The sequence below is a fragment of the Teleopsis dalmanni genome, chromosome 2 (genome assembly GCF_002237135.1).
Source record: "Teleopsis dalmanni isolate 2A chromosome 2, ASM223713v2, whole genome shotgun sequence".
NCBI classification, from domain to species: Eukaryota; Metazoa; Arthropoda; class Insecta; order Diptera; family Diopsidae; genus Teleopsis; species Teleopsis dalmanni.
This window is the reverse complement of record NC_051847.1, coordinates 220067127-220139215: the sequence shown is the minus strand read 5'-3', so window position 1 is coordinate 220139215 and position 72089 is coordinate 220067127. Positions and strand designations below refer to the sequence as shown.

The 72089-nt window shown below is 30.7% G+C and overlaps 3 protein-coding genes and 1 long non-coding RNA gene across 9 annotated transcripts; 2 read left to right on the top strand and 2 right to left on the bottom strand.

Annotated features, from left to right (window-relative positions):
* Positions 1-22359: 22359 nt before the first annotated feature.
* On the top strand, positions 22360-28640 carry LOC119677703 (calnexin). Of its 4 annotated transcripts, none has more exons than XM_038089160.1 (12): positions 22360-22449; positions 22532-22739; positions 23401-23745; positions 23859-23930; positions 23996-24129; positions 25051-25258; positions 25330-25450; positions 25514-25773; positions 25840-25980; positions 26058-26183; positions 28101-28343; positions 28404-28640. In XM_038089160.1, exons 2-12 carry the CDS (start codon positions 22605-22607, stop codon positions 28464-28466), a joined length of 1848 nt encoding a protein of 615 aa, XP_037945088.1. In that variant the 5' UTR covers positions 22360-22449; positions 22532-22604; the 3' UTR covers positions 28467-28640. The 4 variants fall into 4 exon arrangements, with proteins under 4 accessions (XP_037945088.1, XP_037945087.1, XP_037945086.1 ...); XM_038089159.1 differs by having other exon boundaries at positions 22362-22453; XM_038089158.1 differs by having other exon boundaries at positions 22362-22739.
* Positions 28641-38018: 9378 nt separating this feature from the next.
* LOC119684289 lies at positions 38019-38968 on the bottom strand. Its single transcript, XM_038098297.1, has one exon. The coding sequence runs from the start codon at positions 38663-38665 to the stop codon at positions 38042-38044; it is 624 nt and encodes a 207-aa protein (XP_037954225.1). The 5' UTR covers positions 38666-38968; the 3' UTR covers positions 38019-38041.
* Positions 38969-46521: 7553 nt separating this feature from the next.
* LOC119684306 lies at positions 46522-47438 on the bottom strand. Its single transcript, XM_038098320.1, has one exon. The coding sequence runs from the start codon at positions 47133-47135 to the stop codon at positions 46524-46526; it is 612 nt and encodes a 203-aa protein (XP_037954248.1). The 5' UTR covers positions 47136-47438; the 3' UTR covers positions 46522-46523.
* Positions 47439-58754: 11316 nt separating this feature from the next.
* On the top strand, positions 58755-61593 carry LOC119683903. Of its 3 annotated transcripts, XR_005252705.1 has the most exons (5): positions 60022-60137; positions 60254-60386; positions 60444-60625; positions 60697-61396; positions 61454-61593. It is a non-coding gene; the product is annotated as an uncharacterized LOC119683903 (long non-coding RNA). The 3 variants fall into 3 exon arrangements; XR_005252704.1 differs by lacking the exon at positions 60022-60137 and adding an exon at positions 58755-58834 and having other exon boundaries at positions 60697-61593; XR_005252703.1 differs by having other exon boundaries at positions 60025-60137; positions 60697-61593.
* The last annotated feature ends 10496 nt before the right edge of the window (positions 61594-72089 follow it).

The window sequence follows — 72089 nt, the reverse complement described above, 5'->3', positions numbered from 1 at the left end:
TCAATCACCTATTATTGGTCATTATTATTTATGCATTTTGTAATTTTTCGATTAGATTCCTAATTCTATCGGTATAGAACTTCTACGGCGCTTCGGTAAATCAATCTTTTACCATTTAGAAACTACAACAAATGGAAGTCAGATGGTGCAAAATTTACGATATACGGTGTATACATCAAAACTTTCCAACCAAATTCCGTCTATTTGTGCCGAGCCATTAAAGAAGTTTGTATGGCTCTTCGGTAAATCAATCTTTTACCATTAAGAAACTACAATAAATGGAAGTCAGATGGTACAAGGTCCACGATACATCAAAACTTCGTATATCAAAATCCGTCTATTTGTGCCGAGCCATCAAAGATGTGTGTGGCCTGGCATTGTAATAATGGAATACAACTTCTTTTCTGTTGGTTAATGCTATTCGTTTTTCATTGACTCTTTCGGTCGAGTCGTGAGCAATAGAATTCACTATCGAAGTAGCTCATTGTCAAAATAAACTCAAAATAAGCTTGTTGTCCTTAATCCCGGCTTTAAAGTCATATGTGAAGGGTTATAGGCTTTTGACCAAGATCGCTTGCATTGAATATACTCATATTTAAACTATTTTTTATCATCTTTAATGATTCGCTTCAAAAATGGTTTGACGGCATTGCGTTACATTAGCGATACTAATTTGATACTAATTTGACTAATCAAATTTCTTTGCATTAATGCGTGTGGTACCTAAACATCGAGTCTTTGCATAGCCTATATTTTTTAAACGTTTCAAACTTGATAAATGTTGATGTTTAGCGACTCCTTTATCTTTTAATAGCTTAGGTGTCAGTTTTAATCCACCAGTTGCAGAATTGCACACACTGTTTTTAGTGATTGGCTGCCTAGAGCAAGGTGCATCTCTGATATCAAATTTTTCGGAAAGGAGTCGAGCAAATCTAGGGTCTGGCGTTCACCCTTATGATCAAATCCATAAATCACACAAATTTTTCCGCATTTTTTTTGCGACAGTTTCACCTTTTTTATAACAATAAAGCATCATACTGCGAAGTTCTTTAGATATTTAACGCATTTTTAAATCATTATAACTTTTTATACACAACTACCTTCAAATGAAATATAACCCAGAATATCACCTTTCAAATACATATTTTTTTCATAAAATCGAATCAGTGTTGCCAGATATATGCATACCAATACCATTTAATGACAAAAAAGGGCAGGCACTTTTATATTACCTAATATTACAGGTGCTCATAACTTTTGTATGACTTTATTTAACTAACTAATTTAATTAAAACTAACTAATAAAGACAATTAATTTGAGTTCGTCTATATAAATATCGTATATTTTCATTCAATTTAAAATTGCTGAAAACTTTACCTCTTCAATCTTGAATATTCAAACATTAAAGCAATAAATTTCTAGCTACAAATCTATCAATCTGTAATCTATTTTTACTGTTTTCATATTTTAAGCTTACGTAGCATTAAGTTGCATATAAAATTTTCCAATCGCCTACGAGCTATACGAGTATCTTGAAAGTATATTACTTTCAGAACTTCAACCCACCAACGTGGCAGTTAGGCATTTGTCTTCGACAAACTTCTCAATACATTATTAAAACTTAATGTTACCTTTGTGCATAAGCCGGCAGTATATAACATGTTTCCACTTTTTTATTACCCATGTTTCACTGCATATCAATATCTATATTCACACATTACCAATGTGAACCCTATAAGTCAACGCCATGAATAACAAATCAATTTCAAAATTAACATTGTACCGACGCTTGGGGGATTAAGCATTTCTCACTTTCAGTGTACACAGCAATTGAGGCGTTTATCTGTTTAGCGTATACGAATATGCATGTATGTATGGATCTGTGTATCTATGTAGCAGGCATCAAAAAGAAAGTATTCATGTAGTGAAGTTTATTTCAAGACTCATGTACTCTCATCTACACCAGGCGGAAAACATATGCAAAACATAAATGCGAACATGCGAGGTGTTTTTTTTAGCACATACTTCACTTTCCTTTCAGAACAAGGTGTTAAAATATATTTAACAATATGCCTGTAAGGAGGTCGATACGAGTATTCGTGTGCCTCGCGTTTTAAGGACATAAGCTAAGTTACTTACAACACTTAAATTAAACACTAACTGCATTATTATTGAAAAATGAAAGACGAAATTGTTCTAAGGATAGACATACAAAAAACGGTACTATCGAAAATATTTTTTATTTATAATTAGTCTTTGAAAACAGTTTATCTGCCCTTTCTAAAAAAAAAAATAAAAATCCGAAATATTAATAAAAAGTAATTAGACGTGTAAAACTTCCAAAAGTGAAAGGCGAAAAACTCTGTTTAATTCACTATATTACCCCCTTTCTATCATTTTATCAATAACTACTTACTTACTTAGTTGTCCAATACAGACGTGAGTCGTCCATGGCCGCGTCGAGTAGCCTCCACCAGTCAGCCCGATTAGTTGCTTACTGTCGCCAGTTAGTAGTACCGAGCGCCCCCTAATCGTTGGTCACCTGGTCCTTCCATCGAAGATGCAGACGCCTTCTACCGCGTTTTTCACCTGCGAGTACCGAATCAAATACCTTTCTAGACGGAGCACTTTCTACCATTTGCATATGACCAAGCCAACGAAGCCGTTGAATTTTTATGCGCTTAATAATGTCAATGCTTTGAATGTTTTTTGCTTGTTGGTAGTTTATCAACAACTTTTATAACGGAAAATCATATTTCATAAACCGTAGAAGAAGCTACTAGGCTAAACCCCCACCATTGAACAATTTTGGATAATTTTACACTAACTAACTAAATATAACAAGGTTAAATCAAGTCATTAATTTTCATATTAACTTTCAATTTGTTTTCAAAAAAATTTCCTTAAATGGATATCTATATAATTATATTAAAGTTTTAAGCACAAGGGATTTCTGATATTTCAGATACTTTCAAGAGCGAATGTTGAATAAAGAAGAAGTAAAAAAAGTAAAAATAGTATAACATTATTTTTTAGTGGTGCTTTTGATATATTTGATATCACTTTCTCGTTTATATGGATTTCTGAATACATAGTTAAAGTTAATAGTTTTCAGATAACATGTAAAACACTTTGTCTTAAATAGTCAGACATCACAATCTTTGATACAGTCGTATCCACAAAAACAAGCTAAAGATTTTTTATTGTATAATATACATATAATGAGTAGATAAAGGCACACTATGGTTTTCAATTTAACTCAATAGTCTTTTGATTTTGGTTTTTTGTTTTCATTTATATCTGACAATCCCTTAAATGGGTCTCTGTGTACGTCCCAGATCAGTAAGTACTTTAATTAGTGGCTGAAGGCAGACTATGGTTTCAAAATCCAGTCAGTAGTATTTTGTTTTTGTTTTTTTCATTTATAAGTTCAATATCCCTTTAAATGGATCTCGTTCCTAACCAGTAAGTAGTTAAATTAGTGGACAAAAGTCACACTATGGTCGATAGTCTGGACTATTTTGGATTTTGTTTTTTTCATTTATATTTTCAATATCACCTAATTAGGTCTCTGTAGACGTCCCTGACCAGTAAGTGCTTGAATTGATGGATTATCACAATGCCTTTAGTTAGTATAGAGTTGCTCTAGAGTAACTAGAGTTGAATTTTTTTGTAACATACAAAATACGTTCTTCTAAACGAACACTTGCCATAAATGAACAGAGTTTCCGGACCCATCGGCGTCTGCAAAAAAGTTAAAGACTTCTTACTAAATATTATATATAATGAGTTGATGAAGGAATACTATTTGGACTATGAATAGTCTATTCAATGTACATGTTTTGTTTCTGCTTTTCATTAAAATTTTTAAAAGTTTTCTATTACTTTAATATAAAATTGTGTGATCTGTTGAAAACTTACACTTCTGGCCTTTCAAGTAGTTTTATTTCACTCAGACTAATGCACTATCTCACTATCTCTCATCCACCTCAACCTGCAGTATTCTTTACAAATTTTGATTACAACGTTTCTTTTCAGCATAAGTTGCAGGATTAAGTTAAAATATTTTTTCCTAGTTTCCCTAGGATAGCCGAAACCAAATCCATAGCTTCACACCTTTTTTCAGAAAATTGTCCGGTAATAAATTCTCTACTTTTCAAGCCGACAAAAGGATACACTTTACACATAAGCGCGTGCTTTTTTTCCCCAATTTACAAACTAACACATGCCAACCAACTTTCGGTGTAAACCAACTTTCCACTAAGCCGTATGTGTACATATGCTATGTGTGTGTGTGTGTGCGTATGTCTAGGATATTTGTATGCTAAAGGTGCAATCATTTGGCTGTGAAGGTATGCCTGTGTGTGTGTGTGTGTGTGATGTGTTAATGTACAAGTGTATTTACTTGTTTCAAACGGAAGTTAAGTACACTAAACTGAACTTTTGTTCCTGTTTCTGTTTCTGTTTCTTGTAATGACGGCGATTACATGAATCCTTTAGATTTTTATCGTTCAAAATAACAGCAACAACACACATACATACACATAGTGCGTCTGGTGGCGCAATGTTGGCAGAAGGATCACAACATACGTCATGTACGATGATGTATGACCAAGGAAGCGTATGAGAGCATAAAGTATGTGCTTTGTTTTCTTACTTTAGTGTTAAGTGTAAATTTAAATGAATTTAAGTGCGACTTACACTACAAGATGCAAAAGGAAACAAATTTATTAAGCAAAAAAGATTCACAAAAATATGTTAACAAAATCGTATATAGAGAAATGAAATTATGAAAAGTGAGGAAAATCATGAGTGAGGAATCGGACGCAAAGTGAAAGAAGCAAGGAAGAGAAACTTATTCAAAACTTAAAATTTCTTTTTAATGAATGCAGATTTTGTTAACAGAATTATTCTACTGAAAGTACTAAATACTGTTTGAAAGTGATGGAAGATAGTGTGCAGATACATTTCATCTTCATCACATACCTTTGATTCTGATTACACTAGCTAAAGAAGATAAGGAAGCTACAATTACAAATATAGTTAATTAAAGTAAAAGCTGAAGTTACTTTGACTTCTTCTTAAAGTTGAAATTGTAATTTACGAAAATTATTTTAGGAATTCCTTTGTGTTTTTTCAAAAATGATTTAAATGAAAAATTTTATCTAATTATATAATTAAATAATAATCTAATTACATATAATTTTTAGAATTTCTATTAAAAATTCTGAATTCTGTATTCTAATCGCAATAACTTCAATTTAAATCAAAAATCAGTTTCTCAATATCTGCACTCGACGTAGATTTCCTTTCTTGGTTTATATAAAATTTCTTCTCTTTATTTTTGTATTTACAGTTTAAATCTTCACCGCATAAATAAGCTGCAAATTACATTTTGTGCTAATTTATTCAATTAAATACAGAAAGCTACATTTCCAAACGAGTGACTCAACCAAATTAGCTCATATCGCTTGCGAAAAATCTATAAGGATATGATCTTTACACTTAGCCAAATTAATGCAAATAGAAAACCACCAGCAACCAGCGTAAGTTTCTACGCCTACAAGCTCCAATTCATGTACCACAAAATACGCAACAAAGTAGTAAATTCACTCAACATAATTTAAAGAACATGCCAAGGATAACGATAAGAATCAATGTTAGGGAAAAGGGCGAAGTTAAAAGTAATGCCAGAGCATTATCAAAAGGAAAAAAATGAAAGAAAAATATTGCAAACAAAAAAGGATATTGAAACATTTGCCACGAACATCGTGATAGCAATTGGTTACGCAGCATATTGCGCTGAAAGAGCGATAGACGATGGGCGATATGCGATGGGCTATGGGCTATGGGCTATGGGAGATGGGCTATGGGCGAAGGACAAGACAATGTAAATCTGGATTTGCACGCTTTACATTTTTAGCTTCAAAACCATACAGAAGCGAATCATATCCAATAAGGACTGCAAAGACTTTGCCATCGTATACAATAAAACAAAACTAGCTTCCTAGTAAGCAAATAACAATGTACGAATGTTCCTTTGTATCTGGCAAGGCTGAGTTGTTGCCAAGGCAAAGTATTTTCTGAGCTTAGATACTTTAACTCTGAGAATTGGTTTAACCTTTACGCATTGGCTTGAATTGAACTGAAGCATAGTTATTTTGAGTTGTCGGATTTTATTTATTTTTTATTTAGTTTAGCATTAAAGGGTTTAACCAGATATTCAAAGTTATCCTTTTGTATTATTCGTATTTGTTGAATGTTTGTTATGTTAGTTTATTTATTTAGGTCGCGTTTTCAAAGAACTTTACTGTATTTAATTTTATTTTATTTTATTTGATTTGATTTTGATTTTAGACATCTTCCTGCGTTAATCCAAGTTTCTTTAAGTTGCAATTTTATTATTCCCCATATTTATAAAAATAATTCAATTCACTTAAGAGTCACACGTTTTACTTCCATTATCCTGAATTTCACACTTCAGATAATAATTTTAATATAACATTAAAGCGAAAAATTTATAAGATATTAAAATATGATCACAAAAGCTAAAATTTAATAGTAAATATTAATAGCAAACAAATTTCTATAGAATTCTAATATATCTAATATTTACTCACATTTCTATATAGTATACCATACATGCACTGGTCCCCAAAAGTGAGAACTAACATATCCTTCTGTCTTTATATTAAACTTATATTGCATAGAAGCTTTTTACTTTTGAGTCTCATCTATATTTAATCAACACCCTCGCAGGTGTAATAAAATCTAATCTAATCTAAACAATCTAAAGTAAGTTCCCTTAAACAATCATATTTGGAATTGTATTGCACTTTCAAGTATTTTGGAAAAGTTATTACGACAAACTTAGGGTTACAAAAAATATTCTTATAACACCCCTGAGAGACCCTGAACTATCCCAGCTATCAACGGCGGTGAATAGGTTCATTACAAACTTTGTTTTGGAAATTTTTAACCGATGTTTTAATGAGTTTAATTTCTTATGAAACCTTTAATTTTCAAAATTTAATAACGTTGCTGTTAACTGTTTTAACTATAAATCCTTACGATTATGTTGATGACGCCTTATTTTGAATTGAATTGTAAACATTAGATTGTCATGACGTTGGACAAACGATTCACATGGCTTACACATGTTCAACTGAAAAAAATTAGATCTGCCAAAATTCTTCATCACCTCCAACCGCTATTTAGAAATGAAAATCTCAATGCTAAGAACAGGAAACTGATATATAACCAAATATTTCGTCCGTCACTTCTATATGGATGTGTAGCGTTTAGCAACGCCTCAAACACTATTATTCGTCAGCTAGTAATTGCACAAAGCCAGACTCTGAGAAGACTTTTAAAAGTACCATAGTACATTAGAACGGAAGACATCCTCAAGGACCACAAGATTGATCCCATCAAAAAATACATAAAGGATACAGCTCTGAAATTATTTGCGAAAACTGACAGACTTACCAACATCGCGTTATCATATCTCAGAATGGTTACAGGCTTTTCGGGAGGTATGCAGATCTGCGGTCATTTATTGCTTAGTCTGATGAAGTGATAAACAATAATCCAGTCAAGGCGTAAAGAGGGGTTTTGAAAATACCTCGAGTTAAGAAAGAGTAAAAGTGCTCAAGTACACTGGTTCAGATAGCTTCAACATAATTTAATTAGATTATCTATTAAAACAATTAATTGGAAAGTACTGAAGCAACTCCATAATTGTGATAAGGCAATATGGATTTACTTTGTAGTATTGAATTAAACAAATAAAATGTTTTTGTTTTTTTTTTTTTGCAATTTATAAACTTTAGTGCACTCCAACCTGTTAAAAAAAATATACAAATCCACAGACTGATGGGCAGTAAAAATAGCTTATATAGTCATTTTGTCGCAGACGCCTAAACCCGCATAAAAATGGCTTTGTAAAAAATGGTTTAAAAATGGAATAGAATCGCTCCACAAATTTCTCGACATACTAAACGTACTAAAATTATACTTTATGGCTGAGGATTTTTATTATGCCTCCGCGTGTATTTATTTTTGTAGTTTTATATCCTTTTATTGTTGATGTTTTTTACTTTCGTGCAACGTGATGTCACCCACCAGTGCAAGCTTTTACTCCTGGCGCACCACTACTTTGCTTAACCCAAAAAGGCTAATAATGCTTTGAAACTAGAACTGCAAAATGAATAGCAACAATTTGTAAAAATGAAAGCAGAAAAAATTAGAAGCAAAAAAAAATATAACACAAAATTTATTACTCACTCTGCATGAATAAGTGAACTCAAGTGACCGAATGTCCTTTCTATTTATTTATTTTTTCATTTTGCACATTCATTTGTTGGATTTATGAGTTGTTGTAACATAAAATTATGTCATTTACGTCATAAAACCTAATATTTTTCTTCTTTTCCAACAATTTTTTTGTTCTTTTTCTTTTTTTTTTTTTTTTCTTTTTTCGAATTGTCCTGTTGGCACATTTTGCAGCATTGATGCGCAAATATGCAGGCTAATATCCTTTTAAAGATCAAAAAAGAACAAAGCCAGGCCTGGTATTTCATTTGAATTTAATTTAATTTTTAAACGTTTAAATTAGCCAACTTTTGTTTTTCCAGTTAATTTGTTTGCACATTTTTTGTTGGGTCAAAATAATTTTTCATTTCGCAAATCCTTGTGCAAAATGAAAAAAGCTGATTTTATATGTGTAAGCCATCCTCACAAATCACCTTCATTTAAATTTATAGAATTTTCCCTATTTCCTACCCTCTATTCTCTAGTTGTCTCCCTTTTTAGCTTTCTAGTATTTGTTTTATAAATTTTTTTATTGGATTGTTAACATTTTCACCCATTTTAAGACTTTCACTTTGTCTAACCCAGCGGCACTTCTTCTTTTTAGTTTTTTAGTTGGTATTTATCTTATTTTCCAAAGCAGAAAAAATGAATTTGAAACAATTCATTACAATTTGTTTTGTCTTTATTATCCTTGTTGTGCTGGTACAGTGGTACAGTGGTACAGTTTGGCAAGGCACGGTACGGCAAGGCAAGCCAAGGCAAGGCATGGCAAGGAAAGGAAAGACAAGAAAGGCTTTACCATATTTGTTGTGCGGTCGTTTTAGTGGCGTTGTCAACCCTTTCAACTCTTTCAGTTGTTGCCACTAAAATATGCAGTAACAAATTCAAGGACATTTTTAACTGTTCCAACTCTTCAGGCAAATTTTCACTGTCTTCCATGTCTTCCATGTTATGTTTTGTATCCTTTCGAAATAAAATAAGGAAATTTGAAAATTACACATAAATTATATTTCAGTACCACGAAAGAGTTGAAGAGAGGGTAGCAGTGCCATAACTCATTTTCCATGTAACCCTTTTTTTTGTCAACAGAAATTCCTTCGCAATTCTACAAGCTCCAGTATGTCTTTATGCGGAAGGCCTTACCAGTTTGTGTGCTTGTGTAATTATGCTTGCATTTAAGTATGTCACATTTTCTTATAATTTATATCATTATTATGGAAAATTATGGAACCAAATAAGGAATTTTGTAACATATTAAATGAGATAAAAATATGTCGCTATATTATATTTGCAATGTTGATGTCACGCAGAGGACTACGTGCTTTACCAAAGCTTAGAAATTCTATGAAGAAACTAAGCTCTACAAGTAACTTTTTATTAACTAATATTAAAATTGTTTTTAGAATTTAATCAAAATCTTTTCCTTGCTGACCTGTTTTGACACAATAAGGACCTGAAATTTTAAAGATCGTTATATTTTCTTTTTGTTAGTGAGGAGGTAGAATGCTTTATGCACCATCAAAGCAGCTATCGCCGGAATGGTGTGTCCGACTCCTACTTTGTAGTATACGAACTAAAACACCCACTCTTCTTCTGAGAGCTTTCTTGGCCATCTATGCCACATGCTTCTCGTACAACCTGCGTCTAGGCTCCCATTCCTGAACCGAATTGAAAAGATTGTTATATAACAACAAATAGATGTATTACTACAATGTTCAGAAGTCAGGCATATGTTTATAAAAGAAATATTGGTATATTTATAACATGCCAAACGCCAATCAGTTTCAATATATAAATTGCCAATGTACTTGATTTGTAACAAATACCTACATACCAAACTGAAAGACTTGCAGACTTTTAGAGCTGTCATGATACTCGATTTAAGACACGAGCTTCTCAACAATTAAACTGTAAGTTTCTTCAACTCAAATTATATTGTATAACAAAGTTACAACAAATGAAACTCCAGCATTGCCATTTATACGCTAAATAGTAACGGGTAGTGTCTACTAGATCTCAGTCGCCTCTTGCAGCAGGCATACCTTACCTCGGGAGTACTCATCCTTTTCTAGTATCTCTTTTAGATATACTAGATACATAAATATGTAAGCTTTATCCAAATTTATATATTAGAATAATGGGAATAAACTCACCATTTTCCTGAAGGGGTACAATAAGAGTGGATTAAGCTTTATCATAATGTAAATATATTAAAATATATATCAGATATATGAAGATATGAAGATATATAATAATAATTTCTTAAGTAATTTTTTTTTTAATTAGCATAAAGCCCTCAATTGACAAATAATGGGATATCTATTATTTGAAAATATTGTACAAAACTATATTTAGATATACTAGATACACAAATATGTTTTTAATTAATAATATTATGTAATATTGGATAATTTATGGCCTCACTTATACTTAGATAATTGCTGCGCCACCAGAACTACCCAAGAGGGGACTGAGAGGCAGGGCTGACTACAACGAATGAAAGGACAGGAATTTACACTGACAGTTCAAAGATGTCAGTTTGATCCTACCACCTTTGCGATTCCACTTTAATATTTTCGGCAGGTATATTCATCATTCTGAGAGCCTGGTCTCTTACTGCAAGCGTGGACTTTTATGAAAAGGGGAACTATATATTTTACAGCTATTTCAGCAGTCTCTCTTTCGTCTTAAATAGTTCACGAATGTCAACTATATATTAACTTACAAAGCAGAAAGGTTAAGATAACTTTGGGATGGTTTCCAGACCAGGGGTACCTCCCGCTTCTATCCCTACTTCTGCCAGCCACAGACATAATTCAATGTACGAACAATTTTTACTATAGGTAAATAAGTGTTGTGCCTATATATCCTCAGCAGCCTCTCAAGAGCTACTTGGTACCTATACTTAAAAAATAAACATTTCAACTGGGTATATAAAATTCAATTGGAAGTATCTAGGTTAATATCTGTTCTAACGGGATACTGAACTATGGGACGACATGGAACCCTGTCAAATCTCCTGTAGTACGTATCTATCGGCACTCGGAGAGAAAACTTCGGAGCACTTGTTGCGTTTATATCTAGAATCAGGTTTAAGCTTTTAGCCGACCTATTATTTAATTCCTTCGGCGATATGTTCACGTTTGATATTGGCAAGATACTTGCACTTATCAGTATGTCTGACTGGTTCTAATATGCCCATTCCTCTATATACAATTGCGAGAATCAAAATAGTTTTCTTTACTAATTGAAGTCGATTTGTTGTTATCCTATACAAAATTATATAGTGGATAAATATATAGAGAGAATATATATAAATTATATATATTCGAGGTCGAATCCCACTTCTGAATTGTCAAATATTTTTTTTCATTTTATTTTGTTTATTATTAGTATAAATAACAGAGAAGACAATGTTGTATATGTGCAGCGCTCGCACATTCACCTAAGCCGACGTTCGCCATAAAACTATTCATTTTATGTTTGACGAATTATCTGTATTGAACGACCTGTATTAAGCGAATCAACTCCAATTGATTTATATTAGTTATCAATACGATATAGCAAGCAACGTATATTTATCTAAATAAATGTCCGTGGTATTACAGAGCTCAAGTAAAATTTGGGCACAAGATCGAGTGATTGCTTTATAATTAGTTTTCAAAAAGAATTACTTGTTGTTATATCTCTTTTCCGTTTCTGTCTACTATTAATTAATATTTATAAACAACTATAATATAAGCAGAAAAAATTTTTATTCTTAAATTAAAATTCAATATAAATATTTTTTTTTTCACTTGAATGAAAATAAAAATTTTTGTTTAAAAAAATTGTTGGTACGTTTGCATTTCATTTTTCAATGATTATAAAAACAAAAGAAAATTCCAAAAATTGTGCTAATAATTCACATTTTATAAATATGGCAAGATATTTTTAATTTAATTAAAAAGGAATAAATTCACTAGTGAAAAAATTTCAAGCAAACAAATAACTTTTTATTGTTGTTGTTGTCGTTGTTGTTGTTGTTGCGTTTTTTCCACAATATTGTTTGTAAACGGAATTCACCAATTCACTAAGAATGCGCAAAAAAATCATATTAAAATTTATTTGGTTACACCTTTTTTTTTTGGAATAAGCAATTTGTGGGGGGGTAAAAGGAAAAAGGGGAAAAATCTGAAAATACAGTTTTTATTTAAAGTTTTTTATTTATACATATTTTTTGTTGTGTCGCACAATAAGCAGAAACGCAATAAATTTTAAAGCCTACCACAAAACAAACAAAAATGGCGGCCAGCCATTGTTGCCACAAATTCGATTTTTAAATTGTGAATTTTTTTTTTCACACGGCACAGTTTGGTGCCACTTTGGTGAACTTTTGGTGCCTTTTTGTGATTCTCTTTGCGTAAATATTTAAAATTTTATTAGCTGAGAATTTACAGCTTAACTTCTTTTGTAATTCTCACTTCTCACTCACAATTATATGCACTTCTCGAAATTTAATATTTAACCCCCATTTTGTATGGGTAAAACGCTATCAAGGGTTTAATGTGAAATGATTTATTAATTTAATATTGAAGTAATGGCACAAAGCAAAGCACTCACCTTGTTCTGGTGTTTCTGATTTCAGCGGCAAATGCAGACACTCTTTTACGAAGTCATAAATCCTGCTTGAGCATTGTAATACCCAGCCGGATCGGTAAGATACAAAATTTAACAATAGCAACAGCAGGATTAACCTTGTGCTACATACAATAAATACTCGTACACACCTATTTTCCTCGTATGACGAAACAAAGGAACAGGAATGAATTTGCATATAAGTGGCAGGTATAATAAGTGAAAAATCAAAAAAAAAAAAAAAAAAAATTATGATTAATTGTTACAAATGCATGAATTGCTTTAACACAATAATTTTTAAATTTAAATTAAGTTTGTGTGTAGAGTTAACACATTCTCTCTACACTCTCTACACTATCTACTGTTAGTTATATTGTTGCTTTCATTATTATTTTTACCAAAAACTAAGAATAATCAGAAACAATGAAAGGGAGAATTATTTACAAAGTGTGCTCAATAGTTTTTGGTGCCTCATGGTTGTTGCCTCAAATGCTTATATTGCCGCAATCTCTACAAATCCCAGTTAAGCTATCAAAAATTAAATTAGCCTTAATCAACTACGGCAGACTTTCACAACCGAACCAAAGCTAACACAAGCACAAAATATTTGCCAACAAAATTACACCACACACACACACACTTCACACACTGTTACAAATAATTATGTACATGCTCCTACAAACGCTAACACGAACGCTCATACATTGCGGTATTAAATTATGTGCTTAAATTGAATTCGGCCTTGGCATTAGTTGACTAAATTGTCCAAGGTTTTACTTGACTTAGCTTGGCTTTGTTGCAACCAAAAAGCGTTACGCACGAACTCATACTTGCCAAATTCTACCAACAATACAACAACAACAACAACAACAATAAGAACTAGAGTAACATGAGCACGAACATGTTCACAAACACACTAACAAAAAAGGCAGGCACTTAAGACACACAAAGCATAGTCGCGAGCTGAACATTATCCGTGTTAATACAATGTCAAACTATAAATTTGTTAAGCATAAGCTTATGAACGTTTAATTCAATCCGCATATATACATTGGTTGTTGGCTTTGCGTGCTTGTGTGTGTGTATATGTGTGTGTGAAATCGAGTCGAAGTGCATGCGTTTTGCGTTCGTATGCGAACTTGTTGTTTAGTTAATGCAAACAATGTTTTGTGCTTGACAATGAATGCTCACCTCAGTGAATGTGTGAAGAAGACACAAGATTGAACTTGTTTGTCACCTTTGATGCTCTGATACTCGCTGGCTCGCTCGCTCGCTCTGCACAGAAACTTATAAATAGCAATTTTAACAAATTCTCATAGAAATTAACGAAACTAATGCCAAGAGTGCTAATAAAAAGCATACCTTCCTTCTTCCTGCCCCCCTTTGAACGATGCTACGTGACTAGAAACAGCCAAGCGTTTCTGAATTTTTATAACTCACTTCCAACTGAGTGATAAGTGCATATGTCCATTTTAATTTGCCATTCAACTGATGCTGCTTGCACTTTTAATTTCATTTAATAATATTGTAGGATATAAACAAAATCAAAAATTGTGAAGTCGGGAAAATACTAATAGAGGGATTTTACCTAAGTTTTAAAACTTTAAGTAACAGATTCTTATGCAGTTTGGAATTGCAAAAAACTTGTCCAACTGAAACTAGACAACAGTGAGTTCCGTAGCGAGTCAAACAATTTATATGTTAAGTGATTTACTTTTTATTTCTTTTTTCTGTACTAAGAACGTTTGGTGTAAATCAGTATCATAATTATTTCAGGAGGATGGGAACCATGCTCCGGGGCGGCTGACTTTGAGGGAAGACTTAAAGCAATCCTCTTTATAACCTTGCATACTAAAGCTGGTACTTTAGTCTGCAACCCTATGAAACCCTATGAGAATTTAGATATTCGAGGAAATAATTTGAGACTACCTTGCATTAGTTGGATTAGTCACCTTTATAATGCATTTAGTTCTTTTTAAATTGAAATCCTTCCAATTATCTAATTTTTTCCACCATTTTTCCACTAATTTTCCACCATCTCTCTCTCTCTTTCTCTATCTCAGCTTTTTTTTATATCCATGCCTCTTTATTTCTTCACTTCCTCTCTTTTCTTCTCTTTCGTTTTCGCTTTTTCTATACTCATTTCTATCTCTCTTTCCCGTTTTTTTCCCCTTTCTCCCACTTCCTCCTGTCTCACTTTTTTCCTCCTTCTTTATTTTTCTCTGTGGTTTTCTTTCCTTCTCTCTCTCTCTTCATTGTCCCTGTCTCTCGCTCCCACCTTCTTCCTTTTCTTCCCCTCTCTTCGCTTCCAATATCTCTCTCTCTCTCTCTCTCTCTATTTCTGATTGTCTCTTTATCTCTCTTTATTTTTGTCTCTCTATATCTACAATATAAAACAACTCCGGTCCAGTGAATTGACTTTGGCGTTCTAGTTTTGCAGAGGGTTAACCTTTTTGTTACCTTCGAATCCTGTATGACCCGAAACTACAAAACAACACATTTGCTTTAAATCAGTTCATTGAAGACCGATATGCGCTTTAAGTTAGTTGTCGCTCTATTTATCTTACTCTTCCGATGAATATAGGTTTCACTGGCAAATATTTATGCTTAAAGTATTGTTGCCATATATATTATTAATTAAAATATTCATGAAAAGTATGCATGATCTATTCCACTGGTATATGTATAATCTGCAGCGGTCTGCCTCTAAGGATTGCATTTCAAACTCTTAAAATTAGGTGCAGTGCAAAACTTATGTATCTTGAATTTGTTGTTCATCAAAATCATATGCTCCACTTTATGACATAGAGGATAACTTGACAACAAATCCATTATTGGATAAGGCACTTTAAATCACAAATAACTTATTGACAAACCTACTTTACGTAGCTGCTATCAAAGCCTGGAGTTAATGTTGCATGTCCTTGTGCCTTGACTCTTTTAGGTATTCTGAGTGCAATCCTTTAAGTGCTATTTACCTTCGAAGTCACATTGCGTGCTGACGTTGTGATACATAAACAGTTTGACGTGTTGTCATCATTCGCTAATATTTAACCAAACCGAAAGTGACTTAATTTGCTGATAAATGTGTTTGTCTGTGCAAACGTGCGTTCCTGCTGACCAAAGTTCGTTGTGCGTTCCTGCTGTCCTTTCACAACTCACCGGCGCCCCAGTTCAGTTTATTTAATTTCAGCACTGCCGATGTGTTCACGTCCTTTCTTGAATTTCGTATGAACTAAAACATTTAAACAGAAGTACTGAAATACTGAAGTAGCTGCACTGTTTGCATATTTACACAGTTTCGTTTGTGCTTCCCCAATTTCCTTTGAACATTTTTAAACGTGATCTAGTCTGTCCGTTTGTTTGTTTATTTAAGTTTGTTTAAATATTTGTTACACCTTCTCTGTTTCATTACGACCGGCCATGATGCATATCATCTCTGCTTTAATTCTAGAATATTTAAGATATTAAAATTCATTTTAATATAAAATTTATAAACTACTCTTTTGCGCTCGCCTTCAAATTAAATTTATTTATACAAAAAATTTCCTTTCAAAACTATTTGACGTGCTGACAAACTCTGCAATGTTAAATTTTGAAAGAGAACTAAAAAAAATAGGAATAAAAGTGATTCCAACAACAAAGCGTATTAAATTTGCTCTGTGTATGTGCCTTAAATATTCCATTAAACAAAATGATTTGCAATTCATATATAATAGTGACGCCATTATAACTAACAGCTCCACTGCTCGGCAGCCCCACTTTCACTACTGTTTAAATGCTACGCTGCGGCGCGCCATCCCACCACATATTTATGTACCGCTGTGGCTGAGGAGTAGGTGTTGCCAACTCAATAAAGCAACTATTTTTATTCTAATTATATGCAAACATGCATTAAATTGCTATAGAAAACGTGAAAAAATCATATCTACTTGTATGTTGGATGTTGGATGATGGCACAAAATACGGAGAACTCCACGAAAATTTTATTTACTGCATTATGTATTTTTATTCGTTTTTATTTCTATCCAATAAAAATTAAATTTAATAAATTAACCAAGACAAACCAGTGAAAAATTTATATATCTTCACAGACTTTATATTCTATTTGTCAAAGCGAATCTCAATTAGCAATAATTATATAAGCGTTCACACTACGGCAGCTTAATTAGCGAAAGCAAAAAGGAACATAAAAAATATAAAATACAAAATCTTGACAATATTTTTATACGTTTCTATTTCTATCCAAGAAAAATTAAATTAAATTATTTAAGTATACTTTAACCAAGACAAACCAGTGAAATATTTATTTCTCTTCACTGTTTTTATATTCTATTGGTCAGAGCAATAATTATATAAGCGTTCACACTACGGCAGCCTAATTAGCGGAAACAAAAAAGAACATAAAAAGAAATAAAATACAAAATCACAAAAAATTTGAATGGAATATATATAATTGTTAATAAATAATTTTAATTCAAAATTTAACTCAACTCCAGATTCTGTTGATCCTTTTCCGAATTATTGCATTTGAGCACTTTTACTCTATGATGGCTAGGGGGTTTCTGCAAAGTCCCACTCATCTCACTGACTAATTTGAGTATTTCTCATAATCTTCGTGATTATATAATGATTGATCTAAGATCTGCGTACTGCCCCGTGCAGTAGTGATTACTCTGAGATTAGATAGTGCTAAGTAGGGCAGCAAGTGTGTTATTTTATAAGTAGTACATCTGAAATGTATAAGATAAACCAAACCATATCAGCCAGAACAGAACATGTTAGATAAACGGTTCTGTCAATGGGGGCTATTCTGTAGAATTTTGAACCAAAACTACAGAATAGCCATCCTAAATGATAGCCACAATTAGTAATGACGACACTCAACAGACAATAGTAGGATGGAATGCTCAACTAAACTAAATTGCTTTAAATATTGATAAATCAGAATTGTCAAATGTAGATCGTATATGTTACAGATCACTTCAAATGTGATTGAAATAATTTTTAGTTTAATAAACTAATTCCAACTATCATCCAATTTACGACTTCAGAAGTGTAAATATCTTTACTCAGACTCAATAAGAGAAAGAAGAGGCTATAGTAGGACAATTTACCAAAGCTATATTGATTTATCGCATTTAAGTGTTCAGCGTCCTTTACCTGTTCACAGACTATTTTCAATTAAAACTTACCCATGCTCACAACTCTTCGTTCAAACAAGGTGCCTTGTAGATTGAATAATCATTCTGTATGAGAATGAGGCTACAAAACATTAAATAGTAGCTCGTACAGCACTGATGCATTAACGGAAGAATTAAAATTTGTTGAAGTAAATTTCTTACTACGATTTTTGAAGACATTTTACTCGAAGAAACACTTTAATTTAATGCAGGAGACATTTTGGATCTTTAGGGCACGGTGTTGAATTGCTCAGCTTAACAATCACTTGTCATTCAAATTAATGTTAATACACTTTTCAGTGCGATTCGTCATTACAAAGTAAGTGCCCTTGGTATTTCTTGATTCTCAGTGAAGGGTCACTGAGGAGTATCGTAATATAAAACTATTGTTTTAGATAGTATTTGAATTTATAGTTACTTGATTTTGTGAGATTGAATAGTCTTATTCCTTGGCATGTTTCTTTGGGATTACCAAAAGCCAGTAACCTTAGACATTTAGCAATCAGGAAGTAAGTTTCTAAAAAAACTGCAAACTCCGTAGAATGGGTAGGGTAGGGGTCTTCACATGGATAGTCTGTGGATAGTATATATCATGTTTTCGTTTTCCAGGACATGCGAATATAAAGAATGTGAACTCAAGTAATCATTCACATAATAAATACTGAGAATACTACCCCCGTTAAATGCATGATGCAAATTAATTTCGATGTTTAAAATATCAGTATATGTTTATATTTACTTTGCTTGATTGTGGGGAGTGTGAAATGACCTGAGGTTAAAAAACGGAAAAATTCATGCTTTATTCATAAATAATCTAGCAAATATAGCAAATCCTCGTTTTTTGTATTTTATATATTGTATGAAAATAAAACGGAAACGCTTAAAACTTACCAAAAAGTGCAACTATGCGACTATGTACAGTCGCACCAGGTAAAGTTGCTGTCAACAGTCAAAGCCGACTACGATGAATTTAATATGTTAAATCTGATCAGAAACAAAGTTTAAATAAAATTTGTGAAATATGAAATTTGAAATATGTTAGGGCAAAACTTTCGACACATTTCATGAATGCATGAATGCAAAATGTGGAGGTTTCCGAAGTATCTCAAGTGGCAAGCCGCATAAGCAGTCTTGCATTTTGTCGTACATTTCATTGAAAACACTTTCGCTTCCGTTCTGTAGGTTCTGTAGGTTCCGTACGTTCTGTGCTATTCACAGTTTTTAGAGGGTAAAAAGTTCATGAGACGGAATAGTAAAGGCCAAAGTGAGGTGTGGGTTGATACTCTTATGTTATATGAACTATGCATCTATTTAAACGACTGCTGAATATTTCAACTGTCAACAATTTGTCATTTATTCAAATAAAAATAATTTTCATTCTCGTCATTTAATGCAAGTGAAATACATAAAATAATTTATTTTATTTTGTTGAAAATTTCCTTGAAAAATTTTTTTTAATAACTTAACAGAATTTTTTCATTGTCAAATATATTATTTGGAATAATACGCGCAGGCATATTGATCTCATTAATGTGCTTCCCGAATATAATCAGCTCAATAGGAAAGCTGAGGTGTGTTGTTATAAGAAACTCATTCTTCCTTCTAGTTTGCTCATTTGTCTTACCAAACGGAAATCCAGGGATTATTTTCAAAAGCCACAACTATTTCGGAACTTGAAGACTTATATATCATTGTGTTAATAAAAATCTGTTAGCAATCATCGGTCCCATGTCTGTATTTATAAAATATTTATAATAACCCACATTCGTGATTGTTCACTTTTATTTGATAAAGTATACAACCTACGATCTCCTTATTTGGTTTAATATATTAGGCACAAACAAGCCTCATTAATTTTCTGATCTCCATTTTAATGAAGACCAACCTATCTTCACTCCTACTGCACTCTACAGATGAGGGTATAATGACCCCAAACGTAAGGTCTATATATAACCTAACTAAACTACTTCCTGGATTATATCTCAACTCCTTCACTAGCAATAAATATCAACTATCTTTACTTGTTTTCTGATGCTGTTAGGCTTTCAGAAATTTGAATTGCTAAATATCAATCACTTTGATCTATCCTATCTACACTTGATTGCTCGAAAGGAATTTCAGCTGTCGATTTTTATGGACCGACGATCGATGGTTTTCACAACTCACTGCTAAAACATTCCTTAATTAATTAATTAATTTTATTTTATATTTTATTCGGAGAAAAACCAGGTTTTAATAAACATATATTTCTATGTTAGGATTATTGCTATAAAAATTTTATTTTTATTTATAAAATTACAAATTATTATTTATGAACCCATGTAAATGAAACATAGATATCTGAAATTATATAGTGTTAAATTATTGAGTGTAAACTTTAAATATTGAGTTTAAAGAATATATAATCCAATATTAAATACTGAAAACATAGTATTCTCCTCATGTTTTTGTCTTAAGTAATCATGCAAAATGTGTTTTGAATACTCAAATTTCAAAACATTTGAATCAACTTCTTCATAATATATCAGATACAAATAAGGACAATATAAAAAATCAAACCTTATAATATTTACCATAATTCAACACTTTTTTTTACTGCAAGATATATTAATGTCATAAAACTGTTTCGCCCAAAAATTCATAAAATTTTCATTTTAACTGGTTGTAGTCTTAGCTGTGTCATCATGTCAACACACCTTTTTACTAGATGTGTTCATTCAACATAGCGAACAGCAACAAAGTATATTGAACATTAATTTGACATTTCCTCTATACAGCAATGTATGCTAGCAAAGTGGATTAAAATAAATTTTATTCATCGACTGTGTGTATTGTTATAATCATTAAAAATGCATATTATTCATATATATACATTCGCATTTCATATTTTGATTTTGTATTTTATTTGTTCATAATTTTTTATTTTTATTGTTTAACATTCGATTTGTAAAGAAAAAACACATGATTTCCATTGGATCTCATTCTGTATAAGTGAGTTCCAATGAGGTTGGAATATGTCGCAAATATGTGCCAAATGCAATTAATAAAAGCTTTTCATGGCATTTTGACAGTTTAAGAAAGCTGTTTTTGACAAATTTACAAACCAAGGTAAACATTTGTTTGGTGATTGCATTTCCTTGAAAACGATGCACCTCTTTTTAGAACTTCTACTTCCCAAAAAGTATTTAATTGAAGTTAAATATATGTTTTCAGTTTATATTGTAAGGTTTAAAGATATATTTAAACTTTGTGCAACATTTTTTTGGCACAGGCCAAATACTAAATCAACAGGCAAGTTGAAAAATCAACTATTTGAAATGAGAACAAATGAATTACAACGAATGTAAAAACTTTCAAATGACTCAATTGAAATGAGTCATTTTCGGCCAATGTAAATGCCATATAAAAATAAGAAAATGAAATTAATATTTTCTGTAAAGCATCGGTGCATTTGTTTCTATTTTTGTCGTGTGAACAGTTAGTTATTTTTCTAATTCTTTTTATATTTTGTTCTGCATATGTATATAAATATGTAATATTTTATGTATGATAAAAATCAAATTTATTTTTAATGAAAAAGTAATAGCAACAACAATTTAACAATATATAATTTAATCTGATTTATAAAATTTTTACGTATTAGGCTTGTCCTACGAGGTACTCGTAGGAAAACTCAAATAAAACATAAGTAAAGTCCAAACTGAAAGCATAACACAAATAATGTGGCAAATTACGCTCTTTACACAGATTTTCATGGAACTGTTTTGAGTAAAATTTGGTGACAACACCAGTGCAGCGCCAATCAAAATACAAAAATTTAAATTCAAACCAAAACAGCTGATTCACACATCACACAAATTTTACTTGTAATAAAATGTACGAGTAAAGTTTGTGTAGTATTTTAAAATTTTGACAGGGATGTTACTCTCTCTCAGAAGCTCTCATTTACTCAAAAATTTGTTGGTGGAAAGCATTTGTGTATACACAGTGTTACTCAAAGTTACTATGAGTAGTTTGTGGAACAGACATATTATAAACTTTAAATCTGTGGTATATAAAAGCATTAGTTCGTTATAAAATCATTTAATTTTTAACATAGTACTTGTTGTTTAGAATAAATTTATATAAATTTTTTATTTAACTAAATTCAAGCGAAGTGATAAAAAAATCATTTTACCACACACAATTACAAAATAAATCATAAATATTTCGACGCAGGTGATAATTTAAATGTCAAAATTTCAATGTAATTCTATTTTTGAAAAAAAAAACAAGGTGGCATCACAACACGAGTTTCGTAGATAAAGAAAGAAAAAAGAGCAAAAAAAGCCGCAAGTTAGTCAGTGGAAAAAGAAATTAATTAAATTTAATTAGTTGTTGGAAATATAATAGATTTTCTATTTCAAAATTCTTTCAGTTGTGTACGTTTTATCAAAAGAGCAACGAAAAGAACGAAGTTACACTTTTCAGTGTAGTTTTTGTGGTGAAAAATGCGTGTAACAAATTTTTTCAGCAGCAATGCGGGAACGCTTACGCTTGTAACACTTCTGCTGCTGGGTTCGCTGCAATTTATTGCTACGGACACTGCGGAAGACTTCGAGGATGGCGAAGTAGAGGATGTACAGGTAAGCGATTCAATGAATGAAATGCATCTAATTTAATGTATTCAGTGGAGTTTGAACGTAAAAATTAGTAAACTGGGTCACAGCACACTTAATGCAATAAAAGTTCATTAAAATTGATTAAGTGAAAATTTATGCCTGATCTGCGGCTAGCACACCTCAGCCAATTGTTCTGGCGCTGATTGGTACACGTCAGTTTTTAATGTCAATCAGCGTGTTTTTTTTTTTCAAAAATTATCAGCAGAATGCAATCTATATTTAATTTGAAAATTAGAATACTTTCATAATTTGATACTAATTAAAAATTTTTAATTAACTGCTGCAGTAGTACATTTTGTACCTTAACCTCAAATTAGTTTTTGTTAACTTCAGTTCGTTGCTAAAGGAAACATAACACGTAATTTGCATTTAGTTAATTAAATTTAAACAAATATTAAATATGAAAAATTAATAAAAGCCTTCAAAGCTTGTGTCGATTTGTGCACGTTTTTTTCATGAAATCCTCTTAGTGACAACAAAAAACGCGCGTTTAGTACTTTTATCATTTTGAGATATCTATCTAATCTCAACTGTCTTTAAAATTTTAAGCAATTGTTTAATTTTGACTTATCAGTTATTGCCAGTAGTTATACTTTTTTAATTTATTTTATATTTCAATTTATAGGATGAAACTACTGGTGCGCTGAGTGATAACGGCGAAGAACTTGTCTATGAGAGTCCAAAATACGATGCTTCAAAATTCCATTTTGTTGATCATTTTGATAATTTAGAGGAGTCCCGTAAACGTTGGACGAAATCTCAAGCCAAAAAAGATGATACAGCTGAAGAAATAGCTAAATATGACGGAAAATGGGAATGGGAAGCACCTCAGCGCATTGTTTGGAAAAAAGATATTGGCTTAGTACTTAAATCGAAAGCCAAACATGCAGCCATAGCAGCACCGCTCGTCAAACCATTCTCATTTGACGGCGATAAGCCGTTGGTAGTACAATACGAAGTAACATTACAGGCAAGTGCTAAGTGCGATGTGGTTGTTAGTTTACATTGCTAATCCAATTAAGAAGTTCATACTGACCTATTTTTTGGTTTTTTTCTTTTTTTTTGTTGAATTTGAATTTTTAGGATGGTCAAGAATGTGGTGGTTCTTACATTAAATTGTTATCTGAAGGCAAATACACAAAAGACTTAACTAAGGTAAATAAACAAAAATGAGTATGTGTTTATTTATTCTTCTATATAATAATTAACTTCATTTCCAGTTTAACGATAAGACACCATACACTATTATGTTTGGCCCAGATAAGTGTGGTAATGATCATAAGATGCACTTTATTTTCCGTCACACTAATCCAATTAATGGCAGTATTAGTGAGAAGCACTGCAATAAACCTAAGTAAGTTTACTAAGTATTTACGCAAAATATATTATGATTTCATCATAAAAAATTCATTAGTGTAGTTTATAATTTAATTGGTTAAAGTCTTAACAAATTGATCAAAGTAATTGTGAATATGCACAAAGTATTAAATAAATTGAATGGGAAAACCAGTTGGGGGCAGGTTGTATGTAATAATGTTCAACTTACTTTATTGAAAACAAATATATTTTTAACTAATTATTCATTATTTGTAAATTTTCGGCTACTTTATCTTATTAATACATACGAATTAGTTAATGAAATATGTACTTTAATACTATATAGTTAAAATCATATATTGCTCTTTTCTTTAATTATTGTAAAATGTTCTATTTTCTATTATAAAGAATTACAAACTTATATGCAAAGGGTATGTTATGTTTACCATGATTTGTGTAACGCAATTCAGTAAGCGTATAAAATACATATTTGGAGTCAGCTGAGGGTAGGTCAATTCAGTAATATTTATATATCCTTCGAAAGACCGGGGCTACCTCTTGCAGCCACTCGTTTTCATTAGACTTACTACAATAGCAAGGGCAACCGCAATATATCGAGCTAACATCAGCTAGTTCGAATCACTGTTGTGCTGCAACAAAGTTATCAATAGACTCCACATTACTAACTACCGGTATGAACGACGCCTTTCCCGAGCAGCAAGAACTATCCTAGCTTAATAGAGATCATGATATAGTTATGTACTAAACAGTTATATGTCACGTATATTAACTGAAGTATAAGACGTCGCTGGTATAATCATGTTTTTTTATAGTTTTGCTTTTAACTGCTATTGTATTTTTTTTATTGCACAAAACATTTGGTACTGCTTTCCAACTCTGAAACCAACTTAAATGCATTTATTATTAAAATAATAATAAATATTTTTATCTATTTAAGGAGCCGCCTAGAGGAACCATTTAAAGATAAATTACCTCATTTGTATCAGTTGGTTGTACGTCCCGACAATACATTTGAAATTCGTCTGGATCATGAAATTATTAATCAAGGTTCCCTATTAACAGAATTTAATCCACCAGTTAATCCACCACGTGAAATTGATGATCCTGAAGATATAAAACCCAAAGATTGGGATGAACGTGAAAAAGTAAACCAAAATGAAGTTCTTCAATTAGATAGATATATGTATATATATACAATTCTTATTTTACTTCTTAGATACCAGATCCTACCGCACAAAAACCAGCAGATTGGGATGATGATGCACCACCACAAATACCTGATCCAACTGCTGTTAAACCAGACGGCTGGTTGGATGATGAGCCTGATATGATTCCAGGTATGACTTGATAATACTATTTAAATTATAACTAAATTTCTAATTAACTCATTTTACTATTAGATCCTACTGCACAGAAACCTGAAGATTGGGATACTGAAATCGATGGTGAATGGGAAGCTCCGCTGGTCGATAATCCTGTTTGTGAAAAGGCTGTTGGTTGTGGTAGCTGGAAAGCACCACTTGTACCTAATACCGAATATAAGGGTAAATGGCGTGCACCATTAATCGACAATCCTAATTATCAAGGCAAATGGGCTGCTCGTAAAATACCAAATCCCGATTACTTTGAAGATAAGAATCCATTCAAAATGACTCCAATTGTAAGTTAAGTTTTAAAAATGTGTAGAAATCATATTATTATTGTTGTATTATTGTATTACTTTTAGTCTGCTATTGGTATTGAGTTATGGTCGATGTCAAGTGACATACTCTTCGACAATTTACTTCTCACTGATGACATCGCTGCCGCACTTAATTTTGCTGAACAAACTTTTAATCTAAAACGCAAATATATTGATAAGGAATCGGTAAGTTGTTGATTACAATTTGTTTCTGCTGTTATTTAATATGATATTTTAATGATATTTAAAATCAATACTCAAAGAAAACATTCTGGCATCGTTTAATGAAACGTATGAATTATAAGCCCGGCTGGTGGGCCTTGTATTTTCTATATTTGCTTATACCGGCGAGCTGTTATGTGTTCTACTTGTACCGCCGTGCTAAAGAGGTTGACAGTGACACAATTAAAATATATACATTTAAGCTAGTTTATGCTTACTTCTATGTACATATTTTGTTTGATGAAAAATATCATGTACAATAAATGCTACTATAATGTTCTTTGGGATCTAAAAGTCTTGATAAGACTTTCCCACCACAATTTTCTGCGATGTTGCTGCAATTGTATTTTTGGAAAATATTGTTTATTTGTATGAATATGAATCTATACAAAAACAATAGGTTTTTACGTTATATATTTATAGAAATCGCTAGTCTAGTGTATTTATTATTTATTATTTAGTCTAGTGTATTTATTTTATTATTTAATATTAATTTGCACATTTTCACAATTTTCTGCTCATCACGCACTTAATTTCGCTTGCTTATGTAGGAAACTTTCGTGAATAAAGTAATGGCTTATGCTAATGCGAACCCTTGGGCTTGGAAAATTGCTCTTTTCCTTATCTGCACCCCGGTAGTGTACAGCTTGACTCGCATGTTTTCAAAGAAAAAGGTAATTACTTTGCTTTTTTGTATATTAAGGATCGCCCAAGCAAAAATGTTTATACAATAAAAATATATTGAATTTATTTATTAATTATTACATTATATGTAATGTTTATGTAATGTAAAATATTTATATTTATTATATATACGATTATTTCTAAGTTAAGTATTCACACTCATTTTTAATAATTATTGTTTAAAGAGCAATTCAGTGTTTGTTTGGCACTAACTTATTTGAATTTTTAAAAAACACTTTCCAGCGTAATTTCAAAACACTATGTTGTTCCTTAAATATGTTGAAAATTTAATTGGGTAATAATAAAAGTATTTTAGAAGTCCTAGTAAGAAATTCTACAAAAACTTTTGGGATAAAAGTATATAACCATTTGGGATAAGATAGCATTGGAAACATCGAACATTTATTATGTTACTGTCCAGCTTTCCAAGCAAAGAGATAGTGACAGAGCTGAACATAGTTGATCTATATCGACAGGTTGCCAATGATTACAAAAATATCGTTCACCACATAAAACAAAAAACTTATTCATAAAAAATGGATAAGAAAATGTCAAATATCACAGTGGCTCGAAAACCTCAGTGTAATAAAACTTTAAAACTTTACTGAAACTAGATGCTTTTTTTAGGAATAGATGGGAGACGGGAGATATCCAAAACTAATAAAATGTTTAAATTTTGTTACTGAAACGAAACGGTTAATCAGAAATGGATTAGAATATGACAGATATTCTTCTGGCATCACAATGTGTCCCAGCTCTTTTATAAAATTTGTTGCTTTAAATGAATGGTTCAGCAAAAACTAATGATTAGACAAGAGATACTGCATAGTATCTTAATGGATTCCAGGCTTCAATCCTAAGATTGACACAACTTTTAAAATTTGTTATTTAAACAAAATGGTTTATCAAAACTGAATGAGAAGTGGAATTATATCTCCATGGTGTCACAATGGGTCCCAGATCTGAGTTGCAAGACCAACTAAACTTGTGGCTAATTGGACAATTTAGTTTCCTGAAGGTTATTATTAACGATTAGCGAAATAACTGAATAAAGAATGACCCACCATCTACACTAGGTAAAGTTTGGCATAAGATATTTGTTCGTAAATTCGAATATAGGTATACTTTGCATTCGAACATAAAAATCTTGTTAAAATATAGGTAGTGTAGACATCAAGTAAATTAATTAATTAATGTTTCATGATTAATTAATCCATGATTAATTAGTCTATACAAAAGTGAAATATATAGTTTTAAATAATATCCATCGTTATTTTTAAAATTTATTGTATCTTTATGTATTTTTTTATAAACATTTTGTTTGGTTGATCCTTTTAAATGTAATGTAATGTATTTATCATAATTTCCTAATAATGATGTATTTTATTATCACTTAAAAGGATACCGGAGATGATGCAAAGAAGACTGATGAAGTACAACCAGATACCGTAGATGAAGACGATGACGTTAAAGAGGAATTAGAGAATGATGATGCAGATAAAGAAGTTGATACTCCTCTCTCTACCACAGGAGCTAGTCACAGAGCAAAAAAGTCTGATTTAGATATAAATGAAGATAATGATGCAGAAGAAGATAACGAAGCAGATGATGCTACAGAAGAAGTTAATACAGAAGAGACTGAAGTAAATAAATAAAATTTAGCCATATAAAACTCATAAATAATGTTAATATTCAATTTTTAGGAAACTGCTTCCATATCTCCAAAGGGTGCTCGTAAGCGTCGTGTGCGTAAAGATCAGTCCTAAATGCTAAGAGTTTTATTTCATCTTATACTTAAAATTCCAAAAACAAAAAAAATGTACAGATGAAAATTTTGCATTCGTCGCAAATAGTCGACACCGGCTGTACGCTCAGAAATCAGAAAAGCTTTTCTATCTCAATATATAATAAAACAATTCACCACGAAATTATTCTGAAAATTGTAATTTAGATAAAAAGCAATTAGAAATTTAAATTTAGTTAAAATAAGTAAGGAAAGTGTGCGCATTTGTATTGTGTAGTAAATATTTTATGGCGTTTTTTAGTTTCTGTTTTTGAATAACGTTCTCATTTTAGTATAAAATGTGTCGAACTTGTGTTTTTTGCTTCACCTTAAGTTAATATTATTTCAACAAAAGTTTAGCTAATTAAAAATAAAACAAAGTTTTTTGTTTTTAATTTTTATTAATTTATCAAAGGGAACAAAAAAGTATTTACAAGATTTAAGTTGGAAATAATAATGTACTTCAATTTTATAAACATATACATAAACATTTAATTTCTAATTTTAAACTAATAATTAATAAACATTTATTTAAACAATAATCTCTGTTTTTATCATTAACATATATATTCTATAGTATATATACTTAACATAATATAATTCCAAGTGCGAAGCAATATAAATTTTTAAAACTATTTTTCAATAGTTATAAAATTTTTAAAACTTCTTCAACCAAACTATTAGGTACAAAATATAAAATAAAAAATATTTATTTGTATTTGTATCAAACAAAAAAATATTCACTTAAATGCATAATAAATGCTGAAATTTAATATTTTAAATTCTCCAGTATATATAATATTTAATTTTCATTATTTTAATAAGTAATATTTTCATTATTAAGTATAAGTGAAATAGTAAAATATATAAATATTTTACGTATATAAAACAAAACTGAAATAATACATATATTAATAGTTCATTACTATACAAATACAAAAACACAAAAAAATATAAATTACATTAACTTATTTGAAATGATTAAATTTTATTTTAAATTTAATATTTAGAACAATTATAACAATAACAATTATATTATTATATGATTATATTATTTTTATTAAACTTAATTGCTACCAAAAGCTTACTTGCGTTTTCTAGAACTTCTGGTCAACATTGGGTGAACTGATGGTGCTGGTGCTGGTGCTTGTGGTAATGTTGTAGGAATTGGCGTAAGAATTTCACTCGCATCTAGTTCAGAATTTCTAGTTTGCGTGGCAGCGTTAATAGACACAAACCATTCATCACTGTTATGCTGCCGAGCACGTTCTATTGAAGTTGTAGGCGTATCAGTATCAGTAGCATGAACTATATTTGTAAATAAACGCCTTTTGCTCGGACCAGGTGCCAATGGTACAGCCGGCGGAGCATTCACACTTATTGGTGTGCTGGAATGATTTGGCTCACGTGACAAGCCCGAGGAACGCGTCGTATTTTGGGTAACTGTACTGTCTATTGGTACGAAATTTTTCTTCTTCAATTTAAATTTACCCACTAAACCTCGGCCCGTAACATTTACTACTTGTCCAGTAGTTATCCACGCTTTTACAAATTTTTTAATCAGTGTTATTCTAATTGGAGACAGCGTGATCTCATATTTTTCAGCAATATGTCGTTTTAGTTTTACAAGAGATACCCCTTGCCTGGAGTATAATTCTTGTAACGACTCGATTAACATATCGCGTGTAGTTTTCATTTTTATTTTTTAGTTAAATTAATTTGCGTTGGACAATTAAGAATGCAATTCAAGACTGATCAATGCTGTCGTGAACTTTTTGAATTCTCTTTGCTTTTTGCAAAAGTTTGGAAAAATAGCGTTAAAAAACAAAAGAAATTGTTAAAAATGTAACGGTTCTGCATTAGCTCGCGCTACACTTCAAATGTCAATAGTATCAATTCTTCACAAACAGAAGAAGTGAAGATGAAATTTAACTCATCATATTTGACATATATGCAATTTTAAAATTTAAATAAATTGAATTGTAACCACTAAAATGAAATAAACAATGTTCACATATGTAAGTGTAGAAAACACAAATGTTTTCTTATTTAATATAAGATCGTTGTTCAATGCAGTGCAGCCGCAACTGTTGTTGTTTTTCTTCAAAACAAGGGCATGTAGAAATAATTTTGCAGAATAATAACAACAGCGACAATAACAAATAGAAAAGAAAAAAAAATGAAGTGCCCTAAACGTAAAGACAACAACAAAGGCGAGCAACGTAAACAACATTAGATCAATTTCCAACATTTGTAACAATTACAACAACAACATGGCAGCATTATCAACATATTTTGTTCATATTCTAAATAAATATTTTAAAACAAATACTTCGTAGATCATTTTCAGTAATAAAAGAATCGATAATATTTAACTAATATTAGTTGTTGATATTTTATGGGAAAATAGTAGGAAAATTTTGGATTGAACATGGAGTTGTTTTGGATATTGCCAAGTAATGTTGGTTTTTAGAAGTTCCAAATTAATTTCATCAGTCGACTTATACTGACTGTAGTAATTTATAGAGGCTCTTAACATATAGTTTTTTTTGGATATAGTTAGTGGTTTGTTTGTTTGTTAAATAATTGAAATGAAGTATTTTTTTATGTATTTTTTTTAAACAATAAATTGCTAGCATATATATAACAAACACATGGTTTGTATATTTGATATATATTTTTGTATATACTTATTTTATATATTGTTAAGAGTATGTCAGCTGGTAAACCTCAAATAAGTCTATTAAAACGATGGCATATTATATCGTATTATTTATATATTTTACATTTCTGTTGCTGTTATTTTTTTTAAGTGTTTTAATAAAAGTTTAAAAAAACTCAAAAACAACAAAATGAATCAGAGTTATTGGACCAGTAATTGTATATGTATATAAATACATATCTCATATCTACTATATATGGAGATATATGCATTTTGGTGAATATTTAGATTGCAGTACACTTTTTACCATTTCTATCCCAAAATGTTTATTATTTATATAATTTGAAGTTACATACCAAGTGCCGTGCCAACCACATGCTTTTCTACAATTTCTATTTTATATATTTATATATGTATATATATATGTATGTGCATATATTATTTTATTTTATTAATTTTGTTTTTATGTTTTCAAAATCGAAAGAATCATCCTATGGCAGCCCCCTCTACGTAAAAGGATTAAATTTTTACTAACGATGGCTCCCATATCAAGCTTATAAAAGCACTGAAAAATAATAAGAAATATTAAAAAAATCGTCGTCGTGTTTGGTAAAATATACTTATATTAAGGATGACCCAAGCAAAAATGTTTATGCAATATATATCTATTGAATTTTTTTTATTCATTATTACATTTAAACATATATGTGATATAATATATTCGATTGTTTCTTAGTTAAATATTGACTCTAATTATTTGCTATTAATGTTCAAGGCCTAAATAAGTTTTTTTTTTGACACTAAACCAGCTTATTTGAATTTTTAAAAGACACTTTACAGTGTAATATCAAAATACTATCTTATTAATTAACTATCTTGAAAATAAAATTGGTTAATAATAAAAATATTTCCGAAGTCCCAGTAAGTAGTTCTACAAACATTGTTGGGATGAAAGCATAGAAGAACCATATAAAATTTATTATGGTGCTTTATGACGGTTTTTGTCAGTCGTAAAATCTCCCTTCCAATGTCACTGTCTTTTGTTCTTTATCTAGTCCATTTGGGTTAAGCTATTTCTTGCACATTAGGACACATTCGTACCTGTTCGTACCACCCCTTTTGCAATTTATAATTCAAGCATATTGGTTATAACAAAACCTAAAGTAATCATAATAGATGTGTCTTATTTTATTTCAATTAAAGTATATAAAAAAAAGAATTTATAATTTTTTTTATTTTCCATTATACATTATTTCCAGGTACAAAATCAGCACAACTTTAACTAAAAAAAATTAATTCTTATTCAACAATATACGTAAAAGAAATAATGTAAAAAAAAATTGTAATAAACAAAAAAAAATAATTCTTATTCTAATCAAAAAAAAAAAAACAGAAAGAGGAAGAGAAGAAAAAAAACTATGCACGAAGCAATAAAAACAATTTTTCTTTGCCTTGCCGGGCACTTACCACAACTGCTCTAATGACGTCACTAGCGCGATGGGTGTATTTAGATAAACCAAAAGAAATACTATCGACAAACAAAAAAATAATAAAAGAAAAAAAGTCCTTTTTTTCTCTACTTCTCTGATCCTTGAGCAATGTTAATAAAACTTATGTTACTCATCTTATTATTTAATATACATTATTCTACCGTAGTGACCACTGTTTTGTCGTCAGTGCTGTCCACCTTGCTGTTGCTGCCACCGTTACATTTCCTTATTATTTCTAAAGCACCATATAACTTTAATTTAAATAAAATAGTTTTTCATGAATTAATTGTTTATTTAACATTCTAATTTCAATTTTTTATTTAAATAGGATAGTTTTCAAAAATTTATAGGTTTACTTAGTATTTTAACTTTTACTTTAATTTTGGTTTAGTTTATATTTTTATGTTCGATTTTTAATTTAAATAAGATAATTTTTCAAGAACTTACAGTTTGAGTTAATATTTTAACTTTTACTTTAACTTTAAATAAAACTTATTTTTCACTTTTAATTGGTTTAGTTAATATATTTTAACTTCAATTTAATTTTTTATTTGGAACAAAAAAATAGTTTCAGTTTTATTCAGAAAAGAACAGTATCAAAAGAACAACTCCAAAAACCGTAGAAAAAGAAAAAGACAGCATCCACCGCGAACTACCCTTTTTATATCTCCTATTTTTCCGTAATCCAGAGTCCTGTTACTCTATAAAGAGTTTCTTGAACTTAGTTAGTGTGCCGCTTTCCAGTTACTAATTGTAACTATTTACATTTACAAAACTTGTACACTTGGCAGCATTCTCTCATTTTTTTCGTCCAGATCGTCCAAAGCTTTCGCCTTCCTTCGCTTTGCTTTGAATAATCAAAAGAAAGAAACGAAATGCAAAAGCTTTTGGGCACATTTTATTTCTTTTTGACAGGCACGTGCAATGCATATTAAAATTAAAACAAATAATTAAATTGCACATTTTTAGTTAAAATCAAAAATATGACATGTGGACATCAGCTTAGGGTAATTATATGTAATACTATTATTTTGATTTAATAATCATTTAATAATCATTTTATATAGGCATTGGGTGAACTGATGGTGCTGGTGTTGGTGCCTGTGGTAATGTTGTAGTAATTGCCGTTGGAATTTCACTCGCATCTAGTACAGAATTTCTGGTTTGCGAGACACCGTCAATAGACACAAAACATTCATTCATCACTATTATGCTGCCGAGCACGTTCTATTGAAGTTGTAGGCGTATCAGTAGCGTGAACTACATTTGAAAATAGACGCCTTTGCTGGGACCAGGTGCCAATGGTACAGCCGGCGGAGCATTCACACTTATTGGTGTGCTGGAATGATTTGGCTTACGTGACAAGCCCGAGGAACGCGTCGTATTTTGGGTAACTGTACTGTCTCTTGGTACGAAATTTTTCTGCTTCAATTTAAATTTACCCACTAATCCTCGGCCTGTAACATTTACTACTTGTCCAGTATTTATCCACGCTTTTACAAAATTTTTAATCAGAGTTATTCTAACCGGAGAAAGCGTGATCTCATATTTTAGTGCAATATGTCGTTTTAGTTTTACAAGAGATACCCCTTGCCTGAAGTATAATTCTTGCAAAGACTCTATTACCATATCACGTGTAGTTTTCATATTTATTTGTTAGTTAAATTAATTTGTGTTGAACAATTAAAAATGCAATTTAACATTGAAATGAAATAAAACAATGCTCACATACATATGTGTACAAAAGAAATGTTTTTTATTTAATACATGATCATTGTTCAATACAGTTGCAGTCGCAACTGTTGTTGTTTTTCTTCAAAACAAGAAAAAAAAATGAAGTGATCTAAACATAAAGACAATACCAAAGACGCATTCAAGCCAGCAAAGGCGAGCAACGCAAACAATATTAGATCAATTTCTGACATTTGTAAACATACAATTTATAACAATTACAACAACAACAGAGCAGCCACTGTACAGTAGCGAAATTTAAAATGGCCATCATCTGAAGCAATGTTGGCACTACACAATGTACGACCATAATTTCAGCTGGAGTATGAATAACCTCATAGGACTTTACTTGTTCCACGACTTGCAAGGGAGTAATACGTCTTAAAGTTGGAAAGGCAGTTATACGTCTCTCTGAACAAGACATTAAAATTAAGTCAATGTAGTTATATATCTTGACTAGTAAAATTCAAGTTAAAATAATTCAAGTAGAATTCTAGTTAAAAAAAATAATTAGTCAATGTAGTTAAACTTCTTGACCAATAATATTTTCTTTAGAATTTATGCTAACATTGATAAACACTGATCAAAGTTAAAACCTAGCATAAAATTCTAATCCCAAACTAACGAGATTTTCTTCTAAGACTAGCAAGAGGTGTGTCGTCTGACAATAACACATCGATAATATAGGTCTTGAAGGTCTTGAACAATTGAACAAGATTGAACAGCTTCCAGAAAATAATCACAGTCGTCAAATTATTAAACTACCATTATATTATAAACCACATTCCTAAATTTTCTTTCAAATATAAATTTGAATTATTCTATCAAATTGTCTTTAACTTCCGAAAATAGTATAAAATATTGCAACGACATCTGGACAACAGGTAAGCATACCCCAGCACTAGTAATGAATAAGAGAAGTCGTTATAACATATGTGTTAGTTTATAATTGAAATTCCTATCTAAATTAGTAGGTTTATTAATGTTTATGTGAATATTAAAATAAATATTATATTTAAATAAACATATACAGTAAAATTGATAAGTGATCATTTTACATACCATATATGTAGATTGAAACCAAGAGATCTTATCAAAGTCTTGCTAATGCAGGTTAGGTTAGGTTGGAGTAGCGTTTTTTTGCCCAAAGCCCACTTAAGCTCAAATAATGGCCCATTGTGATGCCACAGGATTAGCATTTCTACATGCGCCGACTAGAGGTCAGCGCACAAGCAATGTGGAAATGCACGACTCCCCCATTAGGTAAAGATGAGCCAACCTAACAATTCTATCAAATTGACTAAGCCCCTAATTTTGCAGGATGATGGCTCTATTAGGTCAGTAAGGAAAGGGGCCTAGACGATTTTAGATCTCCTAACTAAAGATGGACACTGACATATGTGATTGAGCACAGTTTCCTCCTCAACCGCAGAGCCACAACCTCGACGAAAGTCATTATAAGCTAAATCTAGCTTCATAGTATATCTTTCTATTACACAGTGAACCGTCAAAATAGATACCGTAGTACTGAGTAGTTTATTTTTTTGAATAGAACTGAAATTCACAATTTTTCTTTTTCGCACCAACACTTTTAGCTAGTGTACGGGTAGGGAAGATCCAATTGTATAGTAAGAAATGTACAGTGAAATTTTTGAAATTTTTGTTTGAACACTAAAATTTTAGTACATCTAATAACGTTACCACTTTATTGCTTAAAAAGTAGACAAGACAGAAACACCAACGGCTGATCATAGTTCCAGGGTTGCATATATTACTTTGTTAAATATAGATAGGCGTGACACTGAGAGCATAAAAAATGTGCTTATCTTAGAAGTAACATTAACTAAAGCAGTGCAACGGAAGAAGGTGTTGGAGTTCATATAAACAAGCTAAAAAGCATCCTCGGACGATAATGAATATATCAGTGAACTTTGTGATTTTTCATTGCTGGAATTTTTGAACTGCAAGTGATAGGTATCGAACCCTATCAAATAAGAATCATAGACTCACATTTTAATATACGAAACCGAATGTCACATTTATATTACGTTGCTCAAATTTGTAGAGATGATGGTATTATTTTTAAATTTATTGTATCTTTATGTATTTTTTTATAAACATTTTGTTTGGTTGATCCTTTTAAATGTAATGTAATGTATTTATCATAATTTCCTTATAATGATATATTTTATTATCACTTAAAAGGATACCGGAGATGATGCAAAGAAGACTGATGAAGTACAACCAGATACCGTAGATGAAGACGATGACGTTAAAGAGGAATTAGAGAATGATGATGCAGATAAAGAAGTTGATACTCCTCTCTCTACCACAGGAGCTAGTCACAGAGCAAAAAAGTCTGATTTAGATATAAATGAAGATAATGATGCAGAAGAAGATAACGAAGCAGATGATGCTACAGAAGAAGTAAATACAGAAGAGACTGAAGTAAATAAATAAAATTTAGCCATATAAAACCCATAAATAATGTTAATATTCAATTTTTAGGAAACTGCTTCCATATCTCCAAAAGGTGCTCGTAAGCGTCGTGTGCGTAAAGATCAGTCCTAAATGCTAAGAGTTTTATTTCATCTTATACTTAAAATTCCAAAAACAAAAAAATGTACAGATGAAAATTTTGCATTCGTCGCAAATAGTCGACACCGGCTGTACGCTCAGAAATCAGAAAAGCTTTTCTATCTCAATATATAATAAAACAATTCACCACGAAATTATTCTGAAAATTGTAATTTAGATAAAAAGCAATTAGAAATTTAAATTTAGTTAAAATAAGTAAGGAAAGTGTGCGCATTTGTATTGTGTAGTAAATATTTTATGGCGTTTTTTAGTTTCTGTTTTTGAATAACGTTCTCATTTTAGTATAAAATGTGTCGAACTTGTGTTTTTTGCTTCACCTTAAGTTAATATTATTTCAACAAAAGTTTAGCTAATTAAAAATAAAACAAAGTTTTTTGTTTTTAATTTTTATTAATTTATCAAAGGGAACAAAAAAGTATTTACAAGATTTAAGTTGGAAATAATAATGTACTTCAATTTTATAAACATATACATAAACATTTAATTTCTAATTTTAAACTAATAATTAATAAACATTTATTTAAACAATAATCTCTGTTTTTATCATTAACATATATATTCTATAGTATATATACTTAACATAATATAATTCCAAGTGCGAAGCAATATAAATTTTTAAAACTATTTTTCAATAGTTATAAAATTTTTAAAACTTCTTCAACCAAACTATTAGGTACAAAATATAAAATAAAAAATATTTATTTGTATTTGTATCAAACAAAAAAATATTCACTTAAATGCATAATAAATGCTGAAATTTAATATTTTAAATTCTCCAGTATATATGTATAATATTTAATTTTCATTATTTTAATAAGTAATATTTTCATTATTAAGTATAAGTGAAATAGTAAAATATATAAATATTTTACGTATATAAAACAAAACTGAAATAATACATATATTAATAGTTCATTACTATACAAATACAAAAACACAAAAAAATATAAATTACATTAACTTATTTGAAATGATTAAATTTTATTTTAAATTTAATATTTAGAACAATTATAACAATAACAATTATATTATTATATGATTATATTATTTTTATTAAACTTAATTGCTACCAAAAGCTTACTTGCGTTTTCTAGAACTTCTGGTCAACATTGGGTGAACTGATGGTGCTGGTGCTGGTGCTGGTGCTGGTGCTTGTGGTAATGTTGTAGGAATTGGCGTAAGAATTTCACTCGCATCTAGTTCAGAATTTCTAGTTTGCGTGGCAGCGTTAATAGACACAAACCATTCATCACTGTTATGCTGCCGAGCACGTTCTATTGAAGTTGTAGGCGTATCAGTATCAGTAGCATGAACTATATTTGTAAATAAACGCCTTTTGCTCGGACCAGGTGCCAATGGTACAGCCGGCGGAGCATTCACACTTATTGGTGTGCTGGAATGATTTGGCTCACGTGACAAGCCCGAGGAACGCGTCGTATTTTGGGTAACTGTACTGTCTATTGGTACGAAATTTTTCTTCTTCAATTTAAATTTACCCACTAAACCTCGGCCCGTAACATTTACTACTTGTCCAGTAGTTATCCACGCTTTTACAAATTTTTTAATCAGTGTTATTCTAATTGGAGACAGCGTGATCTCATATTTTTCAGCAATATGTCGTTTTAGTTTTACAAGAGATACCCCTTGCCTGGAGTATAATTCTTGTAACGACTCGATTAACATATCGCGTGTAGTTTTCATTTTTATTTTTTAGTTAAATTAATTTGCGTTGGACAATTAAGAATGCAATTCAAGACTGATCAATGCTGTCGTGAACTTTTTGAATTCTCTTTGCTTTTTGCAAAAGTTTGGAAAAATAGCGTTAAAAAACAAAAGAAATTGTTAAAAATGTAACGGTTCTGCATTAGCTCGCGCTACACTTCAAATGTCAATAGTATCAATTCTTCACAAACAGAAGAAGTGAAGATGAAATTTAACTCATCATATTTGACATATATGCAATTTTAAAATTTAAATAAATTGAATTGTAACCACTAAAATGAAATAAACAATGTTCACATATGTAAGTGTAGAAAACACAAATGTTTTCTTATTTAATATAAGATCGTTGTTCAATGCAGTGCAGCCGCAACTGTTGTTGTTTTTCTTCAAAACAAGGGCATGTAGAAATAATTTTGCAGAATAATAACAACAGCGACAATAACAAATAGAAAAGAAAAAAAAATGAAGTGCCCTAAACGTAAAGACAACAACAAAGGCGAGCAACGTAAACAACATTAGATCAATTTCCAACATTTGTAACAATTACAACAACAACATGGCAGCATTATCAACATATTTTGTTCATATTCTAAATAAATATTTTAAAACAAATACTTCGTAGATCATTTTCAGTAATAAAAGAATCGATAATATTTAACTAATATTAGTTGTTGATATTTTATGGGAAAATAGTAGGAAAATTTTGGATTGAACATGGAGTTGTTTTGGATATTGCCAAGTAATGTTGGTTTTTAGAAGTTCCAAATTAATTTCATCAGTCGACTTATACTGACTGTAGTAATTTATAGAGGCTCTTAACATATAGTTTTTTTTGGATATAGTTAGTGGTTTGTTTGTTTGTTAAATAATTGAAATGAAGTATTTTTTTATGTATTTTTTTTAAACAATAAATTGCTAGCATATATATAACAAACACATGGTTTGTATATTTGATATATATTTTTGTATATACTTATTTTATATATTGTTAAGAGTATGTCAGCTGGTAAACCTCAAATAAGTCTATTAAAACGATGGCATATTATATCGTATTATTTATATATTTTACATTTCTGTTGCTGTTATTTTTTTTAAGTGTTTTAATAAAAGTTTAAAAAAACTCAAAAACAACAAAATGAATCAGAGTTATTGGACCAGTAATTGTATATGTATATAAATACATATCTCATATCTACTATATATGGAGATATATGCATTTTGGTGAATATTTAGATTGCAGTACACTTTTTACCATTTCTATCCCAAAATGTTTATTATTTATATAATTTGAAGTTACATACCAAGTGCCGTGCCAACCACATGCTTTTCTACAATTTCTATTTTATATATTTATATATGTATATATATATGTATGTGCATATATTATTTTATTTTATTAATTTTGTTTTTATGTTTTCAAAATCGAAAGAATCATCCTATGGCAGCCCCCTCTACGTAAAAGGATTAAATTTTTACTAACGATGGCTCCCATATCAAGCTTATAAAAGCACTGAAAAATAATAAGAAATATTAAAAAAATCGTCGTCGTGTTTGGTAAAATATACTTATATTAAGGATGACCCAAGCAAAAATGTTTATGCAATATATATCTATTGAATTTTTTTTATTCATTATTACATTTAAACATATATGTGATATAATATATTCGATTGTTTCTTAGTTAAATATTGACTCTAATTATTTGCTATTAATGTTCAAGGCCTAAATAAGTTTTTTTTTTGACACTAAACCAGCTTATTTGAATTTTTAAAAGACACTTTACAGTGTAATATCAAAATACTATCTTATTAATTAACTATCTTGAAAATAAAATTGGTTAATAATAAAAATATTTCCGAAGTCCCAGTAAGTAGTTCTACAAACATTGTTGGGATGAAAGCATAGAAGAACCATATAAAATTTATTATGGTGCTTTATGACGGTTTTTGTCAGTCGTAAAATCTCCCTTCCAATGTCACTGTCTTTTGTTCTTTATCTAGTCCATTTGGGTTAAGCTATTTCTTGCACATTAGGACACATTCGTACCTGTTCGTACCACCCCTTTTGCAATTTATAATTCAAGCATATTGGTTATAACAAAACCTAAAGTAATCATAATAGATGTGTCTTATTTTATTTCAATTAAAGTATATAAAAAAAAGAATTTATAATTTTTTTTATTTTCCATTATACATTATTTCCAGGTACAAAATCAGCACAACTTTAACTAAAAAAAATTAATTCTTATTCAACAATATACGTAAAAGAAATAATGTAAAAAAAAATTGTAATAAACAAAAAAAAATAATTCTTATTCTAATCAAAAAAAAAAAAACAGAAAGAGGAAGAGAAGAAAAAAAACTATGCACGAAGCAATAAAAACAATTTTTCTTTGCCTTGCCGGGCACTTACCACAACTGCTCTAATGACGTCACTAGCGCGATGGGTGTATTTAGATAAACCAAAAGAAATACTATCGACAAACAAAAAAATAATAAAAGAAAAAAAGTCCTTTTTTTCTCTACTTCTCTGATCCTTGAGCAATGTTAATAAAACTTATGTTACTCATCTTATTATTTAATATACATTATTCTACCGTAGTGACCACTGTTTTGTCGTCAGTGCTGTCCACCTTGCTGTTGCTGCCACCGTTACATTTCCTTATTATTTCTAAAGCACCATATAACTTTAATTTAAATAAAATAGTTTTTCATGAATTAATTGTTTATTTAACATTCTAATTTCAATTTTTTATTTAAATAGGATAGTTTTCAAAAATTTATAGGTTTACTTAGTATTTTAACTTTTACTTTAATTTTGGTTTAGTTTATATTTTTATGTTCGATTTTTAATTTAAATAAGATAATTTTTCAAGAACTTACAGTTTGAGTTAATATTTTAACTTTTACTTTAACTTTAAATAAAACTTATTTTTCACTTTTAATTGGTTTAGTTAATATATTTTAACTTCAATTTAATTTTTTATTTGGAACAAAAAAATAGTTTCAGTTTTATTCAGAAAAGAACAGTATCAAAAGAACAACTCCAAAAACCGTAGAAAAAGAAAAAGACAGCATCCACCGCGAACTACCCTTTTTATATCTCCTATTTTTCCGTAATCCAGAGTCCTGTTACTCTATAAAGAGTTTCTTGAACTTAGTTAGTGTGCCGCTTTCCAGTTACTAATTGTAACTATTTACATTTACAAAACTTGTACACTTGGCAGCATTCTCTCATTTTTTTCGTCCAGATCGTCCAAAGCTTTCGCCTTCCTTCGCTTTGCTTTGAATAATCAAAAGAAAGAAACGAAATGCAAAAGCTTTTGGGCACATTTTATTTCTTTTTGACAGGCACGTGCAATGCATATTAAAATTAAAACAAATAATTAAATTGCACATTTTTAGTTAAAATCAAAAATATGACATGTGGACATCAGCTTAGGGTAATTATATGTAATACTATTATTTTGATTTAATAATCATTTAATAATCATTTTATATAGGCATTGGGTGAACTGATGGTGCTGGTGTTGGTGCCTGTGGTAATGTTGTAGTAATTGCCGTTGGAATTTCACTCGCATCTAGTACAGAATTTCTGGTTTGCGAGACACCGTCAATAGACACAAAACATTCATTCATCACTATTATGCTGCCGAGCACGTTCTATTGAAGTTGTAGGCGTATCAGTAGCGTGAACTACATTTGAAAATAGACGCCTTTGCTGGGACCAGGTGCCAATGGTACAGCCGGCGGAGCATTCACACTTATTGGTGTGCTGGAATGATTTGGCTTACGTGACAAGCCCGAGGAACGCGTCGTATTTTGGGTAACTGTACTGTCTCTTGGTACGAAATTTTTCTGCTTCAATTTAAATTTACCCACTAATCCTCGGCCTGTAACATTTACTACTTGTCCAGTATTTATCCACGCTTTTACAAAATTTTTAATCAGAGTTATTCTAACCGGAGAAAGCGTGATCTCATATTTTAGTGCAATATGTCGTTTTAGTTTTACAAGAGATACCCCTTGCCTGAAGTATAATTCTTGCAAAGACTCTATTACCATATCACGTGTAGTTTTCATATTTATTTGTTAGTTAAATTAATTTGTGTTGAACAATTAAAAATGCAATTTAACATTGAAATGAAATAAAACAATGCTCACATACATATGTGTACAAAAGAAATGTTTTTTATTTAATACATGATCATTGTTCAATACAGTTGCAGTCGCAACTGTTGTTGTTTTTCTTCAAAACAAGAAAAAAAAATGAAGTGATCTAAACATAAAGACAATACCAAAGACGCATTCAAGCCAGCAAAGGCGAGCAACGCAAACAATATTAGATCAATTTCTGACATTTGTAAACATACAATTTATAACAATTACAACAACAACAGAGCAGCCACTGTACAGTAGCGAAATTTAAAATGGCCATCATCTGAAGCAATGTTGGCACTACACAATGTACGACCATAATTTCAGCTGGAGTATGAATAACCTCATAGGACTTTACTTGTTCCACGACTTGCAAGGGAGTAATACGTCTTAAAGTTGGAAAGGCAGTTATACGTCTCTCTGAACAAGACATTAAAATTAAGTCAATGTAGTTATATATCTTGACTAGTAAAATTCAAGTTAAAATAATTCAAGTAGAATTCTAGTTAAAAAAAATAATTAGTCAATGTAGTTAAACTTCTTGACCAATAATATTTTCTTTAGAATTTATGCTAACATTGATAAACACTGATCAAAGTTAAAACCTAGCATAAAATTCTAATCCCAAACTAACGAGATTTTCTTCTAAGACTAGCAAGAGGTGTGTCGTCTGACAATAACACATCGATAATATAGGTCTTGAAGGTCTTGAACAATTGAACAAGATTGAACAGCTTCCAGAAAATAATCACAGTCGTCAAATTATTAAACTACCATTATATTATAAACCACATTCCTAAATTTTCTTTCAAATATAAATTTGAATTATTCTATCAAATTGTCTTTAACTTCCGAAAATAGTATAAAATATTGCAACGACATCTGGACAACAGGTAAGCATACCCCAGCACTAGTAATGAATAAGAGAAGTCGTTATAACATATGTGTTAGTTTATAATTGAAATTCCTATCTAAATTAGTAGGTTTATTAATGTTTATGTGAATATTAAAATAAATATTATATTTAAATAAACATATACAGTAAAATTGATAAGTGATCATTTTACATACCATATATGTAGATTGAAACCAAGAGATCTTATCAAAGTCTTGCTAATGCAGGTTAGGTTAGGTTGGAGTAGCGTTTTTTTGCCCAAAGCCCACTTAAGCTCAAATAATGGCCCATTGTGATGCCACAGGATTAGCATTTCTACATGCGCCGACTAGAGGTCAGCGCACAAGCAATGTGGAAATGCACGACTCCCCCATTAGGTAAAGATGAGCCAACCTAACAATTCTATCAAATTGACTAAGCCCCTAATTTTGCAGGATGATGGCTCTATTAGGTCAGTAAGGAAAGGGGCCTAGACGATTTTAGATCTCCTAACTAAAGATGGACACTGACATATGTGATTGAGCACAGTTTCCTCCTCAACCGCAGAGCCACAACCTCGACGAAAGTCATTATAAGCTAAATCTAGCTTCATAGTATATCTTTCTATTACACAGTGAACCGTCAAAATAGATACCGTAGTACTGAGTAGTTTATTTTTTTGAATAGAACTGAAATTCACAATTTTTCTTTTTCGCACCAACACTTTTAGCTAGTGTACGGGTAGGGAAGATCCAATTGTATAGTAAGAAATGTACAGTGAAATTTTTGAAATTTTTGTTTGAACACTAAAATTTTAGTACATCTAATAACGTTACCACTTTATTGCTTAAAAAGTAGACAAGACAGAAACACCAACGGCTGATCATAGTTCCAGGGTTGCATATATTACTTTGTTAAATATAGATAGGCGTGACACTGAGAGCATAAAAAATGTGCTTATCTTAGAAGTAACATTAACTAAAGCAGTGCAACGGAAGAAGGTGTTGGAGTTCATATAAACAAGCTAAAAAGCATCCTCGGACGATAATGAATATATCAGTGAACTTTGTGATTTTTCATTGCTGGAATTTTTGAACTGCAAGTGATAGGTATCGAACCCTATCAAATAAGAATCATAGACTCACATTTTAATATACGAAACCGAATGTCACATTTATATTACGTTGCTCAAATTTGTAGAGATGATGGTATTATTTTTAAATTTATTGTATCTTTATGTATTTTTTTATAAACATTTTGTTTGGTTGATCCTTTTAAATGTAATGTAATGTATTTATCATAATTTCCTTATAATGATATATTTTATTATCACTTAAAAGGATACCGGAGATGATGCAAAGAAGACTGATGAAGTACAACCAGATACCGTAGATGAAGACGATGACGTTAAAGAGGAATTAGAGAATGATGATGCAGATAAAGAAGTTGATACTCCTCTCTCTACCACAGGAGCTAGTCACAGAGCAAAAAAGTCTGATTTAGATATAAATGAAGATAATGATGCAGAAGAAGATAACGAAGCAGATGATGCTACAGAAGAAGTAAATACAGAAGAGACTGAAGTAAATAAATAAAATTTAGCCATATAAAACCCATAAATAATGTTAATATTCAATTTTTAGGAAACTGCTTCCATATCTCCAAAAGGTGCTCGTAAGCGTCGTGTGCGTAAAGATCAGTCCTAAATGCTAAGAGTTTTATTTCATCTTATACTTAAAATTCCAAAAACAAAAAAATGTACAGATGAAAATTTTGCATTCGTCGCAAATAGTCGACACCGGCTGTACGCTCAGAAATCAGAAAAGCTTTTCTATCTCAATATATAATAAAACAATTCACCACGAAATTATTCTGAAAATTGTAATTTAGATAAAAAGCAATTAGAAATTTAAATTTAGTTAAAATAAGTAAGGAAAGTGTGCGCATTTGTATTGTGTAGTAAATATTTTATGGCGTTTTTTAGTTTCTGTTTTTGCATAACGTTCTCATTTTAGTATAAAATGTGTCGAACTTGTGTTTTTTGCTTCACCTTAAGTTAATATTATTTCAACAAAAGTTTAGCTAATTAAAAATAAAACAAAGTTTTTTGTTTTTAATTTTTATTAATTTATCAAAGGGAACAAAAAAGTATTTACAAGATTTAAGTTGGAAATAATAATGTACTTCAATTTTATAAACATATACATAAACATTTAATTTCTAATTTTAAACTAATAATTAATAAACATTTATTTAAACAATAATCTCTGTTTTTATCATTAACATATATATTCTATAGTATATATACTTAACATAATATAATTCCAAGTGCGAAGCAATATAAATTTTTAAAACTATTTTTCAATAGTTATAAAATTTTTAAAACTTCTTCAACCAAACTATTAGGTACAAAATATAAAATAAAAAATATTTATTTGTATTTGTATCAAACAAAAAAATATTCACTTAAATGCATAATAAATGCTGAAATTTAATATTTTAAATTCTCCAGTATATATAATATTTAATTTTCATTATTTTAATAAGTAATATTTTCATTATTAAGTATAAGTGAAATAGTAAAATATATAAATATTTTACGTATATAAAACAAAACTGAAATAATACATATATTAATAGTTCATTACTATACAAATACAAAAACACAAAAAAATATAAATTACATTAACTTATTTGAAATGATTAAATTTTATTTTAAATTTAATATTTAGAACAATTATAACAATAACAATTATATTATTATATGATTATATTATTTTTATTAAACTTAATTGCTACCAAAAGCTTACTTGCGTTTTCTAGAACTTCTGGTCAACATTGGGTGAACTGATGGTGCTGGTGCTGGTGCTTGTGGTAATGTTGTAGGAATTGGCGTAAGAATTTCACTCGCATCTAGTTCAGAATTTCTAGTTTGCGTGGCAGCGTTAATAGACACAAACCATTCATCACTGTTATGCTGCCGAGCACGTTCTATTGAAGTTGTAGGCGTATCAGTATCAGTAGCATGAACTATATTTGTAAATAAACGCCTTTTGCTCGGACCAGGTGCCAATGGTACAGCCGGCGGAGCATTCACACTTATTGGTGTGCTGGAATGATTTGGCTCACGTGACAAGCCCGAGGAACGCGTCGTATTTTGGGTAACTGTACTGTCTATTGGTACGAAATTTTTCTTCTTCAATTTAAATTTACCCACTAAACCTCGGCCCGTAACATTTACTACTTGTCCAGTAGTTATCCACGCTTTTACAAATTTTTTAATCAGTGTTATTCTAATTGGAGACAGCGTGATCTCATATTTTTCAGCAATATGTCGTTTTAGTTTTACAAGAGATACCCCTTGCCTGGAGTATAATTCTTGTAACGACTCGATTAACATATCGCGTGTAGTTTTCATTTTTATTTTTTAGTTAAATTAATTTGCGTTGGACAATTAAGAATGCAATTCAAGACTGATCAATGCTGTCGTGAACTTTTTGAATTCTCTTTGCTTTTTGCAAAAGTTTGGAAAAATAGCGTTAAAAAACAAAAGAAATTGTTAAAAATGTAACGGTTCTGCATTAGCTCGCGCTACACTTCAAATGTCAATAGTATCAATTCTTCACAAACAGAAGAAGTGAAGATGAAATTTAACTCATCATATTTGACATATATGCAATTTTAAAATTTAAATAAATTGAATTGTAACCACTAAAATGAAATAAACAATGTTCACATATGTAAGTGTAGAAAACACAAATGTTTTCTTATTTAATATAAGATCGTTGTTCAATGCAGTGCAGCCGCAACTGTTGTTGTTTTTCTTCAAAACAAGGGCATGTAGAAATAATTTTGCAGAATAATAACAACAGCGACAATAACAAATAGAAAAGAAAAAAAAATGAAGTGCCCTAAACGTAAAGACAACAACAAAGGCGAGCAACGTAAACAACATTAGATCAATTTCCAACATTTGTAACAATTACAACAACAACATGGCAGCATTATCAACATATTTTGTTCATATTCTAAATAAATATTTTAAAACAAATACTTCGTAGATCATTTTCAGTAATAAAAGAATCGATAATATTTAACTAATATTAGTTGTTGATATTTTATGGAAAAATAGTAGGAAAATTTTGGATTGAACATGGAGTTGTTTTGGATATTGCCAAGTAATGTTGGTTTTTAGAAGTTCCAAATTAATTTCATCAGTCGACTTATACTGACTGTAGTAATTTATAGAGGCTCTTAACATATAGTTTTTCTTGGATATAGTTAATGGTTTGTTTCTTTGTTTATTTGTTAAATAATTGAAATGAAGTATTTTTTATGTATTTTTTTTAAACAATAAATTTCTAGCATATATGTATATAACAAACACATGGTTTTTATATTTGATATATATTTTTGTATATACTTATTTTATACATTGTAAAGAGTATGTCAGCTGGTAAACCTCAAATAAGTCTATTTAAACGATGGCATATTATATCGTATTATTTAGATATTTTACATTTTTGTTGCTGTTATTTTTTTAAGTGAATCAGAGTTATTGGTACAGTAATTGTATATATAAATACATATCTACTATACATACATATGTATATGGAGACACAGTTAAACTTCCATAACACGAAGTCCAATTTTGCAAAGAAAAGGTTCGACTTATGGAGACTTCGAGTTAGAAAATTTTTCTATTTTTTTTTGTACTTTTGAAAGGAACTAGAATTACATTTTCAGATATTAATTTTTTTGCAATCAAATAAAGCACAAAAGTTATACTGAAGTAAAATATTTAGAAATTAGGGTTTGGGTCTTTAGTTTTGTTTCTTATTTTCAGTAAAAAGAGATTCCACTTTATTCATACTCTTATACTGATCATTAGTTGTAGTATCATTCGCTTGCAAATATAAATTTAAAATATTAAATGAGTCTTCTACTTTATTCTTGTAAGGCTGATGAATTATTAGATCTAACGAATCATCATCATTACTTTGCGTTGCGCTTAGAATTGGATCCAGTATTTTAGAGCTATTTTGCTCAATAGTCGTCTGTATATTGTCAAGTTCAATATAATGGTAAGGAGTAGCATTGGAAGTTATTTTATTTATTTTAAATCACGATGCCAGTGACTGACATTTACATAAAGAAGCATTATAAGAAAAAAATTAAACATTTAGTTTGGAAAAAGGGACTTCCCCTAACAGCAAAATGCATTTATACTTAAAACAAAAATTCAACTTATAGAATGCTCTTTCAAATATTTCTATTGGCACGGAACAAAATTTTTGTTCGAGTTATAGAGAAATTTGAGTTATAGAAGTTCGAGTTATGGAAGCAGATTTGTATGTAATTTGCTCTCTAAGACCTTGGTGCACTACTTTTGGTTCGAGTTATAGAAAATTCGAGTTATAGAAGTTCGAGTTATGGAAGTTTGTCTATATGCATATATATGTATGCATTTTGGTGAAAATTTAGATTGCAGTACACTTTTTACCATTTCTATCCCAAAATGTTTATTATTTATATAATTTGAAGTTACATACCAAGTGCCGTGCCAACCATATGCTTTTCTACAATTTCTATTCTATATGTATGTATGTATATATGTATTTATATATGTATGTGCATATATTATTTTATTTTATTAATTTTGTTTTTATGTTTTCGAAATCAAAAGGGTCATCATGTAGCAGCCAGCACCACTTAAAAGGATTAAATTTTTGCTGACGATAGTTCCCATTCCAAGTTTTACGCAAGCACTGGAAAAAATGAAAAATATTAAAAGAATCGTCGTCGTGTTTGGTGAAATAAACTTATATTGTGTTATTGTGGATCTCTCCGTTGGGTAAATAAATAATAAAAACGCTAACATGTGTTCCTATAGCCACTCTTATGCGCCAACATGCGTAAGGATAATTTTAATAATATTTTGTCTAAATAGAAATTTAACTTTGAACCCTTGAATGTTCTGTTCTGTGCTGTAGTAGTAGTTGCATCATTTAAGGGGTTACTTATAATGAGAATAACAGAAGTAGAGCAGAACTTCGGGAATCCTATTGACAAAAAGCCAGCCAAAATTGTAAGGATGGTCAACGCGGTTGTGGAGTTTTACTGCTCCACAAAAAGAATTTAAAACTTGAATATTCTGTCAATTTATTTGCTGTAACAAACAAAAAATACAAAGTTCTAGGGTTGAAGTCGCCACACCAATTTCAACCGGAAGCTTGTCTGGTGCGGCTCACTTATAATGATGCATTTTATCCAACTTCGGTTGATTTGCTGCTGCTGCTGCTGCTTCGGCTGTTGCTACTCTTTTGGTTAACTTATATGGGAATTTATATTTATACCGAAGATACCGAAGATGAGGGTGGTTTTAAAGTAATTGCATAATTTTGTGGCAAATCGTTGGGGCGTTTTAATAGGCATAGCGCGAATTTAAGCAATGTTTAAGGGTCTCTCAACTGGTCCATTAGAAGCACTGTGCCCATAAAGCCAAACCAATTAAATTAGACATACCAATTGACTGCTGTTAACAAGATTTATCCGTTCGATATGATATGTGTGCTTTTATTATTATTTTTGTTAAACGAAATTGTTACATCAATGCAGATAGCAGATATATGGAGTACAAAATACAAAGTACAAAATCAAACCGCTTTCGATTTGGTTGCCGCACGGCATAATGTCGGCATATTAAATCGCAAAATAACAATGTAGATAAATGCGTCCTGATAAATAACATAAAAATAAATTGGTTTTCGAAAATGTTTGATATCCTCGTAATGTGTATATTTTTTTCATAAAAATAAAAATTTAATAAAAAACAAAAGTTTTTAATAAACATTACTGGTAAGTCAGAACAGCACTGTTCGACGTAATGAAAATTTTTTAATTTGAAATTAATCAGCTTTTCATTTTTAAATATTAAAGGTACTTATAATCATAATGGGATGAATTCAAAAATATGGTATGTATATATCAGGTATTACTTTTCATAATAAAATGTATGGTATATTAATCTTGGTGTTGGTCAGTGAAGTATCTTCGCAGGATACGTAATTGGTACGTGACTGTTTTGTAATGGCTGCGTCACTGTTATCTTTAATTTTTAGAGTTCAAAAAGTTAGGGATAAGCAAATTGAAGAATAAAAAGTCAGTAGGGTGTCCACATACATATAGTCTGTCACAACAGTAATTAGAAAAAGTACGGATATAGTGTAAAAACGATACGTTATCTTCAGTCAGATTAAGGACATTTGTAATTCCAAAAGCTTGGACCAAAGACCAATTGGAAGTGGTATTATTTATAAATACAAATATTCATTTATTTTCTGACTTCGAAATATTTTAGCGAGTTGGGAAACATTGTCTGCTTTCAGCTTAACCGGGACAATGGTGTGAAAAATGTTCCAGTGTCCCTATATCGAAAATTAAATCAAATATATTTATAGAAGTCGTTATCTGAAATAACTTTTCTGACTGTGTATAATTCTATAATTCTATAACTCATGTTGGAGTCTATTATTCTCAAAAACCGATACAATCTTTTCTTGATTACATATAATTTGTGGATTTAATGTCATTGGTGTAGTTACTAACTTCTGTACCGTTATAAATTTGGAATCATCATTGCCTTTTCTAATAACTACTTGCACAATTGTAAGGAATTCAGATGTTACTTAAGTAACGAGAAACACCTAACGTAGTATAATTTTACACTACTTAGGCTAGATGCATTTAAGCGCTATTATCACTGATATACGCTTATGAAGGAAGATTTTTAAATTATTACGTTTAATCTTTCGATATTATATGTGTTTCAAAAAAAATTCTGCTTAATTATCGATTCGACACCAATTTTCATCACATATTTTTTTTTATGATGTCGAAATATTGAAAAATCTTAAAATTTATATATCTAAACGCTTATGTGACAGTATACTCACTTCACTTATATACCGTTTGGGAAAAGATATAAACTGTAGTGCTTGGGTATTGTAGAAACAACCAATAGTGCACTTCAAGAAGGCTTAAATATAATTTATCTTTAACCGCTATAGGTGTTTTTTCCAGGTTGTGCTGATAAATTTGCAATTATATTGTGTACGTGTGAGTGAAAGGCAGCAAAGTACGGATCCACTAACTACATGCTACCAAAAATGAATTCCGAAACTAAAATTATGCCCTAACAAAAATAACTGATCTCTGATATGTGACTTTCGAGTTGCCATCTAAATAGATTTATCTAAAATAGAAATTGGAAGGGGTGTAGTTACTCGATCTTCTTGAGATACAGATTGATAAGGCAGTCTACGCTATGCAATTTGTACTCCGAATATCACTTACTTTGTAGACAGTCATGAAGGCATGAAGATAAAGATAAATGTAAAGATAAATGTGAAGATAAATGTAAAGATATGTGTGTGTGTGTAAAGAAAATATCGCGAAGACCGTGGGGTGGCCAGAACGTTGTGACCAGGACAAAACATGATTAAAACAAAAATTTTTTGTAATTTAGCAAAACTATATTTTTCAAAGCAAGGGTAAAATGTTTATTAATCTTAAATGACAAAAATGTCTATTATTTTAATTCAATTTAATTTGCCAGAGAATGGCGCTGTCTTTATGTGCCGCATTGCTGATTACAATAGGACGCTGACTGTTCATTTACTGAATGCAAAAATAATAAATTTAATAGAATTTATAGAATTTATTATTTTTGCTGAATGCTTAAATGGAAATAACTTAATTTGAGTGGGCTTTCATGCGCTTTATTAACCACTCAAGTTGTACTCAATTGTGCACTTTCACAGCTATTTAACTCATAACTCAAAGCAAATATTCATTTAAATGCCGACATGTAAAAGTGTGTTTTTGTTTTTGCTATAATATTTTCAAATAAAATTTAAAATAAAAATAAAAACAAACATAAAAATAAAAATAAAGGAAAAAACAAGTGAAAGATAGCAATTACAATGCAGCCTCAAATGCTGCAAATGAAATGTGCTAAACTGCAATCGTGCATTTGCTCGGCAACCTTAAGCACTGGTGTGTTGCTATTATCACTGCATAATAAGCACAAAACAACTCGCATATGATGTGGCTTGGTGTACTCACCCTACCCCCTACCGCCTCCACAAGCATTATGCCACATGCCAATACAACTTGCTTATGCTGCACTTGTATTTATTTTACCCTTGAAAGCAGACTTCCTTTTATTGCCGCTTGTCGGTTTTTATTATTCTTCATATTTTCATATTTTCCCTTTTAACATTTTTTTTTAATATTTTTTGTTCTCTTTGGAGTTATGTTTAACACTTCATTTTAATCCTTTATGTATTATGAATGCATGTTAATGTAGGCGTATAAGTGATTTAAACGGTTTTGGTTTTGTTTAAAAGATGATTTAATGAGGAGTGCAAGGGAATGGTTGGGTTAGGAGTTAAGAGTTTTAAATGGAGGTAGTCCCTAAGTTAGAGGCCAGAGGTGTTGATCGATTGATTGATTACAAGAGACAGTGACTTGGATCTATGGGTACGTGGTGACTGCGATTAAGAATGGATCCTGTAAACTTAAGCGTCTTATTTTATTACTCAGAAAGGGGATCAACTTCTCAAGGTGATTTCTTTTTACAAACCTTGCAAAATGTAGCTGATACATTTCTTTGAAATCTTTAAAGTGCCAGCTATTCAACTATCCCCTGCAACTTCACTTCATGTTTTGCCTAAAGGATGTTGTTGATTTTTTTGATATTTTCCCGTGTCACCACACCTTTTAGGCATCTTCACGTCACGTTGAAAACTAGCAAATCACTTCTCTAGCATTACCACTGCTCTGAAGCAAAATCAGATTAGCTCCTATCAATCTAAGTTTTTCCTAACAGGGAATTTTTTCCCATTAAAAAGCATGTATAAATCAAGAAAGGAAATTTAACAGTCACGTTTAAAGCTAGCAAATCACTTCTCTAGCACTACCACTTCTTTGAAGCAAAATCAGAGCAGCTTCTATCAATCCAAGCTTTTGCTAACATAGAATTTTTTTCCCATCAAAAGGATTTATCCAATGATAAATCAAGAAAGGAAATTTGAATCTATTTTTTTGATAGTATAAAAAGTAATGTTCCTAAAATATCTGTAAATAAATGAATAAATATAAATCGTGTTACTGTCATGTAATCTTGACAGGAATCATTTGAGTTGCCACTTTTGAAAATTTATATGGATTTTGCATACATAAGTTACGCTGAGAGTATGTCATTCTATAGACTTATCAGCCGATGTGCTATTATAATATCTGCAATATATATAATATATGTAATATATAGTGTATGTGATATATAGTATAATTAATATAATATAAAATATAAATACGAACATCAACAATTCCATCCGGTATCAATAATATCCAATGAGTTGCCTTCAGAGTGTACCAGTTAATATTTTGTTGTATTTGACTATCTCTCTACCCTTCACCTATTCACTCTCAACATCATTGTTGTTTTATGCAAAATTCCAAGACAAACAAAGCATAAAAAACGTCGAAAATCAAATCAATAGAAACAAAGTTAAGCGTGCGTTAAAAATTGTTTTATCAAACTTTCCACTTTCCACTTTCCACTTGCCCCTTTTATTTGTCATACTCGTATTTCGATTGCGAAGTGTGCTTCTGAAAGCTAAGTAGAAAAACTTGAAATAGTGCTAACAACAGTATCAAGCAACGAACATTCTAACAGATACATTTCGTCACAGTTTCACGTTCAGATACTTTTTTCGTCGGTTTTAAATTGTTTTTACAACATTTTTGTCCTACCATTGCAGGCAGCCGGAATGCGCTCCTGTAAGACTGTAAGACTGTTCGAATGTTTGTTGCTGCCATTGCTGTCTCAGCTTGTTTCGTGGAATTCATATCCTTGTGCAAGGAAGACAAGTGACAGAAGGAAGTTGGTGCTTAAAGGAAGATTGAGGTATTGAAAAAGCAAATAATAATTCAATATGGCAAGCAAGTCACGTGCGGTTGTATTATAAGTTTTTGCTTTGATTCCTATTGCTAGTTTCACATTTCACATTTCGGTACGAAAATATTGATAAGAGTTTTTAAGCGATTACGGCCTTGGTGACGCCGCTTCCAGCGATTTCCGTATAAAAAAGTTACAAAGTTGGGACGTTTTTGCTAAATGAAATTAAACGTTTCTTTTGACGGCAACGAGAGGATATGACGTAAAATGGTAATGAAAAACTCCAAACGAGGAGTTTCTGGGTTAAGTGTACTTTTAAAAGTGTTTTTTATGCTAGTCTCATAAATTACAATTTTTGTTATATAATAACAAATATCTTAACAAAACGAATAATAAAAAATTAATATTATTTGTAGTTCCAAAGTAAAGGATAAAAAATTTTGTATAAAAATCTTAAAATCATTTACTACAATCATATTTTCTATGCACGTAAATGTACCTTATGATCCTACTTTTGTGATGCTGTGTCATTAGCACCGGCACTCATTAACTAAAATACCCATGAATCATTTGTGTGGTGAGTATAAGTGCGTATGAGTAGCGTAGCAGAAAAATATTTATACGCACTTATGCTTGCTCTTTACGACTGTCCTCTAAGTATGAAAATAAGGACTTTCTGCAATTCTCTGGTACCCTTAAATTCCATACGTCAAAAAAATATGAATATGAATTCAAACATTGAAGACATCTCCAGGTTAAAAGAGAAAATTAAAATTACATTTAGTGTGTTATTCTAATTATTACAATTTTTTGTATTATTTTTGTACTATTGTTGATGTGCTTCTGTTACCAGTATTACTATATTAATTACAAAATATTACTATATTAATGTGGGGAAATTAAGCTTTAATCAATAATCAAAAATAAAATAATATAAATGGGTCGAATGGGTCCTTTTTTGCATGATGGATTAGATATAAGTATCACACTTGCAACGACTAAGTTCGCTATTAATATAAATACAAGTACTTAGGGTTAACTATAAAAGCATTGGTAAATGAAGAGTTTTATCAAACATCAAGATACGATATCCAAATGAATCAAAGCATTATTCAACTGCTTCAACTATAGTCGAATCCACTTAGTTTTATAGTACAGGTGATGATAGGTCACTGTGTATCAGGAAGGTATGTAGTGAGCTTGTACTAAAATTATCTTTATGGTGATTATGGTTCTGTTCAGAAGGAAAAACCTATGTTTCACCTTATGTGTTCATGTCCATCTTCAGCGAATAGAAAACTATCACGTTTTGCAGATATTTTCTTATTGGCGTGTCATACTTAAAAATTAGGAATATGTTACATACATATCCATGTTAACATTATTAAACTCTCTGTTATCCCAATTATGCTAATATCCTTAGATTTAAATTCAATTTTTATCATAATCAAATGAAGGACTGTTTATCTCCTTGCCATTATGCCATTATGCTGTTAAGCTGTTATGGTGGATTTTGATTCAATTGAGGATATCACAGCCTGACGGCATGCTTGTATCAATAAAATGAAAAATAACGCATTAACATTCAATTTATTACCAATATTTTGTTGTTCAATTGACCATAAATAAATTTGTGTGTCTGACATTGTTAAACAATATTTTCAAAAGCTATTTCCCACACCACTCCACTCCACACCACCTCACTCCAACCACCAGTAAAAAGCCACATTCGTACTTAACCCTTTTTTCATTCACAGATATGTACGTATATCGTATATGGTATATGGTATGAATCAGTAAAATTTTTACAGCGACACTTTGATGACGATAAAAATCAAATTGTTGTCATTGTGTAAGTGTAATATTGATTTTACATACTCTACACACACACACACATATATATATATGCAAACACAAAAACCACCTTATGGCAAAGGTAAAAAATTCGAATTACGACGAATGCATGTGTGGGGGTGTAGGGTGACTGTGAGTGGTGAATTATCTTTAATATATCGTAAATGCTGCTTGTATCAATATTTTCGCAATATGTCTACTACTGTCAACAACGTACTGAGCTCCTGAATTCCAGTATTTCGACATGAAAGTGATTATTTATTTTTGTACCCGGCATATCCGTTATTTATGCATTTCCATATTTATCAAAATATTTGATTTCTCCATTTTTATTTGTTTATTTATTTATTGTTTTTTTTTTGTGCATATTTTTGATTTTTTTTTTTTTGATTTTTTTGATTATATTGTCATTTTTTGTAGTCGCGACTTTGTCAACACTTTCGTATTTGTTTTTGTCGTTGTTGTTGTTGTTGTTGATGGTGGTGATGTTGGTAGCAATGCTGCCGGTTTGTCTGTCTGTTGCGTGTTTATGTTGGTAGGGCTTATTATTTATGTGCCCGTAAATGTCTATATCGGATGTCTGCACTCTCATATAAATTCGAATACGAGTATTAAAAGGGTTAATTTTATGTCAATGGCTATTGCAAGCCAATATTTATGCAAGTTAAATGGTTCGGCTATAAATGTTCTTAAAGTGTTTGTGTGCGAGTGTGTGTGTATTTGTTGGGTTTTATAAATTTAATCTATTTAATGTGCTGAAGACATGAAACGTTTGTCAAAATTGTGAATTGTCTCTAAGTTAAATTGCAATTATTAAAATTTGATTGCTTTTTCTACCACAAATACACAAGTCCGTCATATGAAACATATTAACTTTGTTACTTAAAATATTCTTCTAAGATCTTAAATAATTTAAAGAGGAACGGAAAGTATATTCAATTAAAATAGGTCAAATAATTGTAAGGTAAATGAGATAGTCAGACAGAGCATCTTAGGAATATAATCGGAACATATTCGAAAAATATTCGGAATTCATAGGAATAATACAAGTATGGATGCACCCATAGCATCAATCGAGAAATTATCAGTAGCTAGCATCAATCAATATATAATAGTTAAATACAGGATAAGTAGAATCAACGATATATTAAAATATCTTTGATAGTTTCCAAAGAACATTATTACTCGTTTATATAAGAATGGAAACTCATCGCCCAGTAAAAACTATTGTGCAGTTAGTCCGAGTTAGTCGGAACCAAACAGTAGCAGAGCAGCGAATCGTAGATTCGGAATATTGACAAATATTTGTTCATACAGCTTATATTTTAGTCTTGGCTGATATTAAGAAGATTATTTATTAATAGTCTTTGTAATGCTAGTCTTAGTGTTTAGGTTATGACAATTAATGCTAAATATTGAAGATCATTTATACACATAGAGTACATAACATATAAGGCCACATTGAAACCATTCAAAAAAAAATATTTATTTTCTCCTAAGTGAAGCATAGAACCATGGACTTTGGTAAACATAGTCCATCAATAAGAGAAAATACACCATAAAGACAGATACAATTAAATAAATCAATCGTTTTTAGATATAAAAAAATTGGAAAACTAATCTTTAAATACACAATATGGTCAACTAATCAAATTTTATCTGTGGTGTAGGAAATTGGTCAGAAAGCAAAACTGACGTAAACAAGATAAAATACGTTGGTATATAAAGTCGGTTTTGTTTTTTAGGGTTTTAACTTTTATTTCGATCGTATTTTTTTGCATATTCCTATATCTATTTCGGAAAATTCGCTTCTACCTTCATCAGGAGAATTCCTGGCTTTCATCTTCTAATGAAGGCAGAATCAAATCAAATCTCAAAATGGTTACGGGCTCCTCGGGGAGGTATGCAGATCTGAGTTCAATTATTGCTTAGTCTGATGAAGTGATAAACAATAATCTAGTCAAGGTGTAAAAAGGGGTTCTGAAAATACCTCGAGTTAAGAAAGAGTAAAAGTGCTTAAGTGCACTAACTCAAAACAGCTTCAACATAATAATACCGATTTCAAAAAAGTTTTGACTAACAACTCAAAAATTATAAAACAAAATTACGTAGATATATAATTTTTGAGTTGTGTAGTTAGAAAGATATGATGCGATAAAAGTTACAAATTCTTTTAAAGTTGGAGCGCCAATATTTCTTTTGTGCAATATTAATCCAAGTTAACTGTTTAATGGAACTATACTCTTGACTGATGCCAAATGCTATTGAAGTAACAAATCTGGATGGAGAGTTGTGAGAAGGTGATGTTCTAATACTACATAACTTATTTAGATTATAAACCAATTCATACGATGTCTTAGAGTATATATTATTGTTTTACAAAACTTCAAACTTATGTGTCAAAATTTTATCAATTTTTAAATGAAATCATATGTTTTCTGTGTAATCTTAATTTTTTAACAAATTTAATAGACTTTTACATAGATGGAATATCCATATGTTTTCCGTAAACATATAAGAGTAAGTATTTATCTTCTTTGTAGCACATTAATTTGACATTTATGCCCGCAGCAAGAGTAATCGTATCAATTTATCAAAAAATTAACATTTTGCTAAACAAGTGAAATTAAGCCGTCCTATGTACTGTGCACATACGCATACGATATCCCGGGAATGAAAGGTCATGTCTGCAACTTGTATAAAATATATCGAAATTGATTGTGACAACACAGAAACAAATGACAACAACATTGACAGTCATTATTATCATTTTGACAGAAAACATAAGAAATTCTTTTACTTTGTACGCAACATATTGCCAACACAACTGCACAACTGCGATACTGTGTCTGTCTGCTTGTCTTGTCCAACTGTCCATCCATCTATGCTCTCATATCTTCGTGCATTACTCGTACTGGCTTTAAGAATATCAGACCTAAAAAAATTTATGTATTTATCAAACTTGTTGTTGTTGTTGTTTTTGTTTTTGTTCTGGCTTGTCACCCAATACAAGCAAACAAAGCCAAACAAAACTTTTCAAATTTATTTACAAAAAATAGACATAAATGTTATATTTTCAGGTTTCCAGGTTTACGACCCAAAACACCGTATGCTCATATAGGGACAGATTCAATTTTATGGGATTTATGGTAGTCATGCATCTTTGTTATTGTATTTCTTGCAGTTTTTTTTAGTTTGATTTTCTTTACTTTTTTTTTTAGTTTTCGTTACTGTTTTGAATTTTGTTTTTATTGTGGATTTTGTTGTTTTATTTTGGATTGTGTTTTTATTGTGGATTTTGTTGTTGTTGTTGTTGTTCTGTTAGTTGTTACAATCATTGCTGCACTAAAAAAGCCATTGAGAATGATAATTTATTTGTTGACATATTTTTGTATGAAAATTTAAGAAATTCTCTATAAAATAAAAAATAGGTCAATAAAATCTAATAAAGCAAAAAATTTGGAGACAAAAATGGAATATAGAAAAAAATAATGAAATATAGTGAATGTTGATTTACTGCACTTCAGTTTAGTTTTGGAAAGTTGTGCACTTTTAGATTAGACAAACAAGAATATTTACATATATTCAAATGTATATACACAAGTAATATGTAAAAAATTATAAAGTTGAAAAAAAAATATTAAAATTTTTTTTATTCGTTTTTTTGTGACCGCTCAAAAAATTATTATAAATTTTTTAAAATATATTTTACATACTAGTTTTGTTGTTTGTGAAGCTGGAACCATTTCGTTGCTTGGGAGGTGGCAATTTCTTCTTACCCATTAAGAAAGAAGAGGAGAAGGAAGAAATATATACTTGGATAATTTACAAAGGCTAACAGAATTAAAATCGGTTATACAAATATTCACCCTAAAACTATTTAAAGATTCATTGCAAGAATTTTGACAGAGCACTGTAGGTGTCTATTCAACTATCCCATTATAAAACTCTTATAGAACTAGTAGCTTTTGTGGGGACTGGAACCTCAAAGCATGAAAGATGAAGACCTCTATTTGCCCAACACTGATGCTTAAGAGAAAAAAGTACCTAGTTAGGCAGTTGATATTGGATAAAAAATATCACCAACAGAGGTAAAGCTATAATTAATATTAGAATTTTTAGAGGAAATGGACTTGGAGTAATACTCTAAATCTATGAACAGATTACTATGTAAATGCAAGCATACCCATATAGGAAAATAACCAGGAGCTATGCGTGAGCTATTACACACAGAAATATAGAGTCGATCAAATGTCGTTGTCTACTGTGAAAATTATATGCATATATATGTATTTCGATGTGGGGATATATCAACGACTGTTGCATATACTGAGATTTTGTAATTTGCAGTACTTATTTTTAAGAAGAATATATCTTCGCACGATTTTGACTACTCAATCAATAGCAACAGCTAGAGTTGAAAAATGATTTTCTGTTCTGAAACACTAACAACTCTACAGAGAAATGTAATTGGCTGCATTTGCTATATTTTGGATACATTGGGTTACTGCAATTATAACAGATGAACTGATGGATCTCTCATCAAATAATATTGCAGGAGTTTACTTTAAAATTTTTTTTCAATTTTTCAAACTTCTAGTTTAGAGCTTGTTTCCAACAAAACTACTAAAGATATAATCAATTTCTTCAATCACAGAGGCAAATTTGCAGTGACTATAATCCTAATATTTTAATCAACTTTGATATTTAATTAGCAACAAAAGCTTATTTTCAAATTAATGACGTATCTTTAAAGGAAATCATCTGAAACGGTGAGATTAGTAGCTTTACTAAAATTCACTGTCAAATCGGTGTGCCCGAGATATCCAAATTACGTTAAACTATTAAATAAAAAAATACATGTAGTTTATATTATTATTTTGTAATATTAAATTTGATATCTCTTATGTTGTTTTCAGATATTATAGCAACTGTATATTAAGTACAACTTTTAAAATTGACCACCCATCAATACACTTCCAAATGGGAGTCCTTTAATATATTTCGCCTCTTTATACTTATTTTTATTAAATTTTTTAAAATTTATTTTTATTTAATTGACACTTCCAAGTTGTTAAAATATTGTAATTGTATATCGCGATGCACTCACTGCTCCAATTGCCAATGAGGGTCCACTCACTCACTTCTGAATGGAAAACTTTTCCAACTTTTACAATAATTGTTCTTTCTGTTTGATTGATCTACTTTTTTAATTTAAATAAAAATATTGAAAATATTTATGAAAAGCACTGCAAAACATACTTTCGATTAAATTTGATTTTTTACATTATAAAAATATAGAATTACAACATCGAATGGAAAAATGCATTGAAAAGAATTCAATTATGTGAGTTGATATACTACTGATAAATAAATATATGAGGACTTCTGTGGTTGTTGGCTGAATAATTGAAAAGAAAAATGGCAAAAAGTTATAATAAATATTTATATGAAAATATTTAATGGAGATTTAAAATGAATATTTAAGAAAGATGCACATCTGTAATTATAATTGCCAAGAGAAGGCGGAAGAATTATAAAGCAATAACTCGCGTAGATATCCAATCTTAGAAGATAGGCGTGCTTCAATTTTTAAAAAAGTTTTTGATAGCGACTTAGAAATCTATAAGAACGGCATACTGTGACTATAGTTATTCTCTGCGAGACAATATTGCAGATGTTTTGATCTTAGAATAGAATAGAAATTATATGTGATACTCTAAATCCTAGAAGGACACTGCGAGCATAGCTGAACTTTTTTGTTTTTAATCTATATTAACTAAACAGACAAGGTTCCGCTCTCTAAATACAAACTTGAATGTCAGTTGTTAAAGACATCCTAAAATCAGATAGGGATTGGAAATCTCGGCAATAATCTCATCCAAAAATGTCTACAATTTCTACCCAGATTAAAACCAGATAGTTACAGAATTTGATTGTAGGTCGTAGCAACAGCAGAGTCAACATTCTATTTCCTCAGACAGATACATTTTGTTGAGACGATAGCGTTAACAAATATAATGCGATAGATTAACTGCGAAAAACCTCAGCTCTGTTTCTCTGAGGAATAATGTTCTGATCTTCATCGAACAGAAGATTTTAGTATTGTGAATCAAATTCAGAATTCCCAATTCTGAAGAAATGATGCAAGCTTTCACTGTAATATTTTCTTTATAGCTCATATAAAAGCTGAACAGTTCTATTTTCTACATCTCAGAACCCTCATTTTGTTAAGATGATAGCATAGGTTAAGATGTTCTGGTTAAAATACAAAAGAAAGCAGTTGAAGGTATAGTATATAGCTTGAAGTAATAAACAGCATCTTTAAATCTTTTTCCAGTTTTAGTTTATTTTTCAAAATTACATTTTAGTATGGCGAAGAGAGGGGTGGGTAATCTATGAATATTATAAATTGAATAGATCTGAAATTGAAATGTCAGCTTTGGTAATACTTTGAAATGGGTGAAGGAGAGGTTGGGGAGTTCAAAGTTAAGAGAAATTTAGTTAGATTTGAAATTTTGAATTTAAATTTTTTATGTAATTGCTTGGTATTAAACAAGTTGAAGTATTTTGTTTTTATCTGAACTTCAGTAATTTAAATACAGATTACTGGTAATCATTGTGTTGCGTGTCGCAACTTTAATATTTATTTCATTAAAAAAAAAACAATTCCTATGAAGTGACATATCTGCAACTGTACGTATGCAATTCCAGTGAATTTGTGTTAATCATGTGCATAAAGCAAAAGTAAGTATTTTAAAATAATTGTTTGCAAATTCCGCTAAAAAGTCATTTTTCATTTCAGAAACGAATGTGACATTTTCCACAAAGAAAAAGTGATATTTTTTAGAAACCATTTGTCGTTAACATACAAAAACAACACTGATTGCCCCAAAGACATAGAATGCATTAGAGGTTTTTACAAATTGCATATAAATGCAATATACATTCTAATTCTAATACTCTACTAGCTGCCATTATGATACTATTCCATTGTAAAATGATATTTTCACATAAAGGCAATCTTAATAACACTTTGTATGAGTCCGATTTTAAGACGGTATAATGGTAGACTATGATTAAAGAGACGTTCATTTCAGTACGTTAAAATAACTTTTGAAATTAGTTCGAACAGTGGTGGATTGGGTATATGGTGTGATTGCAGCAAAGAATATTCCTCCTTTTAAAGAAAAAAAATTCTAGAAAAAGTATTTTGAATTAACAATTGACTAAAGAAAATATTTTTAGATTAGGTTGGAGTGGTAGCCTTGACGCACAAGGCATAAATAAATGCGCTGTTGTGACGGTACGAATAGAGACTTTGCTTATGCGCTAAACTAAGAACACCACGGAAGTAGGCATAAAGATCAAAGAGGTTTGCACGTAGATAACATCATAAGGAACGAGTAGGACTCTCCTATTTAACTAAAACTGCAAGTATAATTTTCTTCACTTTTGCATAGGCAGGCCATAACCTAGTGACTTATTAGCACCAAAACTATAGTGTTGAGTAGATTCCGCTTTAGTTGAAATAAAACAGAGTAGAATGATTAATAATATATCATGTTTTGTTGTCAGTACTGTACGAAGATATGAAGACAATGAACTGCTAAATTCGGATTTGATTTATAACAATGACTTTAAGAGTATTTAAGATATCGAATTAATAGATTACCTCCACCACAGTTCTGATCTGTGGTCAAACTAAAGCAGCAGACGAAATCTAGCAACGCAAATGGAGCTATATAGCGCACATTTCAATAAGATTAAATAGCAATATTGCAATTGCTAGACATTGAAGTGGAGTCTGTACGGTCAAGACGATCAAGATCGTCAGCTATATGTTGCAGAAGAAAAGTGAAATGCAAATAATTTATGGAACGTCATTGTCCACAATTCCAATAAAAAGTTCCTTTAAAATTATAAGCAAAGGCTGTAGGCTTCATAGAGGTTCTATATTGATCGGATATAGTATTGGTCAGGCCCAAGTGATACATTTCTGGTTAGAAAAGAATATGTGAAATGAAAAATAAATAGCGTGGCAACATTTTCTACCGGCCAAATAAAAGCCGTTATAACGTTCAAGTACCAATTTTTGAAGGTGTGTCAAGTGAGATGGATAACAGCGGTAAACCAAATGCTTGGAATGCATGTAGAAGCATATATATTAATGAGGAGAAAATTAAAAAAAAAAGACTTTTAATGACGAATTACAGTTTATATTTGTTATTATATTATTTCACAAATTTGGGGATCGCCAGAGAGTAAATTTCAAAGTATATGGCACTTCATTTGAACACCTCATCTCCTCACTCATAACGTATCCTTTTCAATTACCAAGATATGTCTTCGGATTAAGGCCATGAAAAGATTGTGCCATATGCTTATGTTTAATACAATATATCTATCTTATGTATCTCCCTTATGTATCTGCTCTGTGGCCTTTGTTCCAAGTGTGTTCGCATCGCAATGTGCCAAATGTAGCTCAAAAATATTACTTTAACCTTTACGTGTTGTTGTTATTGTTGTGGTTAGATTTGTTGTGCTTGTTCATAAATCAATTTAGCAAATTCATATTTTTTTAGTTGCATATTTTACCATCATCACTTTTTTGTTGTTATTACCATTTTTTGTTTGTTTGGTTTTAATATTGTTGCATTTTATGTGAAAGCAACTTTATTTTTCTTGTCAAAATATTTTCCTTTCTTTGGGTTTATAAAAATGCAAATGCATTTTCATCATGGAAAGGAACACGGAACTTGGAGCTTGGAGCTCGGAGTTCGGAACATGGAGCACGGAGCACAGAGCATGCAACATGGAACGTGGAGTACAAAGGACGAACTAAAGAGTGTCAGCATCATAGTAAATCATAAAAAAAATTAAATCAATAAGAACGAAAAATTTCAACATTGAATCATCCGAAACGTATTCCATCCGCTCCGCTAAGGACACGTTAAGAAAAATGGTGTTTTTTAAAATGTCAAGAGCAATGAGCGTATAAACTAATTTAAAGTGAAAAATTTTTCTAATCGAAATGACTTGCTTTATATTAAGAAAAATAGATGCGAAAATAAACAAAATAATGTGGGTGCAGAACTTTATTAGAATTGCATTCTAATAGACGAGCGAATGCTTGGTAAATATGTTGAGGAATTGTTTAAAAAGTGCATATTTGTGGGTGTTATAGAAGTACAGAGTGAAGTATTTAGAGAAGAACTACTAAATGAATATAAAATATATTTAAATAGACAATATTTTATTGAGATAGATACATATAGGTACATGCCAGTGTCAGCCAGTCTTATGCTCGACGGGATTGCTTACGCGTTAAGAAGTGGTTGCTTTGTATACCTAATAACAGATAAATTTTATGATATGCCAGTTAATTAAATAAATTTTGGATTGAAGTATTCTGTTATCACACATAAGTCTTACGGCACACTAGGTGATCATAGGAATTCTTGATTGAAGCATAACTATTCTGCGTTAAGGCTTATTAAGGCTTCCAGAAATGGTTTCTTTGTGATATTACAGATAAGCTTAAAGCCGCGATGACTCATTACAGGAGTTTTAAATAGAGATGTTCTTGTTATAGACTGGTACGCAAAGTATCGAGAAACCTGTTGATGTGATATTCGAAAAGGTAAAGTAGATTCTATGATTCTACTCTATGATTCTAGTGACAAGGTTGATGATGACAACGTTATCTTTAATTCGTGTTTAGAAATTGTGGTTTTGACTTCTATATAGAAGCTAAAGTATACTTATGACTAGATCTTTATTGTTATTTTACATAACGTTCTATTCCGTAGAGGCATAACGCTAGGCCCCATTAGAAATTCAAAGAATTTCCGCTGGTACCAATGAAGAAATGTGTGCAAGACATAACTTCCACCTTGGTTTGATGCGAGGCCTACCTAAAACCTCTGCTATTCCTCAACTCCACGCCAAATGTATGATAAATAAATAGCTGTTTATTCTTCCCGCGTAAGTTTGAATACTAACCACATTTACTACGAGTCCAACCTCAACTGTCAACTGCGTCAACTGACCCACGTAGTACCAAATTTACACCTTGCAAGTCGGGCGGTCACTTACTACCATGTATACTTCCAGCACAAGTGTCGGCGTGGTACCGGGATTTTAGTAACCTTTTACTACAGCCATGCCTACCGCGGGAATATTCTAACCCTTTCATCGCAGGGGGAAGCATACCTATGAATATTCTCTTTTCTCTGTTTCTCGATATGATAGTGCAGACTTTTATATAAAAGTCGAAGCACGCATATAGTTGTAGTGAGAATGATTATGATCCATGATAATATACTATCTCACCCATGATTTGAAAGGATACTATAACTTTCTATATATAAATCAAAACATATTTATGGCTATAGTAGCAAGGATCATGAATATAACATTCGCTTTCAACCATTTCGAGATAAGGTGGCGTGGACTCTCATATACAAGCCCAAAATATATACATAGCTGTTGTGGTTAGGATCATGATAATATGGAAGATAACATTCTCTTTTATCCATCTTTGGATGGAATAATGTAGACTTTCATAAATAAACCAAAATATATCTTAACATTATATATGTTATAAATATATATTATTTTATCATTATCATTTAGATATTATAATAAGGATATTATTTATCATATTTAAATTAGGATGCGTAGACTTCCGTATGCAAAATTTTTTCATTTTTTCATATATAAATTCTTATTCATCTAGGAGCACATTTTTTTCATCCTTTATTTTGTGTACTTAAGAAAACGAATCGCTATCATTAGATAGCGATAAAACTTAAGTATGAGGAATCGATGAAACTTGAGTATTGCTGCTAGTTAGAACACTGATATTCCGATTAATTATTATGTACTTTGAGTACTTGCCTTTATAAATGCCTCTGGCTGGTTCTGACTTGACCTCTCTAATACCCACTATTACGGTGTTTTGTGGATTCAAAACGGCTGTATTAGCTATATGAGGAGGACTGGTTCCTTCCTCCACCACAGCTAACTAACTTTGAATAAAAAACTATTGAGTTATTAAATTATTTTTGAGGCTTCCTCAAGGTAGTCTATTAAACATAAATCCATTTTATAATTGTTCTAAATTTCTAGTTAAAACATGTTTTTCTTAAAGTTTAAATTTTGATTATTTTAAACTCAACAAGCAATAAATTAAAATAAAAATTAAAAAAGCAATAAAAAATTTGTTCAGTCTGAGGAGAGAAAAAAATTGTGAAATTAATTTTTTGTTAACTGAAGCCGTGCACATTCGCGGCGGCACTCATTACTGTCTTCATTATCATTAACTTAATCGCGAAAATGTCTGCTTCCGGCACATTTCACTTGCCGACTGTAGGCAATGTAGGCGATGTAGGAGCTGCAGAAAAACTCCAGAGGACGAATATAGTGAGGCAATACTAAAAAGTAGTCCTGAAAAGAATGAAATTATAAAGCGCGAGTACGAAATTGAAACAAACAAGAACAACAACGATTGCAGCGAATTCGAAAAAAGGATTAAAATTTCAGCTTAGCTTTAAGGATGGCAACTATAAAATCGCTTGCCAGGCACAAGTCAAAAAAATGCCATTAATTTCAAAGGGAAAAGGAGTAAAATTAACGCGTTCGCTTGTTTTACAAAAGAAGAATCAAGAGTGCAACAACAAAAACAAAAGCAACAAAAACAGTTTATTTGGATTTGAGTAGGCGGGATTTTAGAGCGAGCGCGTCGAAAGTCCACAAGTAGCACTGGGCCCTGGCTGTGCCTACAATTATAATTAAGATTTTAATCGCACTACGAGTGGCGTTTAGTTGAAATTAGGAAACTGACAGTTTTGCTGGCTGTGGCGATGAGTACTTTTGCTGTTCTTTCAGCTTAAGTTCTTAGTTCCGTTGTGGGGCCGAAAAGCTGGTGCGGCACCGGTAATGAAGTGCTGCGCAAGCATGAAATTATGACGATGTTGATAGTGATAATAATTATGGTTGGATTAGACAGTTACGGTACTCCGACTCCGACTACGACTACGACTACGACTACAACTCCCATTCATATTCAACCTAATACTACAGCAGTTGGACGAGAGTTACTATTTTTAATTCTTTACTAAGTGCTTTGGACTTCTGTTGACCTGATTTTTCTGCTGTGTTGACCTCAGAACGATTTCGACAAACAAGAAACAGAAACAGAAACCGAAGCCGAAACAGAAATTAATAAGCAAAAATTAAAATCGGAAACTAAAGAAAAATATTGCAAAAATATGAGTGAACCACACAAGTAAACAGCAAAATGAAACAAATTAATGCTCATAAATTTGTTAATATAAAACTTTTCTTGAGTCTGAAGCTGTGGATTTGGGTGTGGGACACTCGAGTCCGGCATAATTTTTAGGCGGTAAAATTAAAACAAATGATAATAAATCGCAATGGCGCCGCACAGAATCGTAAATTAACTCTGGTTGACATATTTGTTCCTTTTTATGGGATTTTGCTCCTTTTCTTCAGTATGGCAACGTTGTGCTTATGAAAAAAATATTTTCTGCATGTGTATGTGTGTGTATGTGAGTGTATAGGAAGTTACCCGTATAATTAATATTAATAAAACAAAACGAATTTAATTAATAAGACTTACTCAACTCAATTTAGAATATACGGAACTAATAAAGAATATTTCCTGACTAGCAAAAAAAAATTCTTAAGGGAATAACGTATACACATGGCAGTTTAAGGAAAATTTCTGTGAAAACTTGCCATTGTCACATATTTACCCACATAATTAATTTAAGTTTTTATTTTATTATTGTTATTAACTAACTTTTACACATTTAATAAAAATATGCTATTTAAATATAGTAAAGAAAGTCATATCAACACTTACATAGGTACTAATCATCAATGGGTTGTGAACATGTATTGGTACCGAACTGTACAGTTAAAGGGAATAGTTGTCTGAGAAAGTTTTAATAACAAGAGCTTATAATTTTTGTGAAAACTATAAACATTTTTGTTATAAACTTATTTATTTCATAGTGTAAAGAGTTTAATTCATTTTCAATAACCATAATACTATATAGAATAGAAAGCATTTCTAATAAATAAATTTAATTTATTCAATATTTAGACATTGAAATAAAGAACAATTACTCAATAATCCATACCAACACGTAACTCTGTGGATTGGATTGGATTTGAAATTCGAAATAGTTCACAACAAAATATCTTCTTATTAACTGAATAAATCCTTGAAGGTGACGCTACTGGCATGATACATTAGATAAGTGGCATTCTGAACAAGCGAGTCGACCATTTCCATACAAATTGAAACGTTTGTATTAGAAGAGATAAAGATACACTGCGACCTATAAGACAATGCTATTCCTGAAAAGAGTTCTTTAAATAAAATCGAACAAATTTAGGCTATTGACAAATTGAATAATGTATCTTGGGCTTAGATCCCAGACCTAATTCAATTTAATGAAAATTAAAAGAAGGTACCGTGCTAATTTCCTGGCAATCACAGGAAACGATCAGATAATTTGAAAGAAAATTTGATGCTTTATATTACAGTATCTGCAGGTTTCGGTGTTCTTCCGTTCCAGCTTTATATAACTTTAGATTTATAGTCTGAAAACCCCGTTATTTTTGTTATTGAGTCGATTGAACTCTTTAAATAATCTACGGTTTATATAGTCGGCCCAGCCTTACTCGAATAGCTTTTATTTTTTGTTACTTAAGTACGGATTTAGGCTGGCAAGGAGATATGCTGCAAAAAGGTGCAGACGTTAGAAAAGGAGTAAGTGCATTCTTCTTTGCAAGCTTGTCATCGCAAGCTTTTTATTGGTCTCATGACCAGGTTTTCATCGAGTATTAATTTTATTTGTGGTGGTCAATTAAAATATGGAATTCTTCGCGCTTCTGACCAATTTCGATTTGGTGGTTTAAGATTCGGTTTTTCGAATATATATAATACTAGATTTTTGTAACACATTTTCAAGTATTCTAGAGCATAGATTTAAAAGGCATGTACTTCTGCCTGAAAACTGCGTAAAGTACTAGAGAAGGCTTTATTAAAACTGGGTGCTGGAAAACCAGCACTACTTTGTCCATTTTTAATTTTGATCTATCAGGGTACAAAACACACGCATTAGGGGATCATTCTTATATTAAATTCCATCAAGAAAATTTGCTTTAAAGGTACAGGCACAGAAGTTGGTTTCAAATTTAACATCTATTTTTGGAGTATCAGAAATAAGTTCACTTATTAAATTAAGATTTTATTATAAGTAATACAATGGACTTTTCTGCAACATCGTAAATATCGGTAAAAATTAAAATTGAATTCTAACCCATTTTATTCCCTCATAATTTCTTCCTTTGCTTGAACTCTTTGGAGTTAGTTTTGGAGTACACTGTGAGTACATAGGAAAGACTCAGTAAAGCATAAAAACTTTTTAAACTTTTTAAATTATAAAAAAAAATTATCATTACCCTAAAAATAATAATATAATTTTGAAACAATTTTTGATTTATAAGACTGATTAACCACAATCAACATATACACTTTCATATGCTCGTATACGTATAGCAAGCAATACATACCGATAAAGAAAGCAACAACTTGAAAGTTTATCAGACTTCATATAAAGAAATTTATTCTCAATAGTAAATAGAAAATTTCCGGTTTGTGTTGGTAAATTTGCCATAAAGTTTCTATTAAGTTACTATTGTATCCTTTTCGTCCATTTGGGGTTCAGCCAAGGGGTTAATGTCTACAATTAACTCACTTTCTGAATAGAGAGCAACCTTTTAATTGGCAGCCTTTAATTTTCTTCAAAAAGTTGGAAGTACACATTTTCTTGTGTTCATTTCGTACCTTAAAATCCGTAAATGTGAAACTTAATTAAAAGATTAATTTTATAATATGCATGACCAATGGGTTTCAATTATTAATGACCGGACAAGAATACACTATTAAACTGTGAAATGGCATTTCATTTACCATTTACGAGGCGCAGGTATTCTGTGGTTAAAGTTTTAATGATTGCATTTAACAATGTGTGCATGAACATGGCAGCTGTTAAATTAAAGTCACTATTAATGCCTTACAGAAATGCTAATAAAACAGAAAGAAATGTATTACTCTGTTAAAAAGGAACTGTTAAAAGTGGACTATTAGTGTTAACTGTTGTTAACAGTTTGAACAGCTGTTAGCGTTGTTAGCATTGTTTGTGTATGGAATGGTATTGAGACATGCAAATTGTGGGTTTAAAATATTTCTGTTTTTTACAGTGCCTAACATTACATTTTCGCAATTCAATTTATGTTAAACTTTACAGTAAAGGATTCACTTAACATTGGGGAAAAGGGGTAAATGTTTATAGGTATGTAGACTATTGCAATTCGATATATAAGGAAAAATTTACAATAAAATGTATGTGTGCTTTATACGCAGCTACTATGATATAAAAATAATTAAAATATAATGACAAAAAATGATGAATAAATAGAGTAAGATTATGTATAATTTATATTACATACACA

Excerpts from the sequence above, each read along its gene's own strand:
- LOC119677703 (XM_038089160.1), top strand. The coding sequence starts at position 22,605 with ATGCGTGTAACAAATTTTTTCAGCAGCAATGCGGGAACGCTTACGCTT. Across the intron at positions 22,740-23,400 it reads GCGAAGTAGAGGATGTACAG|GATGAAACTACTGGTGCGCT; the intron begins GTAAGCGATTCA and ends TTCAATTTATAG. Across the intron at positions 25,981-26,057 it reads AATATATTGATAAGGAATCG|AAAACATTCTGGCATCGTTT; the intron begins GTAAGTTGTTGA and ends CAATACTCAAAG.
- LOC119684289 (XM_038098297.1), bottom strand. The coding sequence starts at position 38,665 with ATGAAAACTACACGCGATATGTTAATCGAGTCGTTACAAGAATTATAC.
- LOC119684306 (XM_038098320.1), bottom strand. The coding sequence starts at position 47,135 with ATGAAAACTACACGCGATATGTTAATCGAGTCGTTACAAGAATTATAC.